A 60,948-nucleotide genomic window follows, 5' to 3' on the forward strand; every position below is an offset into this window, starting at 1 on the left:
CATAGTGGTTACAACTACCACCTCAGAGGCTGCAGGACTGAATATCATCTGCTGTCTGTATTACCTTAAGCTAAGTACTTACCCTAAATTGCTCCAGTGAAAAGATACCTACCTGTATAAAGAGTAAATCATAGTAAGTAGCTCAAATTTCTTTGTATCTTTGGAGAAACCATCAGATAAATGAATGACGACGTGTCTTTTGACTTTCAATTTGTTTCCATAATTTGCCTTTGAATCCACTAAAGGGGCAGTTTCTATGAAATGCAATGGGTTTATATCTTAGTATCATTAAATCAGAATGCCCAACACGGTATGAAATATTAATGTGCCTGCTCTGCTGTGCATATTTGAATGCAGGTCCAACACCAGTGTACCACTTTATTTTTGAATGTATTATCTTCACTATAATGGGTTTCAAACAGCATTCCTACTAGAAATAACCCTGGTGTGAAAGCTTCCCTGTTATGCTTTTTTCTTTCCACTCTGATTCCAGCATTTTAAATCATGTCAATGTTTCTGCAAAGTGATGGCAGAATATCTATTACAGGCCATCATCTGCTTTCTTAGGGAAGTGCCAGTCAAAAAATAGAGGTGCCAGGGACAATCTCCATGCACCCGATCATTAAGCACACAAAATTGCCCCAAACTGTCCAGACAGCCCCAGATGTATTCTGTGATGCAAGGCTGCCCGTTCCCTGCTGAAGGAAGCCAGGGGTCTTGTGTTTTTCCATTATCCCTCTCATGATTACATCATCCGGGCCCTGTCATACCATCCCAGCACGCCTGTTTGATTTCTGACTCGCTTCGTCCATTCATCTTCACCTGCCTGCCAAACGGGGGGTTGCAGGAACAACACACATGTAATTACAAACAGTCGCTTTTCATGTACTTGTTTTGTCTTTTGAATGTGGGCTGTTGTTCCTGTTGTTGCGAGCGATTGCGAGCCATCAGACAGATCTAACATGAGCAGCGACAATCACATTAACCACTTAGCAAAATGAATCATGCAGATAGTAACAGGCAACTGCATTGAGGGTAACAATAATGCACATCTACTTGTGTGCACAGGAGTCACACACACTGTTCTACTACTTTAACTGGTTATGCGTTATGAATATAGATGGTGTTCTTTTTTCACCCTTGGTGGACAGAATGCCCCTGATGACCCTCCCCCACAGTTCTTCTTATGTCAACCACACAACTCATCAACCCACCTTAAATTCCTGTGGACGTCAGCTCTTCTGCTGACAGGAGCAGACTTCAGAGGGGAGCAGAGAAATAAGCAGGATCATCATTATCAAACTGCTGAGGGCTGCGATCTGAAGTTTCTCGGCCTCATGCAGTGACGTTGTCTTTATCAAGCTAGCGCTTAGATGGCTGAACCACTGTTTTCACAGTGAGTCCATTGCCCTTCACGTTGGTATTTGAACTGATTTTTCCCAAAGGATAAGCTTTACATCATTTTCTCCCATTTGACAAAACCTTTTGTCTTGTCAGATCACGATTTTTCCTTAAACCCCAAAAAGAAGTGCTTTAGAAAGGGCACAGTGGGGACTCACAATCCTCCCAACATGCATATGATGAACACCCTGGTTCACTTTTCTTTCTTGTATTAAGGACAATCTCCATCATGAAGAACATAGCCTTACTGTCACTTGAAATAATTTATTGGCCTAATTTAATTAAACTCGAGCGACAACTTTTTATCGGTTAGTTATCGAGGCAGCATTAAAAACACATTGGTTCCTCGAACCAACAGACTAATGACATTTTCAAAGTCAAATTGCAAAACAATAGGTGATTTATTGCCTATCTGTTCATGGGGTCCGTTGCAGTAAAATCCTTTTTTCCCATCTCAGTTTAATGATCTCATCATTAAATTGCACAAAATAGTTCAGCGGTGCATTTAGTTTGTACCAGCTTCCTTTTCGCTATCAAAACAGCCCTTAAAACTGGTAAAGTATCTGAACTGATTTAAAAACTGAATATATTCGTGTTCTAACCATTCATTCTGGGAAATGAGTTAATTTTAAGCTTGTTTAAAATTTCTACTCTTTGTTGTTTCTTTTTTTTCCCAATACATTATTTTGCTTAGTATGACATAAACCACTATTAAAAAAAATAAATCATGAGGAATTATTGTACAGTAGGATTAGTTTTTATACTTTGAAGCCGCACAGTAGGGATTGCTTTAGTGTTTGGAGTGTCTGTCTTTGGCTTTAAATACGCTAAAGGATGAGCACTCACTGGTGAGCCAGGTGTCGATCACCATATCTGAACATCTTGGAGCAGAGATGGGATAGTCTTTAACTTACATGTAACAGAGGCAGCGAAAAGATTCCCGCTTATGTAAAGTTGGAAACGACAAAGCTATTTTGGATGTTTACCTCAAGACCCCTGGATTTTCAGGAATGCTAAACTGAAAGACAATTTATCTAATACTCCAAGTGAACTTTGTGGTGGCTTTGCTGCTATTGACCATCCAATGTTTTCCACCATGTTCACAAGCACCATTTCTGATGATTTACTGAAACTAATTTCAAATACACTGCATCTGAAGTTAGTCTAAGGTGTAAACTGGATTAACGACTGGAGGCTGTAAAATCAGAGCCGAGGCAAAGGAAGTTTCGATTTTCGCAAGAGTGGAAATTACGTTTGCAGGAGTTGGAGTTGGGTTCCTGGCCAATTTCCTGGTGTCAGAGCAAGTCAGCGGCAGAAGGTAAACTTTCAGAGGCTGCAAGTCCGGCAGGGATTTATTACTTTTTTAAATGTGCCCCGACAGCTGTGTAATTACCATCCTTCCTCACCAGTGCAAGCTTCATCGCACCTACGCCGATCTGTCAAAACTTGCAAATTAATTCTGCAGGTTGAGCTGTTACAATTTTAATCAATATGCACTGTTCCAGCGAAAATGGGTCCTAACGGTACCCTCATCAAACACATCTCAATCATATCTTTTGTCTCTTTTCCATCGCTTTCCAATCATTTTTATTTTTTGTAATAAATTTTAAGTGTATTGCGGTTTCAAGCCATGTAGTTCTCGCAGTCCTTGCTCCGCAGAAAATACCTGCTCTTAGTAAAAATGTCTAAATTTGCACTCACACGGAGATGAATTATGTATATGCATTTGAAATTAACTTCATCTTGAGCCATCCCACGGCATTTCATGCACTGATCTGATATTAAACAGAGAAGGAATGAGTATCTATGTGAAGAAAGTGTCAAGACAATATCAAACTTCAAATCCAGCACATCGACAAATGTTTATACAGTGATACCCTGAGGATATGCTTCTAACTAAAATATTAACATTAAATTTTAACTTAAAACTAGAACCGATTGGAAACTTTTCCTGACATAAAAATGTCATCTTCTAGGACTTATATATTACATTACCAATTGATACAATTCAATTTTAAAGAAGTCAATGTTGATTACTGAAACATTTCAGTCAAACTCTTGCTCTCTTGTAAATGTATTCCTGGAGGTGTCAATGCCGTGGCATGTGGTGTTGGCCTTAAGTTCCTGTTTTGGTTGTTTGGATTGATCAGCCCAAGAATGCAGTCCCTTCCCCCAGCATCATATATACGCTGGAAAGCAGCCATTAGATGGGAATCAGCGGGCCTCTCCCTGTTAGCTTGATTTATGACAGCCTTATCACTGTTTGTGTTATTTTATTTGCCTACATGATAGTGCTGTCAGACGTAACCAAGATTAACTGCCCCCGCTACGTGTAGCATATCTTCGGGGACTCCCACTGTCATCTTCACTGTGCTTACTTCCTTAAAAAACCTATTCCAGTTCTATTCTCCGGTTAGCACGCACTGCAAAAAAATGAATTGCCATTCGCCAGGTGACCTATTTTTAGATCTTAGAAAAAGGCGGGAAAATAAGTCGTTGGACCTAATGTTTAAAAAAAAAACCTTATGCTTTGCAATATGTGAAAGAGTGATGGATTTTAACGTTCTGGTTCTGACACGGTGGTGAGGAAGATCTTAGTCACATGTGTGAGGGTGTAGCAACTACGCTCAGGATGAGGAACAGAGGCATCCACAGCACTTTTGGCACATTGTGTTTGATTCTCACCCGTGACTGACGGGGAAGACGTCAGTAATTCAAGGGGAGAAAAGATAAGCCTCACGCTCAAACCCTCCCACTGTTCTTGATGTTTATTGATGAATAGGCACCATTATGTTGGCACCTTCAGACTAGAGATTTATGAGAAAAGCCTTTATTAGGTGCGCACGGCGGGCGAAACGCAATTAATCTAAGGCTCTTCTTTGGTGGCTATGTCCCTATAGCTTCCACAACTTTTGCCTCACGTTGCATCCAAAATGTTAATAAAATAATCAGTTTTCTGTCATTTTCTGCTTCTTTTTCCATAAGCACTAAGAAATTAGTGTTACATGCTGTGTTTCTTATATAATCCTAATCAGTCCTTGGCTCCTTGTCAGTTTGGAGTTAGCGCTGCCCCAGTTGCTGATAAACTAAATTAAGGGAAAAAAAAAATGTGTGACGAATGACAGATTGTTCTTCACACATGCGTATGACTAGGCATATGTACAATTTCACCATACAGTTACTGCGCCCTTTCACTCGTGACGGATTGACTACAGCAGTATTAATTAAAATTTAAGAAATTAATTAGCGAGCAAAGGAAGAAGATCAATGTGCAACTGATAGCATTTTCATGCTAATGGTGTTTTTTTTCTTGCAAGAAAACATCTAATTACAAGTAACAGATTGGCTAATTAGTTTCCACTCACTCGGTCTTAACCGTTTGTCCTTGTGAGGGTCGCAAAGGGTCAGGGTCAAGAGCATATCCCAGAATACCTGTGTGTTAGACTAGGAGGGTCCACCCTGGATGGCACACAAACAGGGTAGCCAAACAAACACACACATTCATACACCGGGGGCAATTTAGGGTTATCGGTTAACCCAGAGCACCCAGAGGAAACCCATAAAAACACGGGAGAACATGTAAACTCCACACAGGCTGAGATGGATTCAAACCTACATCCAAACGATGGGAAATAGCAGCACTACCCAGTCCACCACCAAAGCATCCTAAAAGTTTTCATTTTTGACAAGTTCATTTCAGGAAATTGCATTGTACTCATCACAGAAAAGCATTCATAGTTTGTGTTGCTTTTCTTTTTTAGCACAATTAATAAAGGGAGGAAAGAGCCTTTACCTGCCACAAATAAAAATCACTGAAAGATGGCAATGTAGGTGAACTTTTCAAATATCAGAGTCACATGCTATGATTTTGGTCTGAGTGAAACACCAACATTCTCCTTGTCTCATTAGAAACTATTGAAGCTCTCGCTGGGCTGTGAGCTGCCATCCAGCCCACAATTAATCAACGCTGCGAGGGTCTCTCACGGTCGAGTCGGGCCTGAAGAATGCAAATGGAAAGATGAAAGCAAGCGAGAAACTCATGTTCTCACAGGCTCTGAGGAGCTTTGATTCTGCAGCATCCTTCTTTCTCCTCTGGCAAGTTAACATGGGGAGGAAGCCTAAATAGGACACGAGGAGACGTTTTCAAGTGAAAAGCTAATGTGTCATTTTCCAGTTAAATGCTCTGTTAAACCCATTCACCCTGGTGAAAGCAGATAAAAGACTGGTTGATCTGAACCACAAAAGAACCTGTTCATAAAGATATAATCAATATTTTCACTCAAAAATATATAGGCTATATTATTACTGGTTTGAAGTGTATATAAAAATCCATCATTCACTCTACTCACAGTAGTTTATGTAACTGCTCAGAAAAGAAACTTTAGAAGACTCTTGCTTGTGATGCAGAACCTTTTTTCAATATTCTTTTTGTTTTACCTTGGAAAAACTAATAGATTTCCATGTATTCCCAATCCACAGACTTAATTTGTTGTGTTGAGGTTACCTCATTGCAAGGTTTAACGGGCGGTCATATAAAAAGGACAAAATGAATTTAGTATTGACAAAATGTAGCTTTAATATCATTCTCTATCGGAGCGTGGCTGGAATTGAAAGTGCTATCAGGGGTTTTGATGTTGTAGGGTTGTGATCTTCGTGGATCACAGATCTGACTCAGCACTGAGTGCCTATGATATATTTGATGCACAATTAAGAAGCTGTGCTCATATGAGGTAGGCAGAGCTCATACCCTTTGAAAACTGAGCAGCAAATGTGTTAAAGTATTCACATTTGAATTAGGAGATACTCTTGCCTTTATGTATTTAGCAGATGCTTTTCTCCAAAGTGACTTCCAATGAATTCTAGGTAGTGTTATCAGCCCACACACACACCTTATTCACCATGGTGATTTACACTGCTAGATACACTACTTACACTGGGTCACTCATCCATACATCAGTGAAACACACTCTCTCTGTCACTCACGCACCATGGGTGAACCTGAACAGCATGTCTTTTGACTGTGGGAGGAAACCAGAGCACCCGGAGGAAACCCATGCAGACACGAGGATAACATGCAAACTCCACACAGACTGAAAGGGGATCGAACCCATGCCCTCTCGCACCACCCGCTCTTTGGTCTCATTTATGATTACCATCATTATTACTATCATTTGTTGCTTACCTGACTGCTATGCCAAACCGCTTGAGATTTTTAACCACTGATACAGCTGGAAAATTTCTCAAACACAATTCATCATTCCCAATAACCACTTGCCCAAAAGCAGAGTTGCAGTACTCCAAAGCCCATCCCTGAAACGTAGGGTGTGAGGCTGAGTACATCCTTGAAGGAACACCAGTCCACTGCAGGACAATCTCTCTCACACACACACACACACACACACACACACACACACACACACACACACACACAGAATGGGCAATTTTACAGCCACCAATGAACCTAAAAAAAAAAAAAAACATCTGTGGACTATGGAAGGCTGACTTTCTTTGAAGTATAATTATTTAAGGTCTTTAATTTTATTTTTTCAAGTTTTCTGGTCACATATGCATTATATCACATAAAAAACATCTCATTAATTAGCAAGTATAATTGTGACTATTGTTTTTGCGTAGATATGTTTTACCATCTTTTTTGGAATGCAAAATGTATGTTAATGTTGTTATTGTTACCCTTCAGTCATTTCAAATAACGACAGTGTTGTTGTCATGGAGATGTACCTGGACCATTGATCACTTCTGGTATTTACTGTAAAATGAAAGTTTGTACTTCCATAGCAAATATTGATTTCAAGGCCAAAGGTGTTTAAGCTTCTCTACTCAAACTGTGTTTGTTATTAGATGTGCAGCTTTCCCCCCCCCCCCCAGAGACAGAAGCAGTCATCAGCAGAGGGCGTGAAAAAATTGCAGGTATCGTACCAACAATGTGGAGTGTACCGTATGCTCCTTCTGTCTGAATGTCATGGGTCGCACGACCTATAACCATTGAACTAATGAAACACTGAGAAGGTCCTTCACACATTTCCGTCATGAGTTGTCAAATACTGAAGAATAATCCATGCATGAAATGACAGATTACAGCTGTGAGTACCCTTGTCGGAGCAGGGCAGAGGTAGAGATTAATTTACCTGCACGTACACCGACTAACACTATGAACACTGAAGGGGGATCATCGCCTAAAAAAAAAAAAAAGCAAATGCTGTTCACTTTTTCGAGAAAAGGAATTAATTGTGAAAATCTGTATTTTAACAGTTTATCAGAAACAAGACTGATGGTTTATTTATGTTCTTGTGTAAAGCTGTTATTTATAGGCTTGAACGTGCTTTCCTTGCTTATCGTTAATTGCGATTTAATTCATAAACCTCTTCCCCTGTGTGACCACTGCCAAACACAGTCGAGAACTTTTTCAGTCCATTTGGATGACTTGTTCTTTGTTTGAAAAAAAGAGGCGTTATAACAGTTGACCTCACTGTGCAGCTGTCTTCCTAATTGTCTGTTTACTAAACTGGATCGTTGCCTTCCCTGAGTGACAGCTCCCTCCATGTTTTTGTTGCCTAAGCAGTTGCTAAGAAGGCGATGCCCTTTAATTTTGTCATGTGTCATTTCTACACTTAATTTCTGGCAACTCACTTCCCAGGGTGCAGTGCGGTTAGAACATGGACTGAAGTGAAGGCCAAGACATGGTCAACTGAAGGCCGTCAGTTCATGCCCTAAGCGGCAACCAGCTGTAAAGGTACTCACTACACAATAATGAGCATTGATTGTTTTTTTTTGTACTCATGCTGCACATCAGAATTACAGCTCAAGTTCATGTATTTCCCAAAATCTTTGTATTTTTATATCACAGAGAATGGAAATGATGAAAAGGTTCTGTGAAGCCTTGTTCAAGGTGAGGGTTGAGGAGAGTCGAACTGTTATGGGCTTTGTTTGGGACTAATTGAGATCCACACAGCACTTTTTCTTGGGAGGTGACTGGGTCCTTCGAAAAAGGCCTTCGTTTTAGAGAAATAGAGCTCCATGGCAAATACGGCAGTGACAGCCAAGACAGACGTTCTTTATAAAGAGGGTTAGGATCAGTCTGCTTCCAGACAGCGAATCCTTTCTTTACAGTTCCATCAGAAATGGACAGGCCTTGGACTGAGGGCCGCCTCCGAACAGAGCTCCGCCGCAATTAAAATATCATCGGTTAGCCAAGCAGAAATAGACGCTCAAATGACACAGGCGCCTTTGTCGACTCGGAGGCCACGGTTGTGTCATTTTTGTTGTGTAACAACAATCCCACACAGTGCTCGCTGGGGCCCGGATAATTCAGCTTAATTCCACTGACCGAAAGATCGTCAAAACAATTAGGCACAGGTCAAAATAAACTAAATTGGACACTGCAAAAATACATTGCTTCATCTGTTTACGCAATTAAAGACTGAGCACGATGGCTAAATCTGTTACATTTTTCCAACTTTTCTTTGTAATATCCTTAATTTAGTTGACTGACTCATACATCCAAAGCAGTTTTTAAAAAATAACAAACAGCATTTGTGAGTATGGATGGATGGATGGATGGATGGATGGATGGATGACATGTAACAGCCAGTGTTGACTTAGATATTAAGGGCAACTATTAATGACTAACGAAATACAGACCACTGGGCACCATTGTTTCTGACATCGGTGTTGTCCTTCTGCCTTGAAGCTGCCCGGGGCTCTGCTCTATCTGAGAACATGGACAAAAAAATATGGCAGCAAGATGTCCAGCCTTGTTTTCGTGTCTCTCTTGCTCCCTCAGCCTCTGTCCCCACTTCCTCTGATGCCTCTGTGACCTTAAACAGAAGGAAACCTCTTTGACCTTTGTGCATTCCCGCCAGTTCCATCCCTGACGATGTGTCCACTCTACGCGGCCGAGTCTCCGTCCGGACCGATGGATATCGGGCAAGAAAGCCCCGGTCGCCTCGGGAGCGGGTTGCCGGCGAAGGCCGCATTTCTTCTCGGGCTAATCTCCTAATTACCACAATTACGTGCTCTGCTAGTTCAGTGCAGTATTTGTGAGATAGAGGATGCCTATAAATTATGCAGGATTTAAGCAGCCACCCATCTGCGAGCGAGCCCTCGTTCCCACTGAATGCATATGGCTTCCCGATGTTATGTTATGTGCCATTTCATAGCAAAACAAAAATTTCACCAAATAGGTTCACCCACACCGCGTCCCTGATTGTTATGCACTGCGTACGGTATAAATATTGTTTCGTCAACAGCGCCTTCTAATTGGTAATATGCATTCCATAAATAACGCAAGTGAAATGCATTGACACAGAAAAGCATAATGAGGAAAGCAGCGTCCCAATAAACGCATTCAATGGGTTTTATGTGAACGCGGCGTTTTTTTCTGTCAGCAACTATTTCTTTGTCCCTTCGGACAACTCAGAAAGCATTGCTGTATTTTTTTTTTAGCTGATGAAACGTAGCTTTTAGAGGTTAACCTGGTACCTGGAAGTACCCTACAAGAGTCACAGTTCAGAGACAGGCCCGGGAAGTACATGCTAGGTGGGTCACCACATCATCAGAGGGTAATCACACACTCTAAGAGTAATTTAGAGTTGCCACTTCACTCAAAACATGTCTTTGGACGGTAGGAGGAAATCAGAGCACCTGGAGCAAACCCATGCAAACACATGGAAAACAAGCAAATCCCACACAGACTGAGCTGGATTCAAACCCAGGTCTGAAGCTCAGTGAGGTATCAGTGTGGGACCAAACTCAGGTTCCATGGACTTCCACCCATTTCAAGTGATGTTGGATAAGGTCTCCACGGGATAAGCATTATCCACACTGGAGTGCAAGTGACTCTCAGTGACCCCATTTTAGAATCTCTGGGGGATCATTTCTGCAGGATATTTTTACCATGAGTAAGTGCCACAACAAAGTAGAACAGAGTGAAGGTCTGAACAGGCTGCCGAAGGCAAGTTCTCAGGTTCTTAACTGCAGAGCCATTTGCACAAAGCAGCAATAGTTATGATTGAACATGTTCTACATGGAGCTCTCAGGTCATTTCAGCCTGTAATGAAGCACATTGTGAGCATTTTAGCAAAAAAATTATTCCATTTAGTTTGTCGCTGTTCAGCTGGTTCTCCTAATCACAAAACGTCACATCTCAGGCTCTCACCGAACGTGAAGAACAATGTCCATCTAAGGACAGCGGAAGGATTCTATTTTTTCCCCGGTGCTTGTGTACAAGTTCCTTGCAGGTCTGATCAAATCGAAAAAAATTGTTCTTGGAACTCCTCTGAGCATTACTGAGAAAACAGATGTTGGATGAAGGAGGTAGTTGTGACCCGCGCTGCCCTGACACTAGGTGCGAAAATGAACGTGGAATATCAAGCAAATTCTGTAGCGTGACCTTGAGGGAGCCGTAGGCTTTATTGCTGTTCCACTGCTTGGGTTCGAGGGAAGGAAGTAATTACTGTGGAGGACTGAGCCTTGGCTTAGGGGCCACCCTGTATCTTTTCAACCATGTGAGGGATTCCTCCTTTGGAACGGTTCAATCAGTCGATTGGCACCTCGACAAGCCAGTCAACCCAAGTTCAAAATTCTCTCCTCATACCAGAAGTGCTGGACTACCTAGCACTGTTCATTTTGCACTCATGCTAAAAACTTCTCATTGTTTTGAAACCTTTCTCTGCGGTCTATGACGCCGCTCTTAGTAGCCACATATTTCACTAAATTCTACTGATTGCTGTTTTTATGAGTTAATGGGAAAGTTCTAATAGGTTTAACACACCTATTCATTTTCTATGTATGAATAACTTGGATAAATCCGGAAAACACTGAGTCGAGTTTCCCCATCTCATTCTAACCCTGCTCCTTGTCTTCCAATTCCTGTAATTTTGCTATAAATTATATTCTTGTGTTTTTCTTTAAAAAAAAAAGTCTCAATATACAGTGCTTTATAAGCTGAATGGGCAACACCACAATTTAATTAAGCTTGGTTTCGCCTGTTTGGTTTTGAGAGATGTGTGAATGTGTGAAAGTGCATATTTCTTCCTCCGTGCAAATGTCGTTCTCCATCTGTGACTTTCAAATGGAAGATGGCCATCTCGGTACCTTCCGCCACTGCCGAGTTAGTCACAAACCGGGCAGACACAGAAGTTTCTGGAATCATCGGAAACGTGTGGCCTGACTGGGTCAGTCATTGGAAAAAAGACCGATAAAGGATGTTGCCGATGAACAAATTGACGGTTATGGTGGCGATCACCTTTCATCTTGAAATCCTACTCGGTGTCGGACTGTGCTCCCCAACGGTGTTCTAGAGTGACACTATGATTACCATTATTATTTTAATTGCATAACTGCTGCTGACATCGTCACAGTGTTTCAATCCCATTCCTTTGTTTTCCACACGATGCCACTTGACACATCCCATGCCAAGATATTTTTGGCCTGCACATTTCATGCATAAATCATAACACACCAGAGGGCGTCCACTACATGTTTAGACAAATGAAGCCGGATGGGAAAGGTGACAACATCTCAGCGTTGTGTGGCCCTAAACTGTTAAAGGAAGACATTTCCATTTAGTCTATGACACATTTCAGACTCTTCAGGCAGTGAAAGAGCCCAGGTGTAATTTTGAATCGACACTGCGCTGACCATTTATGCAGGAGAATTATTCAAAAAGCAAAATGGCCTTGGAAGCATGCTACCATTTACAACTCTAGTAAATTTCTGTTTATAAAAATGTTTTATATATCGAGTATATGAGTACTGCAAAACGTGGTACAGCAATATCTCCTCACTTTCAAAGGCCCCGTGAGTTAAATCCAATTAGGCAGATCAGAAAATACAGATCCTTATTGGATTTAATTTCATTGAAGGTCTAATGAAACACCTTTGATGGCACCCCAGGTTATTTTACAGCCTTTTTATAGTAACTGTCTCACTCAACACCTATAAACTCAAAGTCTTTTTCCTTGTCTTCTCAGGCTTGGGCTATACAGGATAAGCCCATTTTTACAGCCAGCCAATAATGGAGTCACTCCTAAAGAAACCTCTCTACCTCTGCTTCTGCAAATCAGTTACAGGAAGCTCTTAAACTGACGGCTAAACGGCAACACAATACCTTCCGCTGACAGAAAGCGTTCCGCACGTGGATGGGCTCAAAGTACGGAGGGAAAACGGAGCCATGCGGCTGTGAAAAAAGGGAACAAGAGCCCCCTGCTGGTGAGAGGTGGCAGTTCTCTGTGAAGTACCCCCAGTGCTCTCGATTCGGAGGGTCCGCCCCAGCCCACCCTTTATACAAGGGCAACTTGGATGGCTTATGCAAAGAGAGGAGGCAGCTTCAGTTCTTCGCTCAACGGTTTATTGTCCTAATGCCATAAGTCTTCCCGTAGGTTTAAATCACTGCGATAATGATCATCACCGGAGGGCCAATACAATTAAAACACCAATGTGAAGGGCAACATATAGCATCGTATGCGCCCCCCATCTGAGCTCACAAATTTTAAAGCAGATAAATATTTCAGTAGGAACTCGCATTTCGGATGCCATAAAGAAAATGACGGATATCGCTGTACGCTTTTGATAGGGATCATTTAGGTCTTCGGGAATTACGATTGAACAGTTCCGACAGTATGTTGCCCCGTGTCTCCCATCGCTCAGAAAAGTTGAAAAATTGAGTACAAATGACTTATGAGCCTATTATAAAATGTTAAAAATTAAGATATGGTTGATTTCACTTTGAAAGCAGTTTGATTGAAAAGCGAATTGGATTTCATTTATATTATTCATGTTTTATATCATTGATATGACCGTTAAAAAGTTGTGAGATTTTATTTAGAAAAACAAAAACAATAAACAGCATGACTCTGTGTTTGCCCTACAATGCACTGGTTCTCCATCCATAGTGTACTCTGCTCCACACACTGTTTCCAGGATAGGCACAGGACCACTACGACCCTGTACTGGACAGGCATTTACTAACAATGGATGAATTCATGAATTAATAAATATATAGTGTGCAGCTGAGCAATGCTTTGAGTCCAGGTAATGGTCTCCTGTGTGTGCCAATCAATTCTTTGTCCCATCATTCCATGCAGGTCAAGGAAATAGAAATTATAGTAGCAGGGAGCATTTGAGGCCAGTGTTTTTGACAGTGCAAAATCCCACCAGGGCACTTTGTCCCCAAGAACAACAGATCTGAGCAAATGTACTTCTGACACAGACAAGGTAAGGACACAGCAAAGGAGGATTGCTAACTGCTGAACGCTGTCAAGTGAAGTGGTGCGAGAGGGGAGAGCGGAGGGGAGGGGCCTGTGAGCTGCCTGTGGCTCAGGGCTTAACTGGCAAGAAAGGTCTCCGTGCGCCACATATGCAGGCGCTCGCGCGCAATCGAATTCTGCTCACTTAATGAGATTTTTACAAGGCCAGGAGGCTGCATCTTCTCTAAGGCCGCTCAGTGGCGCACCCTGGCAGCAGAATGGCCCCAACCTTCTCTCCTTCTGCCAAGGCTATTATTTGTTTGGCTTCGGCTCGGAATAAAATGCAGTTGTCTCTGCACATCACTGCGAATGACGCCCAACAAAGGGCTTTGTAAAGTGAAACAACTGAGTCTCTAAAAGAGGACATAATGCAGAAAATACAGGGATGAGGAGGGAGGGAGGAAAGGAGGAGAAAAAAAAAAAAAAAAACTCAACCCTCTAATTCAGAAAAGTCCGGTACTTTAACTGCTGACCCGCATTCCAACCTGTTATTTTAATTATCCTTAAACACTTCAGATCAGTAATTAGGCAAATTGGCTTAAAATCAAATTAAAAATCCAGGCTATGCTGAGATCAACTGGTGTGGAACAAAAACGAAACGCTTAACGATAATGTAGCAGTCAAATTGCTCCTTGTTTCACAAATGTTGACAGGCCCTTTAAATTTAGGAAACCATTAAACCTAATTAAAATGCATCAATTAACTTACAGCTGTGCACCTGATCTATAATTTTCCAAACTTCAGAACACGACTGTTTCCGCGCCAGACATTTTCCAACCTTTCATCAGTGTCGAGCAGCACAAGTGGTTCACGGTCAGCGTTTGGTGGTTTACGTGTGACGGCCTAAGAGGAATAGGTGGGTCTGTATGCCCTTGTGGTTTGCTCCCCAGCACATGGTAGTAAACATGGTAAAAATGCTGATGGCTAAGGTAAATGATATAACACAGTAAACATTTATACAATTTAGTGTAGAGGCCAACGCTGCATTCCTTAACCCCAACATTTACGATGGTGTAAAAATCCATCTTATTGTCCCTGTCTGTCAATACTGAACACCCTGCTTCCTGAAACGACTCCCTCTGATATAAATCCTCCCATGACTGAACTAAATGGTAGGCTTACTGTCAATAAGCCATTTACACCATTTTCACAGGTTATTACTGTTATTTAGCTGACCCTTGTCTCAAGTGTGCAGTTAGTACACTAAGCTGCTTATTTACTCATTTATACAACTTGGTGATGTTTACTGGAGATGTTCAGGGTAAATATCATGATCAAGGGTACGACAGCAAAGAGGGATTTTATTCAAGGTCCTTTGGCTTCAAGGTGATGGCTCTAAGGACCACACTGTCCCCGCCCTGTAGTCGATTTCCCCCAACTTCCATTTCTGTTGAAAGCACTGTTCGGAAGTGGCTATTCCCTAATACGGCTTATCTCCCCCTATAAACGGCCCATTTTTCAGGAGTGACACTAATTCAACAACTTTTGTGGAATCTTTGTGATATTGCAGAAAAGGAGGTCACAGCAGCGTGGCATGAATAGTCTCCCTTCAAAAAAAAACTGCAAACGAACGAACCTTGAGATGCCATAACGGAGCAAGATGAGACGCGTGGTAAATGGCGCAGGTGAATACCTCGGCCACCGTCAGATTTATAACAGACTTTAAATCAACAAAAGGGGAGATACAGTTCACCCGAGTGCTTTGTTGTATTTCATTAAATGTCTTTATTCACCGGCCTCGCCTGAGAAGAAAGTCAGACCTGAGCTTGGGCTTCATCCAGAAAAACAGACTAATTGCTTTGACTTTGACATCTTGTCTAGACCTTGTCCGGAAACTTCATAAGAAAAAGCTTCATTAAATGATATATTCTTACAGCTCAATGCCCTGCACAGAGGAAGGGGAACTAAAAATGACCCTCCCTCAAGCTAGGACTTGAAGGCAAGTAGAATTGAATACAAAGGGCTGTATGTTTAATCCTGAGGGTTTAGGGGCTGGAGGGGGTCAAAGGGCTTCAGAGGACAAGGCCCTTGGATGTGGGGAGGAAGGCTGGAACAAAAGGGCAGCAGGGTTTGAATTCACAGTGAAACCCAAATCCCTGGGCTTAATGTCCTGTATCATCTCTGCATCATCATGGAAGACAAACTCCTTTGATAGGGCTTGTTATTGAAAGGCAAGTCATATGAAGGGCGTTTTTTTTTTTTTTTTCCAGGCGCCTTCTCCGCTGTTGATCCCCAGCAAGGTCAAGCACTAATTTATCTTGACTGAGACAACGCTCTTGTTCTGCCATCGGTTCCTCTGTCAGCAGATTGACCGAGTGCAGGTGTCATCATCTTGGTCACAGTTCCTCGTTGTGGCACTGCGGTCATAGATGAGCCACTGGCATCGTGAACAAGGACGTCTGTCTCGTTCTCCTCCCACGGAGAATCGCCACAGCTGTCGGTTGGTGTCCTCAGCATCTGCTGGGAAGGATCACTGGGTCAACAAGCCCTGCCAACCTTTAAGGACATGAAAGGGAGGGTGATGGTGATCAGTCCTCATGGATCCTATGGCTCACATACAAGAACTTGCCTTGAAAGCTCTCTCCTTCACATCACCTCAGAGTGACTATAAGACTGGTCAAACTTTACTTTTCATCTATGTCCACCTCCAGGAGGACAGCTGATGACATACTGGTTAGTGCTTTTGCCTTAGGTATGGTTTATGGTCACAGGTTCAAATCTCAGCTACCGTGGTACACCCAAACGAGGCACTTACCGCAAATTGGTCTATTACCCAGCTGAATAAATGAATAAAGAGTTGTAGCTTAACATTGTAAAGCTGCTTTGGTGGGGGGGAGGGGTGCCTTAAATTTTTTCAATGGTGCTCTTGTCCCCAGAGTGACAGTGCTGAACAAGGTTACTGAAAATAAGCCACCATTAGTTACAACAGTTTACAATAGAATAAGCCAGCTGGCAACAGTGGAGAGGAAAAGAAAAACAAACCTGTTGAGGATGATTTCCCTTCTACACAAATTCCTGCCCAACAACCATAAAACTTACACCTATCTATACTCAAAGGGCTGTGCGCTGTGATATCAGTAAGTCAGAATTTACATCATATATTTTTCTACACAGTCTACTAGCTCAATGTCAACACAATTTTAATCCTTTGTTTAATTAGATCTGAGGACAAATTTTTAAAAGGTTTAAATTTGTGTTCTATGAGCTTTGTTTGCCTTTTTCCCCCTTTCCCATTCACTCAGGGTTCCAGTTATCTACCTGACAGTATGACGTGACTGTGCTGATACTGCTCTGAGGCTGCTGGAGGGTCGCCTGGCAAGAGCGTGTCGGAAAATATATACCGAGCAGAAGTTGAGGGAAAGTGACATTATTAGCAGTCTAACACTTCATGGAGTAAAATCTGCTGAAACAAAGTTTTTGTAGTACCAGTGGTGATCCTTAGACTGTGTAATATTACTAGGCTCCCATACACAGTAGTTACAAGTAAAATGCTGTCAATTCTACCCTACCACTCATAGTCCTAAACACATTTGAAGGGCCAGCAGGTGGCGTAGTGGTTGCTGTAGCCTTCCAGTCAGAAGGCCCACATTCAGATCCTTGTTCATGCTGTAATACTATGAGCAAGGTACCTACCTTGAATTGATGTAGTAAAACTTACCCTGCTGTGTAAATGAAAATTGTAAGCAGCTCAGTATAAAAACCAACAGTACCCCCTTGGATAAAGGTGTCTGCTAAGTGAATGACCAAATTTGTCATCTTCCAGACTGAGTGGGCTACACGTCAGCTCACGTGAACACAGCAGTGCATTAATGTCTAAAAAAAAAAACTTTAAAAACAGATATAGTACATGTAAACACATACCATTTATCTTTAAAGTATGAGTTTTTACTCTTAGGACCTATGCTTGAAAGTGGACCACAGAAGCTTTGAGAAAACCCAAAAAAAACTGACATTGCTGACTTCATCTAAAAGCTATGGAATTGTTCCAAAGGAAATTCTGCATGGAGCCGGAAAAACACTTCTGTCACTTTACTGACAACAGGTGTGCGCCTTTGAGATTCTTCAAGGTTTTGGAGCTGTGCTCCCACATGAGAAAAGACGTCAATACTGTATATCAAATGCTTTGGTATTTCTTTACAGTACATGTATATGTGTTCATACATTGGTGGCGCAAAGGGGCACAAGTGACATGATCTGGATGGTAATGTTATTAAAAATGGGGACACAGGGGTCCCATTCACAAGTGTGTTGTGCTGCAAGGAAAAATGTGCTAAAATACTGACACTGTTCCTCTGGTGTTTCATCCGTGTTCCCACTGAAAGAACAGAACAGAGTTGCAGCGAACCAGGCTCCCCTGACACTGCAACTGTGGATCTACAGACAAAGGTGGAAAACACCAAAGTTTGACAAACTGTCAAATCAAAGATATTGTGTTTCAGAATTTGGAGAAATAATCTGATTTCATTTGCAAAGACTCGGCATCTCATGCCTCACAGATTATGCTTTGGGGATAGGAACCAGACCACAACAACCCTGTACCAGACAAGTGGTTATTATTAATGAATGGATGAATGACTGTCAAGGATACATAATTATTCAAAGCACCACGAGATGCACCAATCTCAACTACTTTAAAGTCATTAAAATTGTTAAAATAAAAAGCTGAGAAACACGGTCCATATGCTGACAGCGAAGGTTAAAACCTCATCAGGCTTAATATTTCAAAATGTTCCAGCATTCACGTTACAGACCTTCTTACCTAATACCATACACAGAATATTTGCAAATACAATGCAAAAGCCTTCCACATTTCAAAGATTTGTTCTAGTACAATTAAATCACATATATAATGTGCCAAAACCAATTAATTATATTAATAGTCCTACCTTCAAAATTCCTCTCTAAAGACTGACTTTATTTCTATGTTATATAATGTAACAACTTGGCATGGGGGGAAAAAAGACAGCAGAGGTTATTAAAAATCTCTCATGAGTTCATAAATTTACATAATGGTGTGGTCTATTTTTTTTTAATACTTTCCCAACTATGTCTTGACTTTCCTTTGTCGTCGTTTGACATGATCCACATCTAAATTTCAAAACTGCCACAGTATTAGATGCCTTGACCTTCAGATTTTTTCAGCTTAGGCTTTCTTTCATGTTTTTTTTCCCCCAGCTTTTAAAAAAAAATAAATAAAATCTATTTGCAAACGGGTCACAAGAAAAGCTCTGCTGCAGTTTTTGCAATTTCACACTGGAATAGTCTGCGAAACCCCGAACAGAGTTCCTGAAATCAAACTGCACTCTGCCTGGTCAACTGTTACATCCCTAATTTGAACAGATGTGTCACTGCTACTTTTTGTTTGCTCTGCTCTGCGTTTTGTTTCCCTGACACCTCTGCCATTGTCTCACCCCCAACTTTAACTTTTGCTTTAAAGATTTTAACTTTACAAAATGTTCCATGTTTATTGAGAAATATGGAAGACTGAAGTGTCCCAGTGCGACTAACAGATCCTTCTAGAAACACACATCATTCTAACCACATGGCTGCCAACAGGATCACCATGGCATACATACAGTATTGTATTTGTGGGTGCACACACAAACAGCATTAGGTCATGTTCATACTGTTAAGATTCCATTTTTCAGTTTTCCAAAAATTCAGTTACAGTTTCAATAATAATATATATTCGCAACACTTACCTTTTGTGGGCTTTTTCGCCAAACTACCTCTTTAACCTACTAGGTATTGTTTCCTCACTGCCAAACAGAAGCAAAGCCTTTGGACTGGTTTTATATGGCATCATGGGAAGTGCCCGCCCTTCTTGGGGAATATACCATTATGGCAGGGGTGTTCAAATGTATTGGCAATTATTATTAAATGTTTATGTATCGGGGGATGCGGTGGTGCAGTGGGTTGGACTGGGTCCTGCTCTCCAGTGGGTCTGGGGTTCAAGTCCTGCTTGGGGTGCCTTGCAGCGGACTGGTGTCCCATCCTGGGTGTGTCCCCTCCAGCCTCGTGCCTTGTGTTGCCGGGTTAGTCTCCGGCTCCCGCGACCCCGTATGGGACAAGCGGTTCAGAAAATGTGTATCTGTATCTGTTTTGGGATGTGTTATATGTATCAAACAAATGTCTACATATATATTGTGTTTTTCTCAGGGTATTTTAAGTTATTCTGTGTTTTGTACAGCCATAATATGCATCTAATTTCCATATGGTATGGTGAAGGAGGAGTGGGGCTTGTGGCATATAAGGGGGCCCTGGGGGGATAAAGGAATGAATGAAGGAAGAATGAGCTTCCTGTACATGGCGTGTTGGCGTGTTGGCTGCACAAGAACACTAAAAGCTTTCATTGGCACCACACCTCTTTGACTTTCCCATCTGAGAAACTGGTGGATCCAATGCTCTCTCTTCAGCAATACTACCCTCAGAGAAATGTTAGTGTGACCATGTCTTATAGTGCAAACTTGCACATACTGTACTGTAGTCTGCTATTTTGCCTAAAGATGAAAAAATACGTTTAATAAGTCATTAAATATGTTTGAGTATTTCTTGCCTCGGCTCAACTCATCCACTGTTTTAGCCACAGAAAATCTCTTCCCCTAACTCTGGTGAACAGACAAGCATTCCATAATTAATAGGTTGCGGACATCAGTCAAACTTGTGCTTGGAAACATAAAATTTTGGGAGGGAAACATTAACCCAACAACCACCCCAGCTGTCAATCAAGTATAGTGTATATAAATATCCTCTAACCCTCACATTCTGTTTTCCCCAAACTTGCCACCACCTAATAATTTTTTTCTCCCCCCCCCCCCGAAAGGTGTCTTGATGGTGGGGGCCCAACAAGCTTGCTTTCCCATAGAAGTGAGCTCTCCAGAGGAGTTCACAGTGATATGGAAGCTACAGTAAGCATCTGGCCAAATACTCTAAGTGCTGAAAAGTTGGGCCACTCTAAATGTGTCTGAAAAGTTGGGGCAGCAGTTAGCAAAATGATGAGCTATCTTGTCAAAGGTCTCGAATTTGGATTCCCACTTCTCCTCCTACAGCACCTTCAGTCACAGTACTTACCCTGAATTAATGCATTAACACCTACCTAGCTGTTTAAATGGCTGAATTTTAAGTATCTTAGGATGCAAACCTGAAATAATTTGGCTTGAACCATTTTTGCTAAATGGGTAAAAAAAAATAAAAAATTGCAATGTGGTTTTTGTAGTATAAATGGACCTAAGAATGCAGCAGGATGTGCCAGATTACCTTCACCTTGTTTAACATTTAGGCAGGATGAATATGTAGTTAATTCAATATTAAAGCCATTTTGAGCAGAAATAGAGGGGATTTAATGTGAAATGTTAAGATGGAGATTAAATAAGCAGTTCTCTAAAGAGTGTTGCGCTGGGTTCTTCGCTTGCATGGAGTTTTGCACTGAACTGAATGATGACATGTGCCATTTTTTATTATGACTATCCATTCTCAAAATTTTAATATGTAGTGCTGAACAGGATTAATGTTTATACTACTCATCCCTGGAATAATCTGAGTTTATGAGGTGTTTCCTATTTATTGGGCTTTCTATTTCATTTACATTTAGTGTTGCAAGCTTTTTAATGGTCAGGCTGTGGCCACACCTGCTTTGTTGCAAATAGCAGCAACTTCTCATGGGCTGTTGCCTCTGTTCAACAGCTGCAAGTGAGCCATCGAGAACATGGTGAAGGAGCTCCTCCGCTATTGCCGATGGCCGTCGAGCAACCGGAAGAAGCCATAAGCCTGTGTGATCCATCAAACAATGGAGTGAATTCGGTGTGCTTTTACACTTCCTTTTACACCTTTGAATCCTTGATATGATTTATGCATGGAGCTGCAAACACATTTCAGCATCAGTCCCCTAGATTATTTCACCTATATTTGCATGACTTCCTTGTAGAGTTGAGTGTTTGCCATAGTTTTGCTGCTCAGTATTTGTGTTTCCGCCCCACCACCTTTGGTTAGTTGTATTTTAAAGCAGCCCAGTGTATGACCACATTGTGGGAGAGTTAATGTTTTATGTGTAATATGGGTTGTGTTAGTGGTTAGAGCTGTAGCCTTGCACCTGGGCTTGAATCCCATCTCATACTGCAGTGCCCCTGAGCAAATTACTTAATGGTAATTTATGCAGTAACAATTAACCAACTGTATAAAGTGGTAACTCATTATAAGTAACTGGAGAAAAATATCAGCTAAATGGGAATATACAGTAATATGGTGCTCCTAATGAGTACTGTACATTTAACCTTCCATGATGTGCTCTTTGCTGGACCTTGTTACACACTTGGTCCCAGGAAGTGTGGCCTTCTCACTCTGATCTGGAAGTCACATGGTATCCATATGTTGACCATTGGTACACACAAACTATATCTGTAATATGAACTGATACAATAAAACAGAAGGAAATTACCCTCAGTTGTTCTAGGAAAAATTGACCAGCTGTATAAATGGGTATATAATTGTAGGTAGTTTAATTTGTAAGTTATATTGGTGAAATCAATAAATGTAAGTTATTAGTATTAATAGTATTGTTAATATCATTATTCGCCTTCAATTACACATCATTCTCTTCAGTGCCAGTAATTTACTTCTATGGGCCTGACAATATTGAAAAATCTGGAAACCTTTGCTAACTGGTTTATATTCCCCTTGATTCAAACACACCGGAGGGCAAAAATTACGTACAAATGGATTCTTTTGCTATTTTCCACTTTTTAATTACACCACAAAACCTCCCTTGGTTAATTAGATTTCTGCATGTTATCAGAATACTATATGTGGCTGATCTGGGTTTTCTTGCAAAGTAAAATGAATAGGAAGGTTTCATTGTATTCGGAATGTGAGATTTTTTAAAGGCTTTAGCACTATGTTTATACTTGTCATTCACTCAGTATGCTGTCATGGAACAATAGCTTTGACATAGAATACCTCTAATTTTTGGATTTAAAAACATGACACCTTAAAGCCATGTAAAAAGTCTTTATTGGTACTGGGAGAATTTGTGCTATTTTCTTCAATTGCTACAATGTTTAAAATGTATGATTTAAATCTGGCATGAATATTAAAAATTTTCTGCATCCTTACAGAGGTGTAAAATGTTAAAATACAAAAAACAAATAGTTGATTTTTATAGGAAATGTTTTTATATGAAAACATTTAGACCATATATCTGTTATTGATGGTGTGTACCTTTACTGTAGAAAGCTTTAAATGTTTTGTTGGACATGATTTTACATGAACTATTTTGGAACAGTCTTAAACGTAATATACAAACAATATAGAAAATATCTGTAAAAAGATCAGTATCTCTCAGGTTATTTAATGGAAAAAACTAGTGAAGGCCAGAAGGGGAAAACTGGAACAAAGTGTTCAGTTCCCAGGGAGATGTTTAAGATGCTGAGAGTATGTAGGCAGAGCAAATACTGTGGTCCCTCATCAGCAGGGGTCTCGGTAAAGCAGCTCTATTGGACTTAACCCAAATAAAGCAGAGATACCCTCTAGCACAGGGCTATTCAGCTAGAGTCCTGGGGGGCAGAATTCAGGGTTTCCATCCCTATTTATTCCACTAAGAGGTCAGAACCAGAGTTCATCTGGATTCAGTGAAGACTAGTTGAACCAGGTGGTCCACGGCCTGGCTGGAATGAAAATGTCCTGGACTTGGTACTTCAGGAGTGTCAGCTGAATAGGCTTCCTCATGTGAAGCCCCTCATATGAGTATAAGATAAATGCCCAGGCGATCTTGTTATCCCAGACTTTTTTTTTAGCTGTTAAGTAATTACTTGTTTAAAACATGGCAAAATTTGACTTTTGGTGCAATTACCGTTTGTCTTTTTATTGTCCCTTTCAGCTTTTAGTCCTTTAGTGCTAAAATAAACCGTTATCCAAGTTTTTGTATTTAATCCAAGTTCGTATATCCCTAGGGCGATCAAAATAAAATAACAAATTGTTATAGTTATACAAGTAAGGAGGTGGATAAAAACTATACCTGGCAGAAATCCAGGAATAAACTGAAATATCTAAATTATTTAAAATAAACATAATTTAATATGTAAGTATTTTCTAGAAGGGGCATGGTAGTGCTGTGGGTTTGACCTGTGCCTGCTTACTGGTGGGTCCAGGGTTCGAGTCCTGCTGGGGGTGCTTTGTGACAGACGGGCATCCCATCCTGGGTGTGTCCCCTCCCCCTCCAGCCTTGCACCCTGTGTTGCCGGGTTAGGCTCCTGCTTGGGGCAAGCAGTTTCAGACAGATAATATGTATTTTCAGGAAAATGTGAGCCTCAAATATATCAAAATACAGCATAATTAAGAAAAAAGAAAGTCCATGTGAGCAACCCATCAATTTAATTGTATCAGGGTACTTTAAATAGTACATGAACCATTGCACTGGTCTTTTCTGTATTATACATATCCACACATCTCCTCCTCCCATTACCATAGCAGAAAGCCCATGAGGGGTGGGCAGTTACTGGTGTTTAGACCCTTTTTTGCACACTTTGTGAGTTTTTTAATTTTTCTTTCCACTATTGCCACCTGACATTCCTTTATTAACTAGATCTGCTACACTGGTAATACTGTATTATTTACAGCAACCTTGTTGAATGCTCTGTGTCACTCTGGTGAGAAGAGCACTCTATAAAAATAAACTGAATTGAATTTATATATGCTAAATTGTAAGAATTTTTATTTCAGCTTTATTTGCTGATGAATGACAAGAGTACTCGTGACAAATGTTTTCGCTTTCTGCCAATACCTCCATTCAGACAGCACACTACAGTTCTTCTTTCTGCATTGTCTATGTACTGTTCAAAAGTATTTTGTAAAACAAATGTTTTGCAATATCCAGTGTGGAACGGTAAACACTCAGCCATACTGATATGGCCATAGTGGAGTAGTTTTATTGTGTTACTTGTTTAGAATGTGTCTTTCTGGAATTCCACTTAATTCACTCTAAGCAACATCATGTACACTAGTAGCATACTATAACTAGTACTAAGTTTATTTTTTTAGCAATGTTTCTCATCTAAACTCATTCTTACATTTTTTGTAGGTGTCATGGGGTTGAGAACGACCTTGTGACAATGTTACTTGTCCATAACGAAGAGCAGCAAGGCACCCCTTGAGCACAGTGCTGAACCAAAATTACTCCAGTAATATATTAAGCTGAACAAAAGAGTGAAATTGTAAATTACACATGAATTTGTCATTTTTACAGCAGCAATTAAACTTAAGGGATTTTCACAAAAGAGCAGCAGCAGTCTTTCCCTGAAAGAGGTCAGTTCCAACCAGCCTGGGCAGAACTGGACACAGGTCAGTGAACCAAGGTGCATCCAGGTAGCACTGATTTTATTGTGTTCAGAAAAACCTTCCTACAGCATCACATGAAGAATCCATCCGTCACTCAGTCAGTTCAGGTTTCAAACCTGAACATCCAGCAGCTCCTTAAGAGCCCAAAATCTCTAGCTCCTGTGCTTATTAAGCTTGGCAAGTGTGCAATTAGAACAAAATAGGTTTGCTCATGAAAAGGGAAGTTTTTCAAGCACACTTGTCAATAATTTTATGCTTTCCGTGAAAGTGAACGTCTGTTCTAGTTCACTTGCTGTAATTATCCTCTATGTTTCACTGATTCCACTTGCCATTTTTTAAACTCATGCATACGTTCTGCTGCACTTAACACCTCTTCTTTGATTGAGCCTTTTACTTTAATATTGATTTCAACAACCCTCCTTTGCATTTCACAGCCTCTTTTCCAATGTAGGCAGCACATAGGAACTGCCAGTATGAAAAATATTGTCAGCAAACTAGATAAATGCCCTTACAGCTACCCAAAATGCATGAGGATTTCATTTGTACTACTCACTTTCTCTTGGCTGAGATATGTCCGGCGTAACCAATAGTTTCATAGAGACCTCATTCTTTTCCTCTGCTGTTTTTGACAGTAAGATGTCTCTTTTTTTTAAAAAAAAAAAAAAAAAAAAGCTTTGGAAGAGCTACAGTGTGACATGTAAAGGGGGTGAAATGTGTGGTTCAACATTAACTCTAAATCAGTGAATGGGAGAAAATGATACGTGTTGATTGCTTAATATGAGTTATTAATGCAAGTCATAAATATCCAGCTATTTCAGCTGCCACAAGGAGTGCCTCTGTAGGCCTGTAACTATTGACGAAAGCCAACCCTGTAACGGCTGAGTGACTAAGACTTCCAAGTTCATAGCACTGTGTTAACCAGAGATTGAAAGGCTGTGTATTTTAAGTTGTTTGGCCCAGTTAAACAATGCTGAAGATGAGTCGGGTTGAAAAGCTGACTAGCAGCTGGAATAGGAGTTCTTGTTTCTCTTCCTTCATCCCGTCCTTCCCGCCTACGGTGCTGACAAGTTGGGCACGGTGAGCCACGCTGCTGTCCGTTCGCATTTGCCAGTTTTGCAATAACGTTCATTCTTCTGGAAATCTGGGTGAAAAAAAACCCACGTTCCCAGAGTATGTGACCCCCCCAAATCCTGTAAATGTGATGTAGCCCTCCTGTGATCATACAGCATTACAGTCCTTGACAAAAATTGAACGCTCACTCATGCGTGTGATTGAACGTTCTTAAAATCGCTGCTTTCAGGGGAACAGGGAAATACACACAGGTTCTAGTATCTGTTTTGGCAAATATGTCAGTACCAATAGTTTCTGTCATAAATATAATTATGGATATAGAAACATAACAAATAAGCCTGGAAGAAGAAGCAACACAGGAAAATTTGTTTCTATTTCAATATACAAATAAACATACTGATGATGTGAGGCGTGTAGGAGGGATTTGCTGCTGCAGAGAAATGGGCCTGTTCATTTTAAAAGGTAACCTGAAATGGAAAAGGAGAGAAGACAACCATCCCGGCATGGTGTAAACACAATTCCCACTCTGCTGTGCTAAAATAAAAAAGGTGGTCACCTTCAGTTGCCTGCTCCGGAAAAACTTCTAGAGGAAACCTCAACCAGCACATTTTTGTATGAAATATTGAAACGTGGTTCATATTTATGGCGCAACTGACACACACACACACACACACACACACACACACACACACACACAGTGGCTGAAACTGCTTGTCCCTTGAACTGGAGCCTAACCCTACAACACAGGCTGCAAGGCTGGAGGGGGAGGGGACACACCCAGGATGGGACGCCAGTCCGTCGCAAGGCACCCTCAGCAGGACTCGAACCCCAGACCTGCCAGAGAGCGGTACCCGGCCGAGCCCACTGCGCCACCACGCCCCCTCACAATTGACGTGTGTTTTTTTTTGTTTGTTTGTTTTTTTTCCTTCCAGTGTCGTTATGCTACACATGTAATGTTTATAATCCTTATATTAGGTAGATGAATGTGGCTGGAAACGAAAAGATAATACCTTCCCCCAAGAAAAAGATATTACACAATCACTCAGAGCAAAGCAAAATCGAAAAACTCCATGTACAGCAGCAGAACAGATCTGCTTGGTTGTATGAATAATATGCCTGTGCTTTTAGAGATATAAGCAAAACATAGGTTTGTTGCTTCATGAACATAAGTGCAATAAAAAGCTAACAGGACTCCTTCTTTACTATAGTGAAGCAGCAAGGAGAGCATCATAACTTTATTATAACAAATACAGCTGCACCAGTGTATCAGACATACTACAGTAAGCCTGTGCCATTTACTCTATTGTGAAAGATGATTTGAATACCAAAGGTGTTCAGTTAACAGCCTTGGTCAGTAGAAGTGCTCAGTCACCATTATGCATTTACATTTACTCATTTAGTAGATGCTTTTTTTCCAAAGTGACGTACATCTCATAGAAAATAGAAAATGCAATGCATGCAATGCAATGTTAAAATAGTTTAAATTAATGATGTAGTAATAGAAAATAATGAACTGTAGTGTGAGCTTTAAAATCATGCCACGGGGTAATAATTTTTAATTTGCTTTTCTCCATATATGCTGAACAACGAGAGAGCAGGCACCCCCTTGTTCAAATGAACATCTGAGATGTGATGCAAAAATAAAGCCATTGAACTGAAAGTCCCTGCTGCAGAAGATCTGAAGCACAAAGAGGAAAAACAAGAAAAAGTGAAGTTTTTCAACTGAAATATACAGTTCATTCAGGCAAATTGAAAACTGTCAACCACCCTGAAGTACCCTGCACATCAGTATGAACAAAAGTAAACAGAAATTTATTACACTCAGAGAAACTCATTTCTTCGCAATGTAGCGCTCCAATTGCATGGTGAATTGCACGCCGGTTGCGTGGCAAAATAATTCTATTATAATTCACTGCTCCATGCCACACATTGGCTTTTCCATTATGCCCTCATCGTCCATCAGTAATTTCTGCTGGGGCCGGACTTTTTTTTTTTTAATTACATGTCAGCAAAGCCCATTGGGCCTCTTTGTCTTGACAAAAGGCCAGCATGTAAATAGCCTTACTTTGAAAACACCCTGTAAATTTGTAATTATCCAACAAATCAGATTGTACTCCATTGCTGGTTTATTTAATCTTTTTTATGCTCTCGCAAAATTACATTTTAAATGACTTTTCTGCCTCGAGGCAACCGTGCACGTGTTTGGCTCATAACTCCAATTGTACTCAGGTGTGTCCAATTAAACACTGTTTAAATAGACCGAGACGAGTGGGCGAAAGAGTGCAAGAAACAACAATAACCACCAGCACTGAGTGACTGTGGCTTTTATATATCTCATGACCTGAAGGAGCTTCTCTTTATGCTTTTGAAAAGTATTCAGAAGCCTTAAAACAGCACTCTTCTCACTGGGGGCTCAAATATATTGTTGGACTACGTGTCCTTCCAATGTCGTTACCACTGCAGGGGCCCAAATTTGAGGCATAACACCATTGTGACATTTCTTTGCCACAATAACAAATGTTAGGCAGTATTCTGGATGGGTTTGTTTTGCTGTGTGATGAGCAGGAAAAGGTTGGTTAAACTTCAATAATTTATTACTGGTAAAATATTATAAATCTAATCTTTGCAGTAAAAAACCACAACATAGCATTAAATTGCAACTGATATAGTACTATACATTGTACATACCATTACATCCTATGATTATATGGGAAAGGAAGGGAAGGGAAAAGGGAATATAGCACAGCACTGCTGCCTTGGAATCAGACGATCCAGGTTTGAATTTCGCCTCCTATTGTTGTACCATTGAGCAACGTACTTGTCTGGAATTGCTCCAGTTAAAAAAAAATTACCCAGATGTATAAATTAACATGTACTCACAGATAGGTTAATAGTGTAAGTCACGCTGGAGAAAAGAACAGCTAAACGAATAAATGTTTCTTTGGAAAAAAGCGGCTTCTTTGGAAATTTTGTCTGTTGTGAACAATGTTGTGCGATACATCTGAGAATTTGTAACTGCCTGAAATGTTAATAATACTCCAAATAGGGAAAGTCAGGAATCTCTCTCAAATCAGCAGGTATTCTATGGAGCAACTGGTATGGCCACAAAGACCATGGATTTAAAATGTTGTTGGTGCAAGTACATGGTATGAAATGGCTGTGGTATGCAAGGTCACAGTGTAAAAATTCTAATCGCTATGAAAATACTTTCACCAAGAATCAAAAATGCAATGTGATGAACGATTTTGTAACGATAGTAAATTTTAGTTATAAGTAAGAAGTCCAACAAAAAGTATTATTAATCATCACAGCATTTGGATAGAAACTGGGTTTTAATTCCAGTCTCCACGTCTGTTATACGGTGTAATACAGTAGTTCAGGTGCCATGTATCTGAGCACCCTCTACAATCACTTGTGAGCAGGAGGGTAACAACTTAGCTGTTAAAGGGGACCAAACATATTAGCCATAGTACTCAATGGAGTTATGTAGAAGTACAGAAGTCACAAATAAGGCTTGTCTGAAGGAGGACGTTCCCACCCCACCCAGCGGCGCCTTTCCTCTTTGAGTTTAATAAATAACAAATGGGGGCATAAATAAGACAAATGAAGGCTGAGGTCTGGGATTAATGCATGAAGAGACAGTAGGTGGACAAAAACAATATACTACGAAATATCAGCAATGGCCAGCAGAGAGTGGGAGGTGGCGGGGGACAAAGGATGCTGACAAGAAATTCAATTCACAGGAAACTACAGAGAATCATAATCACGTTCTATCCAAGGGGGGGCTGTACATGGCCTAAATAATAAATGTGCACTATGCTAATTACACAAAAAAGCTGTTTACAAGCGTAGAAAGCAGGAATGATTAAATATCAGCTAGTGAGCACAAGCCACAGGAGTACTGCCCGTATGATCAATGGCTCTTCATGGCTGAGCCCAGAAGCCCATACCAAATGTGGTTGCTAATGATGCTTTAATTGCACTTGGCTATTTAGCCTGGCAATTTGCTGTTTTTGTTGTTCGCAAACTCAAATTTCAAAAAACACAATTGACACTGAATGTGAAGCACCCCTGCTAGAAAAACCATCAGGCCATTATGTATTGGTTTCCATTATGCAGTGGGAGTAAAATGAATGTGATCGTTCCCAATGTGATATTATTAACATTTACATCAACGTAATGGTTCACGGTGTGACGTTACCACTACACGAACGTGATGGTTTCCATTAGATTCCCACTGGAATATAGCGGTTTGTGGTATGACGTTTAAAATTATACGCATCTTCTGGTTTCCATTTGATTGCCATTAGGTTGTGCCAGTTTAAAGCTATAATAGTAACTGCTTGAGAGATTTTGTATTAACTTGATGCATGCTTAAAATGAAATTTACTTATTATGTTAAGAAAATTAACATGTTAAACTAAATATCAAAAACAGAAATTAAGAATAGATGTATTATAAAAAATTAAGGTCCAACAATCTGGTGTAGACCTGAGAGGACCTGTTTTATGAACACAGAATGTACTTTTCATAACTTTGGTAATAGTTATGCACCCATTTATTATTAATCTACATATACATTTTTTTTTTTACTGAGGCCAGGTATTAATTGTGCAACTGCAACATTTTTCACAGTGACAGGATACTCATAATTTGTTGCTCAGATAATCATTTTATTCAGACAGTCAAAAATATTTTTATGTATACAGCAGGGTAATCCTACTGCATTGATTCATGCTGCAGTGGGAGTAGTACTGGGGCTTGAACCCACAACCCGAACACACAGAAATACAGTAATACTGTGTTATTTGGTCCAAAGACCCCTTTTCCTCAAGGACCTGAGTCTCAGCCTGTTTACCGCCCCCCACGCTTTTTCCTCCAATCAGTCGCAATCACCCTCTTACATTCCCAAGTACGTCACCCAAATTTAACCAATCACAATGGACGTGTGCTCCCGCTCAAACCCACGGTCGTTACAGTATTGTTCAGGCTTGTACAGTATTGTACAAGCTGCCACTCTGTGGTCATGTGACACAGCCATGAGGCGCGCGGTCACATGATGCGATGTCATGTGACTTTCAGTCTCCGACATGATGATAGACGGTTCTGTTTTTGCGGGGGGTAAACTTTGTTGTTGCTGCACGGCACTCTGGTTGCTCACATTCACAGTTCTGTCGCTGTCGCAAGCTTTGCGTAACGGTAAGTGATATTTGCAAGATACGTTTTTCCTTTTTTAAAGCAAGTTAGGATGTTCAGACTGAGCTGTGGACGATCGGTGCGGTAATTTAGGGCTAGGCAGGCTAAAGGTAAATGGCGCGAGGAAGACACGCGATATAGGCGAACACACGACACGTTCGTGTAAAATAATCCATTACCTGATATAATTTAGGGACAGCGGCGGTAGAGGTAGAGCTGCTGTCTTTGGACCCCGTGCAGGTTCGATTCCACTCACCTCCAGCTGTAGTAATAATCTTGAGCAAGTATAATCTACCAGTTCTATTGGGTCAAATGGGTCAATAATTGAAATTGTAAAATAATCATATCATTTTCTTTTAGCATTCCTTCTCAGTGGCTATGAAGAAAAGTGTCAGCTAAATGAGTGAATAATCATTCATGATACGAGGGTTGTTGACCTGTGACGTAATATGGGCGTGGTCATTTATGGCCGCGTGGGCGTGGCCAGGACGCATGTGCGCATGTGGTGGACCACAGTGTGTGCGGTCCTGAACTTGAACCGCTGTCTTTGTTTCAGGTGAGGAACTTAGCTTTGCCTCCTACTATGGGGATCACATGGTACTCCAGCAGGCCCCGGAGCAGGCGGTGCTGTGGGGCTACGGGACTGGCGACTCAGTGCTCATCCTCACCCTCACCGGAGAGCTGAAGAGCCAGAACAAAGCAGCCTATGTGAAAAACGGTGTGTTGGAACAGCATGCTGTCCTTTGTCAAAGGAGAAGGAAGTGACACGTGGGCGAGATGTAAATTCTCTGTGGCTCTCGGACACCTTGTACGAAAAACATATGCCTGCTTTCAAATCTTCCCAGAAATGTATGTTAGTCCCTATTTCCTGTGAGCAGCAGGTGATGTAGTCATTCGTGCTGTTACGCTACAATCTGAACGTTCCGCGTTTCAGTTCCTCTCACATGTACGTTTATTTACGCATGTTCATTTAGCAGATCCTTTTCCTCACGGATCGGAGACAAAAGTGCATCAAGAACAGACATGCAGTACATAGATATCCTATTGGCAAAGTACACTCGGTTAAATACCCCCGTTTTTGCCACAATACATTACATAAATAGCTGTATAGAAATGATGGGGAGTAAATTTGTGTTCATTCATATATAATTTTAAATATTTAATTATTCATTCACTATTATAATTAAAATAGTGAACATTTAGTGAGCAGACAGGAGATCAGGAAAGAACTAAGACCGAAAGATGTGTTTGAGACTGAATGATGCCAAGGATTCAGCAGTTCTGAGTGGTAGAGGAAGCTCCTTCACCATGGTACTCATTCTGAATTCATACAATAAGAATGTCCCGCTGTATAAATGGGTAAATAACATTGTAAACCACAGTGGATAAAGTCGTCTAGTGAATGAAAGCTAATAATAATAACTGAGATCTTACTCTTCCATTTAAATATCCACAGGTGTAGAGAATCAGCTGCTGTTCCTACTCTTTAAACAGTGCTCTTCGAACTTCTGTACAGTGCAGTGTCGGGTTTACAGTGATGCAGTCTTCTCTCGATAGGAATCTGGAGGGTTACTCTAGACCCAGTGGAGGCAGGGGGGCCCTATAACGTGACTGTGGCCCAGGAAGGTAATTTCAGCGCGCAGGTCACTCTTACAGATGTCCTCTTTGGTGATGTGTGGCTGTGCGGGGGCCAGAGCAACATGGCCTTTACTGTTTCCCAGGTGGGTCCAGCACCCGTCTCTGTGGGCGATTCAGGATTGTTCTGCCTCGGTGTTTCAAGAGCCCACAACACTCTGTACATCTGTTTGACATGTCACATGATTTCCTCAACCAGTTAATTAATGCAACAGAAGAGCTGGCCATGGCTGCGAGATTCCCTCACGTAAGAATTTTCATGGCTGCCTTGGTGCAAAGCAACACGGAGCTGTCAGACCTGTCCGGAGCTGAGGTGCTCTGGTCTGTCCCCACTCCAGGTAAATTGTACTTCAGATTGATCGTCAAGGTTTGTGTGTGTATGTATGTGAGAGAAACAACTTTATGGCGGTTATTAGACAGTTAAAAGTGCATGAATTGTCCTTAATGTTATTGGTCTCAAACTTTATATTAAGCTTACTGGCTTTCCAAGACACAAATATTACTTAGTCACTTAGTTTTGAATGATGACTTAACTTCAAGTTTAATATAATATAAAAATGTCAATCTGTATACATGGGTGAAGGGGTAAAATCAGGAACTTTGTCCATGACTTTGTGTAAAAGCTTGAATTGTACATTTTAGTACAGTTACAAATTTAAATGAAAATTTTATTCTAAACTGTAGCGCACTGGCTGTATGTACATATCCTCTTTCATGCAGTATAAAATAAATACAATATGCATGTCACAGCAAATTGATTAGGGATATGAACATGGCTGTGGTCCTGTAATGAGGGCAGAGTTCTGGGAGCTGATCTCTCACACACACACACACACACACACACACACACACACACACACACACACACAGAGTCTGAAACCGCTTGTCCCAAGTGGGGTTGCGGCCAGCCGGAGCCTAACCCGGCAACACAGGGTGCAAGGCTGGAGGGAGAGGGGACACACCCAGGATGGGACGCCAATCCGTCACAAGGCACCCCAAGCGGGACTCGAACCCCAGACCCACCAGGTAGCAGGCCCTGGCCAAACCTGCTGCGCCACCGCAGCCCCTGGGGAGAAGGTGATCATCCACAGGAGCCAATGCGTTTGTCACAGGGTCCATATTAATCAAATATATGCAATGCTTCTTTTTATGCTTAAATTTGCTGCAATGGTGACCACTAAACGGTGTCTTAGAATTCGAAAAAGTAACTGTCACATGTATTGGGTGTTGAAATGGGCAGTTCAGAATTAGTTTGATTTATAAGAGGTGGTGAATGTCACTGTTTCCTTGGCTTTCTGAAAGTCTCCTTTTTTGACCTCGGCTGTTGAGCAGATCTTCTTGGGGGGAGGCCGTTCACACACTTCTCAGCGGTGTGCTGGCTCTTTGGCCGATACCTGCAGCAGAACCTGAGCTACCCGGTGGGGCTGGTCGAGTCCTGCTGGGGAGGAACGCCGGTGGAGGCCTGGTCCTCGAGGAGGGCACTTCAGAAGTGTGGTCTGGCAGCAGGAGAAGACAGGTGAGACATGCTTTGGCGTTGGTACACAGTCTTTGGCATAAACATGTGGTTTTACTGAATCTGCTGACCAGTGGCTGTTCTTCAGATGGTTCGTTTAACTGCACAAGAATGATTCCATCCCCACATCTGCTAGCAATAACTACTTGTCCAGTGCAGAGTCATGATGGTCCGGAGCCTATGCGAATGAGCCGATGTTTGTTTGCTCCTCCAGGTTCCCTGTGCCACACACTAAAATGCCTTCCTTTGGGGGGAGCTGGGAGAACTCGGTGCTGTGGAACGCTATGATCCATCCTCTACTCAACATGACCATAAAAGGAGCTATCTGGTACCAAGGTGACAGCATCCTGTGTTCTAATGTCCAAATACAAGGCTTCCTTTTTTTGGGGAAGGAAACCATTTTGTGTGTGTGTGTGTGTGTTGTTCATTGCAGGAGAGGAAAACACTAACTACAACCTGCATCTTTACAACTGCACCTTCCCCGCCATGATTGATGACTGGAGGATGTCCTTCCACGAGGGATCAGGGGGTCAGACTGCCATGGACTTCCCCTTTGGATTCGTACAGGTACCCTGTGCACCCTCACAAATGGCCGTGGCCATATAATTCATTGGTTCCTTGCCCCGCCTAGTGGTGAACTGTGCAAAGCTATTCACATTATCTAGTGTCATAAATGAGCCACTGCAGAGCATTTTCAAAGGGCGAACAATGTAATTAGTTAGTACTTTATATATACACAGGACACCCAGTGAATTATAGTATGTTTATACATGCTATATAGTTAACTATAGTAAACTATGAAAATGTTTTAACAAGGCAAAGTATTCAAGAACCAAAGGCTGAATATAACAATTGTTTGTATGCCGAGGGCCTTTAGGAAAAACACTGTGCTCCACGCCCCTCTGAAAACGGCAGAAATATTGTAAGGTGGCACTCTTCACCCTTATGAAGTTGGCTTCTCTTCTCGGTCGTCCTCAGATCTCCACCTACCAGAAGAACTCTGAGAGCGAAGCATATCCTGACCTGCGCTGGCACCAGACAGCTGACTATGGCTTTGCCCCAAACCCCCGCATGAAGAAGACCTTCATGGCAGTCGCCATGGATTTGCCTGATGAGAATTCACCATCAGGAAGGTACAGAACAATAATTCAGCCTACAGTATGTCAGTACACTTTTGATCTTGTATTCTAATACCACGGGTATTCAAATTTAATGCCCACAAATAAAAACATGACACATATTCAAAATGATTGAAACACGTTATTCATACAGTAAAACAACTTATTGAATGTGTATAGTGTTTGACAGATTCCTTGCTAGTTTCTTGTTTTAGGTTGTATGTGAATAGTTTTGAGGCAAGAATAACTTCTTTTTGTGCACACAACCAAGTTATCCTACCTTATAAATGTGACATTCCTCCTCCAACTGGACGTGAACTTTAGCCATTTAGTGGACATTCTGTAACTGTTGGCACAAGAGCATGTAACAGCACTCACCCTCTCGCTGTTCCAGCATCCACCCTCGTTACAAGCACGACGTGGCCCTCAGGCTGACACTAGGGGCTCGAGCCATGGCCTATGGAGAAAAGAACGTCTCCTTCCAGGGACCCTTCCCTGCCAAGATCTGGTTGGACCAGGATCTGATCAACATCACCTACAATCAGCCAGTGTCAGTTTCCCTGTCACAGGATATATTTGAAGTAGGTCTTCAGTTTATGTTCAGTCACTTCCGCAAATCTTTGCACGTTTGTTTTCCTTCACATGTTAAACTGGCTTATTTTCTGCCCAGATTTGCTACGCTAAGAAGCAGGAGTTCTGCGGTTCACCTTTTGCCTGGGCCTACGCTCCCATCGTGTACCGGGAGGAAAAAAGCATCCTCCTAAGCGTCAACTGGACAGACATGGTGGCAGCCGTGCGCTACGCATGGAGAGACTGGCCCTGCGGCCTGAAGACCTGTCCAGTCTACAGCGCTGACCACGTTCTGCCTGCGCCACCCTTCATTGTCTACCGCTGGCCATAGAAGTGACAGCAGTACAAACCTACACAGGGCAAGAAGCTGCACTCAACAGCCCAAAAGAACCTGCAAGGAAGGTTTGACAGGCCTGCAGCTCTCAAACTGTGCATAAGGGATACAGCCAAACCTTAGTTTACAGCACCTTTTGCGCATATTGCACAGAATGATTTGTTTCCATTCTATTACTCAGGACATTGTGAGCAGTGGTGGTTCCTCTGAAAGCCTCCAGTCTTTCATACACTGCATAACAAGTACACACCTCTGTACTCCTCTCTTGTGAAAATGTAATTTGATTTTGTTCTTTACACATAGGAAATGTGCATAAATTATTTTTAATGAAAAATATGAAGCGGTGGAAGTGAATTTGGTATAAATTCAAAGTGTGTGATTTTTATACTCAATCACTATGCAAATGCAAAAATAAACTGATCATGTGATGCCAGCCTGTAAATATTCTAAGTCTGACAATCTGTTAAAACACATTGTTGTATTGAACCTGGTTTAAAACATGATGAGCAATGAAACATAACACTTGAGTTTTCGTTATTAGTCATTTTACTGCTTAAGAACACACAGTAGTTTATCCTCATGTTCTTCACAATCCAAGTTACACAGGTCCTTTACTGGAGCAGGTCATCGATGTAACGTTGACCGCTAGATGGCACTAAAGGCCTAAATTTATTTACTGAAAAGTCATCTAATTTCACCTCAGTTTCATTTGGTTCTAAGTGTTGGTCATGATTCGGTCTTCCTTGTAAGGTGTTGGGTTTTGGCATTAGTTTCTACATCCGCTCCATCTCACCTGTGCCACTGCAACATATGGCATGTTCTGTGGAAGACCTGAGACAGAGGGAACAGAGCTTGTGCAAATATCCTGCCGGGATTGAACAGCTGGAGCTCAAGAGCTGCTAAAGTGAGAGGCTGAGGACTGCAGCGGGGGTGAGCTGAGGAGACGTGGGTGCGAAGCGAGAGCAGCTTGCGTTGGACGCCCTGCAACAATGAGAGCGCACACACTAGAATTTAGTCTCCAAGGTCTACTGACTGCTGCTGGGTTGCCATGGAAACAATAAAGGCAGATTGTTGGTTATGTGTAGGATCGAGTCCCAAAAGGCCTACCTGGTGACTGAATCCTGTAGGTGGTGAAACCATCCACCTCATTTCTCTTGCCTGTTAGGGTGGGGTTCCCCATGGGCAGGCTGTCCATACCGGAGCAAAGCCGCGCTGCTGATCACACGGACATAGTAAATGAAACAACTGGGAACATGGAGAAACCAGGAGCTAAGGATCACACTTTCAACCAAACAATAGAAATGGCTCAGGTATAGCTTGGCTTCCACCCCACCTGCTATACTGTGCTCTGCTGCCGCTGCTGTCACATCCTCATTCCTCATCTGCCGCTGGAAGGCATCGAAGTTGATGGACGCGTCGTCCTCTGACAGGCTGGACGGCAGCTGTCCATCACTAGGGCGAGCGACCTCAAAGCGCACCCAGCGGTAACTACGAGTAAGGTTGGAGGGCCATGAACAGTCACTCATTGGGCAACACCAAGACTGACTATCAGTGAGTCCATCCTCACTCTACATTTCAATCATCAGAACACAAAGTCAAATTTATCTGAATTAAAAGTGATAGCCCCAATCCACATACACTGTAGTACTATTCATCTTCCAGCAGAGAACCATTCACTGAAAGGCAATGCAGAAGAATGGCTGACTTACTTGGCACACTTGCGTGCCCCTTGGCAGCTCTGGATCAGATTCTGGATGGTGGGGTGTGAGAAGCCAAAGAAATCAGCCCCTGAAGGTACAATGGGAGACAGGGGCCTACCCCTGGGGGGTGGGGGTAAAGAAGGGGAGAATACAGAAGTTACAATGGTTTGGGCCATGTGTTCGGTATGGTCAGCAAGTACAAGTATTGTGTGCAGTAACAGCACCAGAACTGCTAAAAGGCAGCGCTGCTGAGATCTCAGGTCTAATGAGTCTAGATCTCTCTGGAACCGGTTTGATACCTCTTGGCTGCAATGGCCTTCAGCAGGTTGGTATGGCATGTCAGGGCTGAGGAGGCCACGATAGCATCCTGGGGGTCATCCTCAGGAGCGATCTCAAACTGAAAATACAAGACAGTTCTCACCTTGGTCAGAAAAAAAAAACCAAAAAAGGCTATGAGTGGAAATGTGAAAATTGTGGATATGCACGCACCTGTGGGCCACACCCTCCGTCCTTTATCTGACATGTATACAGGCACTGCTGATCCGGATTATTCATGCTGGCAAACACACGTGTGCTGCAGAAGCCCACTGGGTAGATGGCGTTCTCGTCGTGGAAGTGCGGCCTGTCTGTAATAATCTACACCAGGCCCCGCCCACCAGCTCCATTAGCATTTTAAAGGTTCACACTGACATTAAAGATCCTCCCAATAACGATCTTCAAACTTTGACTGGCTTCTACTTAAACTGTTTCTGTAAACACACAGCCATACATTGGCAGTTATGAACTTCCCACCACTATTTACAGTAATTTTTGAAGAGAAGGCTGAAGGGCCTTTTGTCACTGCCTTTTCAAAATTAGCTATAAAGCTTTGCAACACTGACCTCCCCCAGGCTATGGACGGTGAGACCTCCCAGTACAATAGGGAAGACGGGCCGTCCAGAAGAGTCCAGAGGGATCTGTTGGACCAGCCTGCGGGCCCCACCTTCCAGAACCTTCCTCTTCTTTGATACCTTTTTCATGACTGATCCAAAAGGGGGAGAGAGACAGAGAACTTAAGCTACTGCATGGAAAAATAATTTCTGCAAGGTATATCCATAAAATTACAGACTTCTGGATGGGAGGATTGTAAATCCCAATTTTAGTGTTTTAATTTACATTTCATTCCAACACAGAGGTCTGTCTGATTAGTGTGGTTCTGCTGTAGTAACATCAAATTGTTTTTCTGGATCGCATAAGTTATTCTACAAGAGACACTGAGGTTAAAGCTACTTGATACAATTTAAGCTATGCTATCTTCCTGTCATGGAATGTTATGCCTTGTGTGTAAATATCAAATTATTCCTTGTCTGAGTGAGTCGGACAAATCGGCCCCTGGCCTGCATACCCACCATCTTCTTTTCCATTCTCCCGGCCTCTCTCCTTGCGTTCTTTCTTGGGCTTTTTGGGAAGGCCTTCATCAGCCCCAGAACTACTGGGCCCAAGACTGTGGACCCCTCCGAGAAGGGAGGCCCCAACCGAGTTGGATGCAAAAGCAGCTGTAGTATTAGAGCTGGTGCTGGGAGCAGAGAGAAGCTCCCCCTCTGGCAGTGATTGGTACTGCAGGAGGGTCTTCAGCAAAAACCTGTCCACAGTTTTTGGTATGAGAAACAGGCATACATACAAGTGTAAATATTTTGTTTCTGTTATTAAAGACAAGTTATTTAACTCAGGCATCACTAACCCCAGTCCTGTAAACAGGTTTTATGCATCGAAGGTCATCTTGCAAGACTATATCCATGAGTTTTGGAATATAGTTCATATGGTAAAAAAGGTTTGTCCAAAACACTCGACAGCCCTGCTCACAAGGACATACATCAATCTTATTACTAACAATATTTTATATCTAGTCTTACAGGAATCTATAATTTAGTTTTTTTTGTTTGGTTTTTTGAAAAAGTATGTTGATTTGGGGACTTCCACAAAGGAACTCAAACCTCTGGTGACACAACAGAAGTTCCTGTTGAGGGAATTCAAGGAGTTGTGCTATGTATGATGCGACAGTGTTGTCCAGTGAGCCTGTTGCACCATCTCTAGGGCTTATTATTAGACCTGTAACCCAAACAATTATGACAATACGTAGATTACAGCAACCTTACCGCCGCTCTTCTTTTGCTCTCACAAACTTCTCCTCCAGATGAGCCACTTCATCACAAAGCGCAGCGTTCTCCTGGGAGTCGGAGAGGACACAACACCAAATATTAACCTCACAACTTCATGTCATGAGAGTATTACACAGATTCTAACTACTGCTTCTCTTTTTCCAATATTCTGCGGCTAATGTCTTCCTCTCTGCAACCAATGGACCTTGCATGATTTACATGAACACAGACTGGCCTCTTAATGCCCGCAAACACAAAACAGCCGCCTGCCATTGGCCTTTACACACAAATATCATGGCGCGGGCCGCCTTGCGCAGTCGGAGGTATTTGAGCCGGTATTTCTCGTTCTGGTTCTTGCGTTGGATCTTCTTGGCTCTGGGCCTGGGTTCAACAAGGCCGGGTGGCCGCGGGAAGGTGGGCAGTGACGCCCCAGAGCTGGAGCTGGAGAAGGCAGCCTGGGCTGGGGAGCTTAGGAAAGCCTGGCTGCTGAATGGACGCAGGGCCTGCTGTCTCTCGTCATCTGTCTGGGTGGGGAAGGGAGAGTCCCAGCGTCAGACAACAGAGCTGCACCACCACACGCAGTTTGCCACTGGGCTCAATATACACAATAACAAGCCTTTGATCTGATGTGAAACGGAATGGGGGGAAAAAAACTTCACGAAACTGTTGCGAGTATGACTGACACAAACAAAATTAAAATCAGCAATGTCTTCAGCAATGTCTCTTCCCAACATTTGTCATTCTGGTAAGACTTCAATTCAATATCTGCTCATATACTAGCTACATTCAGTACATTTGTCATCTAACAGTTTGCTTACCGTGATTTTTAATCAATCAAGACTAATCAAGACATTTTAAGTGCCTTTACTAACGAATGTGCTCAAAAACCATGTTTCATAACACAGTTTAAGGAGGAAGACATTTCTATGCTGACCAGCAAGGTCAGGGACATATTTTAAGCTTCCCCTTGAAAATGCTGATGCTGTCAGTCTACGTCTAAAAGTGTCAGATCCTTATCTGCCTTATTTCACTGTCTAAAGGAGTTTGACTAGCCACAAAACCCCACCCCCACCACTACTAGAGAGAACTTACCAAGAGGGCAAAGACTCCATTTCTGTTCTCAATCCTCTTGAATCGCTTGCTCCCTTTCTGAGTCTGTAATATAGTGAATACACTGAAGCCAACGGCAGGGACTCGGTGTCCCCTAACCGCCCCTCACCTAAAGGACGAACAGCTGTTTACCGATCACTTAGAAGCGCTATGTATTTCTGACACCCAACAAGCCTAGCACCAGCCTGTGTTCACTCTGCTGAAGTACAGAAGCAACAGCTGCTTAGCCCTTCTTCGCTGCCCTAAGGTCTGCTCATCCTATCTCACGAATCACTGAAGGAAAACTAAATTAATGCAAAGTGAAATGAAAACAATGAACAGACAATGTTAAAAAAAAACAAGACAAATGACTGAAAAAGTTTTTTTTTCTGCCAAACTGAAAACTGTTTGCTGAAATGTATGTGAAAATTATGTAACCTCCATAGCAAAGTACGGGGAGGTTCTCAGTTTAATGACCTCCGGTTTGTTGCCCGAAACGGTCATGCCTGTCATCATGTCTCACCTCACGATACATCACAGCTTCAAGACTGGACTTTGCACTGCAAAGAAAAGAGGATGGACAAAGAGCAATAAATCCCAGAAAGAAGAACTCCAACTGTTAGTCCTCTGCTGTGGTTTCATTTCACTCAGTGTAAAAATAAGAACATTTGTACTGTAAGGGATGCAGCACGTCCCCTTGAGACCTAGCCATTAATTTCTGTCCTCTCTAGAGAACATTTTTAGTGCATCTTAAAAGTCTGTACATATTACAATGCCAAGTCCTAGTGCACTTCATAGAGGACATTCCATGCCTTTAAATGACACATCTGGGAGTGAGACTTGGGACTTCCAACAAGTCACAGAAATATATGAAAAAGTTTATTGTAAAACTCACTTTGTGTTAGCTAAGAATTTCTGGTTTTAAACTGTGATGAAAGTGAAGAAAAGACTACCAGTGTTTTGTACATTTTGAAACACCTGCAGATCAAGTAAAACTTCTCCCTACTTTGACTGGACCAAGCCTCTGTCGATAATCCTCTGTTTGATCTCTTTAATATGCATGGGCCGGCCCGCTTCCTCCAGGACAATCTGAAAAGCAGGCCATAAGAAACTTGTCAAGAGACCTGTCATTTCTACACTAGCACCCTCAGATGTGTCAACCACATAGCATGTGGTTAATAGTGTCAATCTCCATATTCAAAGAACTTTGGGCATACCTGCGCAGCGTCGAGCCATGTGAGGTTTGGCTTCTCCGTGACCTCGCTTGGTGGTTCGCTTAAACAATAAAAACACAACACGGAGAATGAAAAGAGGTAGAAATAGTAAACTTTGTATTAAAAAAAAAAAAAAAAAAAACTAATGGCAGAAAAACATTCACTTAAATTTTACACCTTACAAACATTACAGCAAAATAGCACCACAGGCACAGTGCATTTACAGCACTTAAAAAACACATGAGCAAATAGTCTCCTACACACACTTGAATCCATCCATACTTTACATTCTATGATTTAATATGATTTTACAAAAGTGGTCTGAATGCATATCTATATGTATTTATACAGAGTATATATACACATTATTAAACTTTTGAGTTGACATTTTTGCCCAAGGTGACTTACAATGTTACACAATGAACTTGACTATTAAATTCAACAATTAATGGTTCAATTGCTACAGAAGTTTCAATTGAAACTAAGAAAAATACATTTCCAGAAACACCAGGAATGAACCAAGCAATAGGTATGGCAAACCTTTCTCAGTTCTGTAAACTGTAAAGAAAAGTGGAAGAGAGAAATCCAGCTTCACTCATTTAATCTACACATCACTCCGATACTAGAGTATTTGGACAATACTGGATATATTATAGAAAAACTTGATCCTCCAGTGAAACTGAAGCAATTGGCCACTGTTATTCATACTAATTTGATATTTTTTTTTTAATTCAAACACTCTTGTCTTTAAACATGTTTAAACCCTTCTTTTTCCTTCCTTACATCACACACTTTGTATCCATATATGATTTCCCTGTTCAGTAAATACAATACACTATACAAATATACTTGTACCTTGTGTCACAAACATCTAAGTTCCAAGTTACTGAAGATACAAAAATTCCATAGTTTATTTTTAACGGCTCTTCTTTTTCTCTTCACTGTTCTATTTTCTAATATTTCTCTGAAGCATTTACATTTATTTATTTAGCAGACGCTTTTCTCCAAAGTGATTTCCAATGTAGTGCTATCAGCCCGCAAACCTTATTCGCCAAGGTGACTTACACTGCTAGATACACTACTTACAACGGGTCACTCATCCATACATCAGTGGAACACACTCTCTGTCACTCACACACTATGGGGAACCTGAACAGCATGTCTTTGGACTGTAGGAGGAAACCCACGCAGACACAGGGAGAACATGCATACTCCACACAGACTAAGCGGGGATCGAACCCACATCCTCTCGCACCACCCAGGTGCTGTGAGATAGCAGCGCTACTCGCTGTGCCACCATGCCATCCAGCAGAGCAAAAATGGCCTGTTTGTTGCTTGCTGCAATTAGCTGGTTGCAAAATGTACTCAAATTTACACATAAACGGCACTGAGGGGAAGGTGATGAAGGAAACATGTTCACACAGTTGTGCAGAAGCGATTTCATTCATTTTTTTTTTTTTTGTATTATACCTACATCCAAGACTTTTACAGGAACTCAACACAGAAAAAAGTGGTATATGTCTATTATTAGAGTTTTTTAATTGCAAACTCAAAGTGGCCAAATGCTGACAAATATGCACAGATCAATTGGTTGCTACCTCACGCTCAGTTTTGTTGTGTCCTCAGTGGCAAGTGAGAAATGCAGTCGGTATTTAAAGTCAAATACTTTATTATACCTTCACCCCATGCATTCCTCCATTACAGTCCTGTGTCACCTAATGCACAAGAGGAACATGTCATATGTATAAAGCTGAGCACAACTCATTTAACAGGAAGTTGTGAAAGCTGCACATTTGCACTTCTTCATTTTCAGCAGTTTTAAGGTAGACTCGATTTCAACATCCCTTAATGTTAATGAAAAATAAACTGCCATCCCATCCATGGAGTCCCCTGTCTCATGCCCAATGTTTTCTCCATAAATTCTAAACTGTAATTCATTATAGTATGAGGTTTTGAACAGAGCCCAACCTACGAATAAATTAGGGGATTTATCTGTATTTTTAAGCTTTTACACACCATAACGTCATGGTTGGACAAACAACTTGAGTTACAAACAGACTTCCGTTCCCAATCGTGTTCGTAAGTTGAGGTACAAGTATACATACAATACCTGTCAACAGCTTGAGTACACCTGCTCAAACACAGGTTTTTTATTATTATCTGTGCTGTAACCTGTATAACTATATCCAAAATGTAAATTTTAAACGAAACGTACATTTCAATGAAACGCCAACCGAAAGCAAACAAAAAACTCATTTATGCAAAAAAAAAAAAAAAAAGTAGTTTCCAGCAAGTGTACTCAAACTTTTACCTGATATCAGAATTACACTATGATTTTTGATCAGTCATATCAACAATCTGTATGTATGACAGCAGGGGATATCTATATGATTTGGGATTGTGTGAAATGTACATGATGTAGTCATTGTATGCGTGACTGAGATGTGTGTGATGTATGTGACATACATGGTTGCACTGGCGCTCTATGTGTGGGTGATGTATAACTGTATGTATTTTTAACTGTGTATTTTCTCACGTCTCCAGGGTCTCCGAGGTCCCCGTCAGACCAGCCATGTTGTCGAGAGCTGGAAACAAAGAGTAGCTGCCTGACCCATCCTCCTCCATCTCCGACTCGAAGGTGGACAGGGCGTTGAGGGAGTCCATGGGCAAAGAAGGTAATGGAGGCCTGTCTACTGTTTTGTGGCTGGAAAAGGGGAAAAACATATTGTAATAAAATAATAATATAGCATCGTGGTACAGCAGGTAGAACTGGCGCCTCACAGGTTCTGGGTTGTGGGTTTGAATCCAGCTCTGTCTTAATAATAATGACTTCTAACAGTTCTGTGGAGAAATCCCACTCATGCCATTGCTGCTTTGAGCCATCCTCATGCCCGGAACTTCCACGATAAATACAACGTTTTTTTTTCTCTTCCATATTTTCATCAACCACTTGTCCAATGTAGTGATAGTGATGATAACTCAGCTCCTGGGCTGTTCATTTGGACATCAGTTCGGATCCGCCTCAGTCTACACGAAGTCAGAGTTCTCTCCATGGTTGCGTGAGTTTCCTAACACTGACTGTCCGAGGACATGTGTTTCAGGTGACACTTGTGTGTTTCACTGTGACCCTAAATTGTCCAGTGTGTGTGTGTGTGTGTGTGAGAGAGAGAGAGAGAGAGAGAGAGAGAGAGAGAGAGAGAGACATTGCCCTGTGATGGACTGCTGTCCTACCCACAGTTTATCTTGTCTTACATCCTGTGCTTCCGGGACAGGCTCCGGACCACGGTGTCTCTGATTTGTATTACGTTTATCGAAAAACAATGATGGAAGAATTATTAAAACTTATTTATTTCTTGTCAATAACCGTAACAAACGAGCTCCCTCCTGTTGTTCTGCTGTAGCACGAGTCAACAGTGGAATTATAACCAACTTCAAATGAGATTTTAAACTAAAGGTTAATGTTTCTAACTTCATACAACACCGGCCAATAATACAACACTTAATATATTACTTTTTCTCCATAAGTTATCGAATGGTACGCGGCAGCTAGCTAGAGCAGCTAGTCTAACAAGCTTGTTGTTGTGAAGCGGCTTGTGGCTCGTATTGAAACTGGATTTATCATATCTGGGATGAAACACTGAAAGTTCACAGTGTACTCGATGCATTAATACTGTAAACTAAACTGTTGTACAAATAATCAGAAAACCAAACCAGTGTTACCTGTTAGCTCTGTCTTTAATATTAGCGCGTTAGCTTCTCACTGTCAGTTAGCCTTCGAGCCTGAATGCGTATTCGCGTAGCTCTTATTCCAGTTTTGCTTGACTTTCCCGCACCGATTCCTCATCTAGATGTTGCCAAATATAAAAAGCAAAAATTAACTGTCCCAATTATGTCGATTTCAGGCCTGCTTTTTTTTGCTCCTGTCACGCCGGTGTACTGTCTGTAGCTTTTTTCACTCACTCGTCGTGTCAGTCGTATTGTTGTTCCAACTTTGCGCCAGTTCAGGTATAGCTACCTAGCAAAGTTGATGTCCTAGCTGGAAAATATCTCAAACGGAGTAACTAATTTACCCCTAAAATCAGTTTAAAACTGAGTATTTGTGCGGATATTTCTTGACGAACTCCACGCCTTCACATTTCGTAATGGAACCAAATAACTCGACTTGTGTTGTCGGGGAACCATTTCAGTGCGGCACGCGCTGCTTAATTTAAGCCTTGGGCTTAGTAAGCTTACGTATGTAACTGATAAACGTGTATTTATGTGCATTGAATACATGTTTAAAATGAGTATCTTTTAAATCCTTCTAAACAATGTAGCGGTTTCCCTGCTCCGACACAATAAGAGTAGAGGGATTGAGTAAAACTATTAAATGATCAGTTCAGTTGTGTCCCTTCAGTTGCAGAATTCAAATTGATAGAGTTCATACAAACCTGCTCAGTTCAATAGCTAGTGAAAGGTAATTTATAGTAAAACATCTTTAGTCCTTTACTGTTTCATAATGTTCTTTACAAGAAAGACAATCAAAGGCAACATGAGTCCCCTAAAGTGTGTGTGGATGGATTGAAAATGAGCGTGAAACTGTTGATGGGGCAGGTAGAGAGCATCAGGGCCAACTTTTAGGTTCTGGACCACTACAATCCCAACATGGACAAAAAAAAAAAATGAGCAATTTCTTATTGTTCTGTACTGAGAATCATGACATCGATGACACCTTTTCTCCAAAATGTCTCCAGCATTTTATTTTAGTGAGTATTTAACTGCAAAAAATTAGCTTGAGTACCTTGTTTATAAAAATATAACAGTCCAGGGATGTAAACTGACAACAGGTTAAACATTTGTACCACTAGTTCTTTTCAGAAGGAATGTTTTAACAATGGGGGTGCGGTGGCGCAGTGGGTTGGACCACAGTCCTGCTCTCCGGTGGGTCTGGGGTTCGAGTCCCGCTTGGGGTGCCTTGCGACAGACTGGCGTCCCGTCCTGGGTGTGTCCCCTCCCCCTCCGGCCTTATGCCCTGTGTTGCCGGGTTGGCTCCGGTTCCCCGTGACCCCGTAAGGGACAAGCGGTTCTGAAAATGTGTGTGTGTGTGTGTGTTTTAACAATTAAGTCCTTTTCCGCTATGAGCAAACGCACACATACCTACATAGACTGTGTAAACTGTCTAGTCCTGAACTGTTAACTGCAGAACAGTAACTCATCACAGTTGTCATGTTAGATATTGTACACCTTTGTAAGAATGCATGTATTGCACAATCCTGACACTTAAGAATCATTTTGAATAATCTGATAAAAAAGAATAATAGTTTCTGCTCAATTAAAGTCATGGGACTTTTCTGATCGTTTGTGGTTGACCTTTATTCTTAATTCGTTCTGCATTTATGAAGAGCTGAGGACAGTTTTCATACATTTAGAAAAATTATTAGGCCTCATTTTCAAAGTATTTTTTCCACATAGACTTTTTTGTGTATTGTTCATAGAAGCCCCACAAAAACCTTTATGTTGCAGATCAAACATTCATGATACTTCTGTTCCTGTTATAGATTTCCCCCATTGCGCTATAAAGTTACCCTATTCATCTAAAGTGTGTCAGAGCAGATAAAGTAAAAGGGCAGATTGAAAAAGATTTGGTAAGCTTAAAAAAATCATCTTTCGCATATAAAAATGAGAATGGCTGCCTAGCGTAAAAACTTTCACCAACACGCAGTTTTCCTGGTAACAGATATCTACACAGTAATCTGAAAACCAGAGAGTTTCCAGAGTGGCACGTTTCTTCAATGGTTGTTCATAGCTGAAGGACAACATTTTGATGTGGTTCTACTTGTGAGAAGATGGTGTAAGCCTGTGAAAACCGTAAGACAGCATCTCCAGATGAGCTCCCCCACTGTGCCAAGATCTCAACACCGCAGACGCCCTGCCAGAGCTGAGCAGTTGTTACACAACCAAGATCTCTGTTGCACATGCGCTCGTCCACCAACCAACTGTCGTTCAGTGAAAACTGCAGGAAACTAAGTTTATAGCCCCTCGCTACATTCAAGAAAGTTTATGGCACAGTAAATCTAAGGCTTTGTGAAAATCATGCCGTGAAGAAAATTTACGGTAAAATTTAATTTACATATTTCACATTTACAGTCACAAGTTTTTCTATTTTTTGTTATGACTAGTACAGACTGCGTTTCAAGAATTTAAACGAATCAAAACTTCAGTGTTAATGATGATAGTGATAATAATGAGGAGCTGAAGTACAGTAGTTCGTTATAAAGCATTTTATGACTAAATTAACAAATGGTTAAGTGTCTGACAGAAATAGACAATGTGTTCAACCCAACTTCTGTAACAGCCACTTCCTGACAGTCATGATGAAAACCATTCAAGAAAATTACTTCATTTCCAATAAACATTTGTGAGTCATGTTTATTACTTTGCATAAATTAGTTTACAGCAAAAATACAAACTAACCAAAATGTAATTAATGCTGTAGTTAGAAATGTTAAACTGAAAGTTCAAGAGGAAAGAAAAGGAATTTCTGTGAGCAAACAATATTTACAAATTCTTCTGTACTGTATACGCTGTTGTTTTCCTTATGAGTATCACTTCAACTGTTTTTTCTGCCTTGGAAGATTTAGATTAAAACTAGTCTTTGGTGTGTGCATGCTGTCTACAGATTACTCAGTAACTTTGTAGCTAGAGCATGCACACACCGAAGACTTTTAATCTGAATCTTCCAAAGCAGACAAAAATGTTTACTTCCATTTCACAGTGGAAGATGGAAGACTCCAGTATGTACCTTAACCACATTTAGGAAGAAAAGGCTTCAAGTAGTTTTCTAGGTTTTCCAAGGTTTTCTAAATCTTCTTAGCACATCTCCTGGTCACAAGCACATGGCCCAGTGTTAATAAAAGGGAGAAGATGACCCTCACCCCTCACTCCCCATCCCCCTAGGAGGACGTAGAAGAGTTCACAGAGGGTGTTGTGCCTCAGTATAGATAGAGTGCAGACCTTCCCTCTTCTGCTCATCGGTGGTTTGGTGTTTTTTCTTGATGCCAACATCACTGTATATGGACATTTTGCTCTCATTCTGGAAAGGCACAAAGGGAAGTGAGTTGAGGGAGCCACAGTCACCTCTTTTACGCAACCTTCCTTCCTTTTTTACCATCTTTTCTTACTACACCCTTTTTCTGTTACAGTGACATATTCACAGTTTACAGTCTCTACTTGTGCTTGAACCAAACTATAAGAACCACATTTTCCATATCCCAGTTCGTTGAACATGAGAAATGAATTTTACTATGAAGTCTGAAACAAGCTGAGTGGCATAACTGCATTTAAACTGAAAGTCCAATATATTACAAGGCTTTTCAGGCCTCTGCAGAGATTGGTGTAGCATTATTATATAATTAGATTTGCTGCATTGCAGTGTGTTTAAACCTTACATACTACACATAGGATGTGGTCATGAATGCACTATATGCAGAAGTTACTAACTGTAAGCTGAATTGTGCATGGCAGCCTAATATGTACATGTATAGATACATATGTATCAGTCGATATAGTGTATTACCGTGGTAATCACATTTGTTGGTGCAGAGGTGAATGTGATATCGGCATATATCAGCTGTGTTTCATCCACAGTTTGTCGAGCTTTGGAAGACAAAGAATAATGTCAGAGGAGAGAGAACTCTGGCACTATATATTAATCAGTCCTCTTTCTCTAAGGGCCAACCAACCTGGCTTTGGCTGATGTTGGTGGCTGATGTTGTTCTTCTTGCGTTTCTTTGGCATGGCATACACTGTATCTAAATAGAAAGCTCTGTATAAAGATTTTCATAAAGACAACACAACATCTGCATGGCTGATGTGCTAGAAACTAGTCAAAACTCCATCAAGAATGTTCAACATACCTTCATAATGAACAGTGCTCTCTGGGGAAGGTATAAGACTAATAAGAAAGACCAAAAACACATTAACTGGTGCACAGATAAAAAGTGAAACAAGGTGATTGTATCAAAATGCAGGCACCCATCCTTCCTGCATGAGCACGTTGGCAGTGCTCAGCTCTGATTTTCAAACTGGCATGTGTGTAGATATATAAATATTTCAAAAAAGTTCAGAGGAATATGTATATTATATACATACAAAAGCAGATGGCTCAACATACACTACCGGTCAAAAGTTTTAGAACACCTCCATTTTTCCAGTTTTTACTGAAATTTACGCAGTTTTTGTTTCTTTGTCTCAATGTACTCTGAAATTAAAGCATAGAACAAATAAATAATTGGACATGAAAAAGAAATTATGGAAACATTTTGTTTAACAAAATTTAATCTAAATTTTTGACTCAGAGTAGCCACCTTTTGCAAATATAACAGCAGAACACACTCGTGGCATTCTTCGTACAACGGAAATCAAATATTGATTGGAAAGTTCCATCCTTTCGCCTACTCGACGGTGTACAAAAACCCTGCGTGATTAACCGAAGATTTCAAATTTTGATTCATTGGTCCATAAGACCTTCTTCCAGTCTTCAGTAGTCTACTGGCGGTGCTTCATGGCCCAGGCAAGCCTCTTTTTCTTATTTTGCAATCTTAGCAATGCTTTCTTGCTGCCACTCAACCTGTCAAGAGTTCGAAGTCTTCTTTTCACAGCTGAAACTGAGACTTGCTTCCTTTGACCAGTGTTAAGCTGTGCTTGAAGCTGTTGTCCTGTGAGCAGCCTATCACGCAAGCTGTTGACTTTCAGAAACTTGTCTTCTGATTCTGTTGTGGCTTTGGGTCTGCCAGACATCTTCCTATCAGAGTTTCCTCCAGTTTCCAAGTGCCTTTTGATGGTGTAGGAAACTCTACTCGCTGACACCTTGGCTTTCTTTCCAATTTCTCTAAAGGAAAGACCTACACTTTTAAGCCTTATAATGCTCTGTCTTCCTTTGTTAATTGCCTTTTCCTCACCATTATGAGAGCAATATACTACTTCCCGCAGTACAGTACTGTCCAAATAATGCTTAAGCGGGTGTAGTAACACGGTCTGTTCCAACACTGCTTTTATACAGATAGAGGGTTTGTAAGTAATCAACAAAAGCTGGTGCACTTGTAGGAATTGTTAGCATCAACTTTCAAAGCTTAATTTACTTCCATTGCAGCAGCTGTAAGTTGGTAACCCATTACTTCTTCCCTGAAAAAGGCCTTTTTGTATAACTCTGAAATGTATATTATTTTTCAGTTTTTGGTAACCTGAACTTTTTTTTTAACCTCTGGCAGTTTACCGCTTACCTTTGTACCATTTCGGGTTATTCACTGGACTTGAACTGCTTAAATTTCAATAAAAACTGGAAAAATGGGGGTGTTCTAAAACTTTTGACCGGTAGTGTATACAGTACCTGTTAATTACTGCCTCATTTGAACAGGTCTGAGAATGGGTGAAAGTGCAGGAGGACATGTGTGAATTACAAACCTTTATTTGCACATTTTATTTTTAGAATAAAATGTGCAAATAAGGGTTTGTAATTCACACATGTTCTGCTGCACTTTTAGACCATTGTGACTGAAGTGGTCCCATGGCAAGTGAATTGAAAGCTCAGATTTTCAAACTTCATTTTGCTGTTAAAGCGCAGATCACACTTTAGTGAAAGTGCCATGTGGGGTTAGTGTAGGTGGAAGAGTTGCACAAAGCATGCAGAGTAATTAGAACTTCCAGAAGGCCTCTTCTTCCTCTGCTGCCTCTGGGTTTTTGCTCACGAAAACCACAAAAAGTACTGCCTGTGGCGGCGTTGGAGTAAAAGCAGAGTGGAAGGGTCGCATGCTGGTGCATTGTACAGTCAGCATGTAGTTTTGGAGATGAGCTGGTGGGTCAGTGAGGTTGCCTGCCGCTTCTTTCAGCAGTCAGGGTCTTTTGGTGTGCAAACACGCATATACTGAGAATAGCAGTGCTCAAGTTGCAGCCTCAAGCATGATGCATGCAGCCTGACAGTTAGCCAGAGGTTTTGTTGGTTTCACAAGAAGACTTGCTGCAGGTAGCAATGTGATCATGGCAGAAACTTAGAATTTAGTGCCATCATGAGTGGTGCTAAACATAGGCTGTGACTGAATGGTGTTCACCCAGCTTGGGTCCTAGCAATGTTTCAGACTAATGTGGTGCTGGAAAACTCCTGTCAAGTGTGTAATAATAATATTTAATACACATAGCTGTATATGATATACATTTCTATCTGTGTGTAAATATTTTACAATATACACACACACTGTCTAAAGCCACTTGTCCCAAGCGGGGTCACGGTGAACCGGAGCCTAATCCGGCAACAGAGGGCATAAGGCCGAAGGGGGAAGGGACACACCCAGGACGTGATGCCGGTCCGTAACATAGCACCCCAAGCAGGACTCAAACCCCAGACCCACCAGAGAGCAGGCCCCAGCCAAATCCGCCGCACCCTCCTGCCTGACAATATATATTTATGCATATTTGAGTTGTGTGTTACTTTGGAGAAAAACATCAGCTAAATGAATAAATGTAAATGTGAACATTCAGTACTGTAATACTTCTTATTCTCTTGTGTAGGGGTGATTATAGCAAAGCACAGTGTATTTCACGCTTAGTTCAAATATATTTGCAAAGCAATGTACTCCAAGCTTACCTGTGTGGGTGATGACCTGCGAACAGAGAGATGAAACAAATCAAGAGAAGACATATCTAACATTATGAATAAGCAAAGTGTGTCATTTGTTACTAGACCCACGAAGGCCCTGACCTTGTTTTGCAGAAGTGGGCTATATCTGCCAGTGCGGTTCAGTATGCATGCCCCCTTTTGAGAGGCGCAAGGAGGTTTAAAAAAAAACACTGTAAATGTGGTGAGTTACAATCTGACCTGGAGCTGTGCAAGCACCATGTCACGATGTGTAAACTGTCTCTCTGCAAAGATGTGGGTCCCACCATAACAGGCTGTAAGGACTACAAGGTGTCATGGGGACAGGCTGACTGGAGACAGACGTGTATGTAGTGGACCCAAGTGCGGGTAGTTTTATTCATTCGACTGGGTTCGTAGGGCAAGACAAACTCAAAGGTCAGGTACAGGCAAAAGTCTACGAGGTACAAACGTCACTATCCAGACAAGGCGATACGTCGTCGAGGAAAACGGGCTAGGGTCGAAAACCAGAAACAAGAGAACAAAGCAGGGCAAGACAAGAATGCTGCTACTGATAAACCACGAGGGCAACTGCAAGAATTCGCATCGTGATGTGGGCACAGAGCTCCTTATATCCCGGGAGTCATCAATTAGCCGCAGGTATTGCCACTCTGCTTGTTCCCGGGGGCGTGACACAAGACATTCGAGTTTTTTCTTTTTCAAGTAGAACTAAACTAATTATATAAACTAATTCTTTAAAAATAAAGTAATAATTTTTTTTCGTGCTGCTTTCCACATAACAACTGATGTTATACCAAGACGACCAGTAATTTTTTTATTCAAACGCATTGAATTAAGGGCTTGTCTGAAGGGACACAAGTAAAACTCAAGACTATATCAGATTTCATAAAAGCGATCAAATTTACCTTCAGAATCCTGTGCATCCTTCTCCTTCCTTCTCCTCCAGGATGCAAAAATTATGATTGCGATGAGAAAGGCAACCAGAACAACAACGAAGCCATAAATTAAATTCATGGAGGCATCTGGAAAAGAATTTTTTGCAAAAAATACACATTAATTCCTGACACTTGCCGTTGTTGGTCATTGACAATGAGACCATGCATAGTTTGACTCAAATGTTAAGAGTATCAGACATTAGTCTTAACAAATGTGTTTACACTGGCAGTCCTGCAGAGTAATGGTAAGTTTTACAGCATTGCTTGAGAACTTACATTTACATTTCATCTACATTTATTTACTTAACAGACGCTTTTCTCCAAAGCGACATACAATGGATACTATGTAGTTTTACTAGCCCACACACCTTATTCACCAAGTTGAGTGGAATGTGTAGCTAGACGATGTGGTTGTTTTCAGAAAGAAGGTAATAAAAGTTTCAGTATAGTATGACGGAGACAAAGGAACGGTCCCTCAGTGGAGCACGGAAGAGTGGAGCAGAGCATTCGTAATGCGACATCATGTAAATATGTGCTACCTTTTCATAGTGGAAATATCCTTTACACCACGTCTGGGAAAGCCTCAGCTGTTATAAACACAAATTGTGTCTGTCAGCAGTATTGAAGGTGACCTGAAAGATGTCACGTCTAGGCCCGAGACGACGTAGGCCGCCAGCTGTCGAAAGTGCGGAGGACTTCTCTCAGTCAGCCCAAGGCGGTCTGCCTCCCACTCTTTTCCTTTGCTGGAGCTGTTATCTAAACTTTCATCTCGAACCTTTACCAGCTCTGTTCAAACATTGTTTTCAAAGCAGCCAGAATTCAGGTGTTTCCATCGGAACAGGACCAAGAGCTCCGCAAACAGGTACTTTTCTCCTGCTTCTTGCTTAACTGTGTTCCCTTGCCTGATTTTAAGTGAAAATTACGACTGGAAATTGAGGCTGTGCAGCAGTTCTGCGGAGCTGACTGGATTATAGTTTCTAGCAGTGAGTGGCGCAAAGTGCAATATTTAAAACTGTGTATGAGAACCAAATGTAAAAAATAAAATTGTGATGTAATCATAGCTTTAATTGAACAGTCGCTGGGATGGAGAACAAGATGTTGAGCAGAAATATGTGGCTTTGCTCTCATAAGCACCAAAGTGAGTATACCTGGTACCAATGCTTTGGTCCAATTCCTTGAATGAGGTGTAGATACTTACTAGACTCTTCTTTCGAAGACACCAGCAGATGGACACTGGTGTTCTTCTCTCCATACCGGTTGTTCACCACACACCAGTAAAGCCCTTCATGTTCCTTCTGCACTTCAGGTATGTGTAGAGTTTCTGTAGTGTGTACCACAGTTCGGTTTTCCTCCAGCCATTTTACGCTTGGTTTGGGGTTCCCATCAGCAGCACAGGTGAGTTTGAGTTCAGACCCCATTTCCACATGTACAGATCCATGAATCACGGCAGCCGAGTGGGACATCGTGACTGTCACTAAGCTGGGTCCATCTGGAGGAGACGTGAAGAAAGCAGGTTCCGGCTTCACAACATTAGTCTGTAGCATTACGTTGTTCGAGTGTAAATTTCTTCAACAATATCTGACTAGGGAGTTCATAGAACTCAGTTCCCGTACTGAGCTACAAAACACTATGGTGTCAAGTACAAACCTTCACTGTTCTATGCTAAAGACTCCTGTATTTTTTCACTTGTCAAATTTAAAGTTCAGCAAAATACATAAATGCAACAAATATTACGTATCTTGCGCCACCTTCCTGATATGCACATATTTGTTAATACGGCAGAAAATTTTTAGGCCTCAGGACAAACTTTCATTACATACTGTTTGTTCAATTAATACATATTCTGAATATTCAAAATTATCACGAAACTAATTTTAACTTGCAATAAAAAATGAGTCCCATACCAATTCCCCTAATGACCGTGCTACTCACATTCAACATTGAGTGGGATGCTGGCTGTCCTGCTGATGGTCCAGTATGGGTGTGAGACAGTACAACTGCACTGTGCCCCATGGTCTGCTGCTGTGGGCCTGAACCTGAACTCACTGAGAAGTTGGAAAGTGCCGTCTCTGATCTTTTCGGTCTTAAAGGAGACATTGCTGGGAGGCACTTGCTGACCTCTGTAGGACCACAACACTGAGATGTTCTGAGGATAGAACCCTGAGGCTGAGCAGTTCAGGGAGGATTCATGTCCAGACACCAGCGGACCTCCTGGCTTGATGTCGACTAAGGAGGGCTCAGCTAGAATATATATAGTCAATACATGAAAGCAAAGTTTTGCACTGGAACACTACTTAATCATATCTAGAATGAAGGTAAAACATGTTTACAATTTGATTTTATCATTTTTGCTCAGAGAAAAAATATAAATTTAGAAATATATATTGTGCAGGATAAAGTCAAGAGAAGTATTTTTAATAAAATGTCCAAAATATGATCACATCATGAAGTTAGTTCCTTACCATAAAGAGACAGTTTAGTCCCGTTGCCTGTCCCCGTGAGCACTTTTCCAGGTGTTGGTATGCCTACCTTACAGTAGTACACACCCTCATCCTCTAGTCTGATATTATTTGTGTTGAAATAAGTTTCACAAAGAAAAAGTCTTTCCTTAGAGGCAAGTGGGCTACACGTTGTATTCTGAGTTCCATTAATATCAGATTTTGTTTGGTCACGAGTTCTGGAAAATGTCACATATATCTTTTGATCCTCTGAATAGTTGAATTTACAGGATAAAGTGGCTGGTTTTCCAATCTCAGCTCTGATTTCTGGAGGTTGAAGTATCGTCTTCAATGAATCTTGAATAAAAGAAACGTAGTTCCGTTACAAAACAACAAAGTTGCATTAAAGCTGCATCAATAAATTTTATATTATTCATTTACATTTCTATGTAAAATGTAATAAATCTCTGCACGTTATTTGTGTTTTCTACATTGTATAACCCCCTTATGAGTGAAAATAATAATTCTTCAGAACTACTCTCTCTGTTAATACAAACTAGAACATTACTTAGTTTAGTAATTACTTCCTTATAAATTTATACTACTGCAACACAAGCATTTCCGTCCAGAATGTTCAATTATAGATACAAGTATAAAAATATGCACGAATAAAGAATGGAGTCACATAATGCAGAGCAATAGTGTATGTTTTCACACAGCTAAATTTAAAAACTATAGATACATTAACAACTACCTATATGTTCTTTTGTTGTATGACATGGACACAATGAGATTAAATCCTAGCATTAAAAGGATCTGTTGAAATGTAATTGTTATTTTAATTAATAGAAAATGTGATAATACAAATTTAGGACATGTCTGGCAAAAGACAGAATTTAAGGTTTTAGGACTTTCCTCCTGTAATGGGTGGAAGGTGGTGTTTTTGTTAAAAAAAAAAAAAAAACTATCACAGGAAGAAAGCTTTTGTACCTTTGAGCAGGGTAGACGAAAAGTTCAGAAAAAGTAAAATACCAATTTTTGACGGTGAAAATTTGAAATTGCTTATTCAAGGTCAGAAATAGCAATAGCTAGATATACTATTGCAGAAGAAATACTGTATTAAATAACTCTACAATGGCTGGCTAAACTGAAACTGATATGTGTTTCTGTACAAAAAAAAAGAACAAAGTGTGTGGTTGATGCCCCAAACAATGAAAAATAAATACAGTTTATGACCTTCCGACTGTCCTTGCTACAATATGTCTACAGAAATGTCCCATGAATGTATGAAACTAAAAATATTTCAGTTGAAGAAGCATACCTAAATATATGTTTACCCTAAATAAAATAGACCATCACTTAGGTGTCAAAGGGACATTTAAAACGGGAATTAATCAATCTCAGTACATCTAAGATTTAAAGCTTGTTGGAAGGTGTGTTAATGAAAACTATGATTGTCTTCTAAATCAACATTTATATGTTTTTTTAATTTACTTTAAATTTTTAACCCACTATCTACTAACATACAAGTATTGTAGATGGATGTATAAATACAGGGGAAAAAAAATTACAATTGAATTTTTTCAGCTGCTGGCTGCATATTTATTGAAGCAAATAATTTGTTCAGAATCAGAATCAGATTTTGATTAGTTCATAGAGGCAGAATCAATTAACCAAGAACAGTAAAAGCTCCAGTAGTTTAGCTGAGTGATTCTATATCCATACCCTCCATACAAACACACATGTTGTAACAATTAATAGCAGTGCACTAAACTGAACTTGCATATTCAATATACACTTTTACTGTTCCTGGCAAATGAACTGATTCTGATTCTGATTCACATCCCTATAATATTTGCTGTAAAAGGTTCCATTAAATTCACATTTTTTATGAACTATTCACTTCTTCAGCAATGCTTTTAAACGTTTGGGACCAGAACAAAAAGATCACTTTCCTGATATACAGGATCCCTACAAACAGGCCACTATGGATCAGTGCGGTGACTGGATCACACACCTTCAACAAGTGCAGTGTCAGCTAGCGGAAATACAGAAGCAATATATACCTTTATAGCCAGTTTGTATGCAGACTATAAGGGGAAGATGACAAAGACGAAACGGAGAAAGTAAAAGGCACAGAGCAAAGAGAAGATTGACGTGTCTCAGACAGAAACCCAAGTATCTGCTTACATGACCTGAGAATAGACATCTTGACAATGAAGCTAAACTGTCATACTGACCTGGCTCTGCATGTGACAGTAAAGACAGCACCTACCAGCCACCTACCAGACAACGTGCCAAGTGCACAGGTCCCAAGCAGAAGAAGCAGGAGGGTGAGCTCAGCCATAATGTGTGTGCACAGACCGGCTGTGTGTCATGTTGCCGTATCCTTCCAACCTACTTGCGACACTGGGTGAGACTACAAACACAAGCAGCATATGGGCAAGAAAAGGAAGCTGCACACATGTGATCAGAGGGAGTCATGCGACTCATTGCCTCATGTGGAAGAAATTTAGCATAAACCAACTTAATGCAAGACAGGAGAAAAGTTTGCTAGTAGGATCCCTTACTTCAGCCAGAAAGAGGGTCCCTCACTCACAGAGATGAGGGAGCCTCCCTCCGAACAAGAAAAACTCTTACAATTTATAACAAACTTCATGCCTGTTCATATGTCACCAGTTCATCGGACACATTTAATTGGCTATAAGCTTGTTTACTTGTTTAATATATGTTCTTTGTGCACTGCTACAAAACTTCTGGAGCGGAACGTTTCTCGCCAACTACACATAGTAATTTGCATGTCAGCTAAGCTACAGCTTGTTTTCTTCTTCACATCTAGTTACCATTAGCAACACATATAGTAGTAACACCCTGCGTCTTCTGTTATCTGCACAAAGGAAATTGGACGCTCAGTAAGGCATGTAAAAAAATACAGTGATGAATTTTTTTACTTTTCCTCCACACTCACAAAAATCTTTCAGCATCTCTTACCATTTCTGAGTGTCTCCGTTTTAAATCTGGTTCCTCTTTTTTTCCTCTACTTTCTTCTTCTGAACATGAGAGTGAATACAAAGTGAAGCGGTTGGCGTACGCGAAACCACCAGCAAAAGCACTTTCTCACGGGGATAAAAGTCAGTCATGTCTTGTCTTTTATTTTAGTAAAGATTAGCTGCCTCTTTATCATTTGAAGTAAAATATATTTTTATGAGCATGGAGATTCAAAATTCGATAAGCTACCACTCTTGATACAATCTTTGATTAAAATGGACAAAAAACTCAAACAATATTGTTTAAACGGAAAATGTAATGCAGTATATAAACAGTGTACAAGACACTTAGGATACCTGTTTCCTGTAATGGATGTAAAATGTTCCTTTTTCTTTGTGTAAACTGAACAAAGTACAGTAATATCCTACAAAAGGCTTGTTTTAGTCATGACTTGTTTTAGTGTTCCAGCGGACTGGCATCCCACCCAGGGTGTACCCTGCCTCACGCTCGGTGTTTTCAGGATAGGTCCTGCACCACCACAACTCAACTCTGGACAGTTGCTGAAACCGGGTAGATAGGCTGGGATGATTTATTATCAGAAAAATGCAGTGCTTTCAACATTCCATATTGACCAAGAGCCTAGAAAACAAATAATAAAACGGAACAATTGGAGTTCCCCCAGCTGGTAAACATAGGAGACAGAAATTATAGTCATGTATATTTATTATCTGGATTTGTTTAATATTAGGGGTGCGGTGGTGCAGTGGGTTGGACTGCTCTCCAGTGGGTCTGGGGTTCGAGTCCCGCTGGGGGTGCCTTGCGACGGACTGGCGTCCCGTCCTGGGTGTGTCCCCTCCCCCTCCAGCCTTGCGCCCTGTGTTGCCGGGTAGGCTCTGGTTCCCCGCGACCCCGTATGGGACAAGCGGTTCTGAAAATGTGTGTGTGTGTGTTTAATATTACGGGTGAAGGTGTTCTTCATTTATTTCCTAAAAACATCAGTTATCACAATCCAGGAACACATAATGATAGTAATGATAATGATAAGGACAGTTGTAAAAATGATGACCAAGTTAATTGTGTTGAATATTTCTATAGGAAGTTATCTGTCTTGTGATTTTAAATTCTGCTTATACATATACACTGTATACATGTATATAAAAGTGGGTATGAAACCTCCTTCCTGCCCCCAAGGCTAAAATGCAGATAACTGTAATCTAACTGTAATCTTATACTTTTTTTGACAACCATCCAAAATCCATTATGCTGGTTTTATGTACGTTGAACACCGCTCTTGAGATCATCTCTTGAAACTTTATTCATGTCAAGGAGTACTCTGGGCTCTGAGGCTGAATAAAACCAAAAACTGAAACTTGTTTCTCATAGTGGC

At 41.1% G+C, this 60,948-nt stretch overlaps 3 protein-coding genes across 8 annotated transcripts; 1 reads left to right on the forward strand and 2 right to left on the reverse strand.

Annotated features, from left to right (window-relative positions):
- The first annotated feature begins 31,110 nt into the window (after positions 1 to 31,110).
- siae (sialic acid acetylesterase) lies at positions 31,111 to 36,865 on the forward strand. Its single transcript, XM_018748874.2, has 10 exons — positions 31,111 to 31,265; positions 31,819 to 31,980; positions 32,820 to 32,983; positions 33,097 to 33,235; positions 34,230 to 34,413; positions 34,625 to 34,746; positions 34,844 to 34,977; positions 35,389 to 35,543; positions 35,923 to 36,109; positions 36,199 to 36,865. The coding sequence occupies exons 1-10, from the start codon at positions 31,157 to 31,159 to the stop codon at positions 36,427 to 36,429; spliced, it is 1,587 nt and encodes a 528-aa protein (XP_018604390.2). The 5' UTR covers positions 31,111 to 31,156; the 3' UTR covers positions 36,430 to 36,865.
- Positions 36,858 to 46,716, reverse strand: tbrg1 (transforming growth factor beta regulator 1). Of its 6 annotated transcripts, XM_029255652.1 has the most exons (17): positions 46,534 to 46,716; positions 46,294 to 46,417; positions 45,110 to 45,277; positions 42,577 to 42,634; positions 42,366 to 42,448; positions 41,883 to 41,919; positions 41,363 to 41,425; positions 40,558 to 40,794; positions 40,268 to 40,338; positions 39,521 to 39,753; positions 39,014 to 39,153; positions 38,622 to 38,768; positions 38,432 to 38,529; positions 38,142 to 38,252; positions 37,766 to 37,920; positions 37,540 to 37,647; positions 36,858 to 37,413 (listed from the first exon to the last, which is right to left on the reverse strand). In XM_029255652.1, the coding sequence occupies exons 3-17, from the start codon at positions 45,235 to 45,237 to the stop codon at positions 37,322 to 37,324; spliced, it is 1,761 nt and encodes a 586-aa protein (XP_029111485.1). In that variant the 5' UTR covers positions 45,238 to 45,277; positions 46,294 to 46,417; positions 46,534 to 46,716; the 3' UTR covers positions 36,858 to 37,321. The 6 variants fall into 6 exon arrangements, with proteins under 6 accessions (XP_029111485.1, XP_018604386.1, XP_018604385.1 ...); XM_018748870.2 differs by having other exon boundaries at positions 37,540 to 37,644; positions 46,294 to 46,716; XM_018748869.2 differs by having other exon boundaries at positions 46,294 to 46,716.
- A 1,793-nt stretch (positions 46,717 to 48,509) lies between these two features.
- On the reverse strand, positions 48,510 to 59,151 carry LOC108932161 (sialic acid-binding Ig-like lectin 6). Its single transcript, XM_018748395.2, has 10 exons — positions 58,860 to 59,151; positions 56,598 to 56,930; positions 56,068 to 56,376; positions 55,334 to 55,624; positions 54,106 to 54,222; positions 53,192 to 53,207; positions 50,469 to 50,506; positions 50,295 to 50,363; positions 50,129 to 50,208; positions 48,510 to 49,645 (listed from the first exon to the last, which is right to left on the reverse strand). The coding sequence occupies exons 1-10, from the start codon at positions 58,918 to 58,920 to the stop codon at positions 49,526 to 49,528; spliced, it is 1,434 nt and encodes a 477-aa protein (XP_018603911.2). The 5' UTR covers positions 58,921 to 59,151; the 3' UTR covers positions 48,510 to 49,525.
- Between the last annotated feature and the right edge of the window lie 1,797 nt (positions 59,152 to 60,948).

Source organism: Scleropages formosus, chromosome 10 (genome assembly GCF_900964775.1).
Source record: "Scleropages formosus chromosome 10, fSclFor1.1, whole genome shotgun sequence".
Lineage (NCBI taxonomy): Eukaryota > Metazoa > Chordata > Actinopteri > Osteoglossiformes > Osteoglossidae > Scleropages > Scleropages formosus.

What these genes read in the sequence shown, in the direction of transcription:
- siae (XM_018748874.2), top strand. Translation starts at nt 31,157, where the DNA reads ATGATGATAGACGGTTCTGTTTTTGCGGGGGGTAAACTTTGTTGTTGC. An exon ending in GTCGCAAGCTTTGCGTAACG is followed by an intron (nt 31,266 to 31,818) that starts GTAAGTGATATT and finishes TCTTTGTTTCAG; the next exon opens with GTGAGGAACTTAGCTTTGCC. An exon ending in CTGGCAGCAGGAGAAGACAG is followed by an intron (nt 34,414 to 34,624) that starts GTGAGACATGCT and finishes TTGCTCCTCCAG; the next exon opens with GTTCCCTGTGCCACACACTA.
- tbrg1 (XM_029255652.1), bottom strand. Translation starts at nt 45,237, where the DNA reads ATGGACTCCCTCAACGCCCTGTCCACCTTCGAGTCGGAGATGGAGGAG. An exon ending in AAGCTGTGATGTATCGTGAG is followed by an intron (nt 41,426 to 41,882) that starts GTGAGACATGAT and finishes ACTATATTACAG; the next exon opens with ACTCAGAAAGGGAGCAAGCG. An exon ending in GGGGCACGCAAGTGTGCCAA is followed by an intron (nt 37,921 to 38,141) that starts GTAAGTCAGCCA and finishes CCTTACTCGTAG; the next exon opens with TTACCGCTGGGTGCGCTTTG.
- LOC108932161 (XM_018748395.2), bottom strand. Translation starts at nt 58,920, where the DNA reads ATGGCTGAGCTCACCCTCCTGCTTCTTCTGCTTGGGACCTGTGCACTT. An exon ending in CATCCCACTCAATGTTGAAT is followed by an intron (nt 55,625 to 56,067) that starts GTGAGTAGCACG and finishes CGTCTCCTCCAG; the next exon opens with ATGGACCCAGCTTAGTGACA. An exon ending in CAACAAATGTGATTACCACG is followed by an intron (nt 49,646 to 50,128) that starts GTAATACACTAT and finishes GTGCCTTTCCAG; the next exon opens with AATGAGAGCAAAATGTCCAT.